The sequence below is a fragment of the Equus caballus genome, chromosome 30 (assembly GCF_041296265.1).
Source record: "Equus caballus isolate H_3958 breed thoroughbred chromosome 30, TB-T2T, whole genome shotgun sequence".
In the NCBI taxonomy this organism is placed as follows: domain Eukaryota; kingdom Metazoa; phylum Chordata; class Mammalia; order Perissodactyla; family Equidae; genus Equus; species Equus caballus.
In genome coordinates, this window is record NC_091713.1 from 29,237,457 (window position 1) to 29,309,545 (window position 72,089).

The 72,089-nt window shown below is 36.1% G+C and overlaps 1 protein-coding gene across 1 annotated transcript; it reads left to right on the forward strand.

Annotated features, from left to right (window-relative positions):
- Nucleotides 1-15,502: 15,502 nt before the first annotated feature.
- Nucleotides 15,503-38,616, forward strand: RGS18 (regulator of G protein signaling 18). The gene is made up of 5 exons (XM_001915707.5): nt 15,503-15,944; nt 16,434-16,535; nt 17,585-17,646; nt 35,469-35,635; nt 37,154-38,616. The coding sequence occupies exons 1-5, from the start codon at nt 15,826-15,828 to the stop codon at nt 37,409-37,411; spliced, it is 708 nt and encodes a 235-aa protein (XP_001915742.1). The 5' UTR covers nt 15,503-15,825; the 3' UTR covers nt 37,412-38,616.
- The last annotated feature ends 33,473 nt before the right edge of the window (nt 38,617-72,089 follow it).

Here is a 72,089-nt window from a genome sequence, read left to right on the forward strand (position 1 = left end):
TCTTCAAAATCAGACATTGTCATTGAACCAAACTCTCAACTGTCAGGATGATTTTATTCTACCCCCACCCTCTTTTCTGGAGTTTTTAAAGATCGTATGTGTGGTAGGCAGAATAATGGCCTTCCAAAGATGTTCAGGCGCCATTCTCCAGAACTTGTGGATATGTTATGTTACATGGCAAAGGAGAATTAAGATAACAGATGAAATTAAGATCACTAGTCAACTGAGCTTAAAGTAGGGAGATTAGCATGGATAATCCAAGAGGGACCTATGTAATTAGAAAGGTCCTTAAACGTGGAAGAGAGAAGCAGAAAATCAGGGTCAAAGTCATTGCCATGGGGGAGAGACTGGACCAGACATTGCAGGCTTTGGAAGGGGGCCATGAGCAGCCTCTAGAAGCTGAACAAAGTCAAGAAAATAGCCCCTAGAGCCCTCCAGAAAGGAGCACAATCCTGCTGACACTTCGATTTTAATCCAGTGAATCACATCTTGGACTTCTGACCTTCAGAACTGTGAGAGAATAAATTTGTTTTGTTTAAAGCTACTAAGTTTGTGGTAATTTGTTAGAGCATCCGTAGGAAACTGATAGAGGATGCTAAGGCGTAGGCGTAGAATAAACATAAACGTTCATGAACACGGAAAGAATTCAAGTGAAATAACAACAAATGAGGTTTGCCTTCTCTCAACATAATGGCTGAAGCATAATGACCTTTGTTGCGGAGCTCAACATGACATAATGAGAAAAGACGCCCTGTTTCTCCTCAGAAAAGAACATTGGAGCCAGGGGGAGTGGGGCGGAAACCTGCATGGGTGCCTCAGGTTGACGGTGGTAAGCAACGCACTGGACCCAGAGGTTCAATTCAGGCCATTTCAGGACCACCTGTCTTTTGATTTCATCATCACAGCACCAACTCTGCGCAGAGGTGGGAAGAATAACTAAGATGAATGGGCAAACGTGAGTAATTCATGGGAGATTTTAGGACTCCCTAGGGGAGAAGAAATCCCTAGGTGGGTGGAGGAGTAAGTTAGAAGGGAAATTATGGATTTATTCTGTGAAAGGCTGCAGGAGCTCTAAGTAACAATAAGTTTATTATGAAAAAGACCCACATACTCGAGGGAGGAGCTAGATATTCGATTTACATTTGAATTTGTCTTTCTTAATGGATTAATCAAGGGAGGAAAAACACAAAAGGAACCTTTATTTTGAATAAAGAACAAGCTGAGAGGGAAGTTAGTTAGGAACTATGACAGAGCCTCTCCAGGGGGCAGGATCACTTAGTCCCAGGTCTGAGACCCATTTTGTCAGAAGCCCAGCTTTTGTTTTTTTGTGTTTTATTTTTTTATTTTGAGGAAAATTAGTCATAATCTAGCATCTGCCGCCAATCCTCCTCTTTTTGTCTGAGGAAGACTGGCCCTGAGCTAACAGCCGTGCCCATCTTCCTCTACTTTATATGTGAGATGCCTGCTACAGCATGGCTTGACAAGTGGTTCGTAGGTGCGCATCAGGGATCCGGACCAGTGAAAACCGGGCCGCCAAAGCAGAATGTGTGAACTTAACCGCTGTGCCACAAGGCCAGTCCCATCAGGATCCCAGTTTTGACAGTACAGTCCAAGTTGGTTAAGCCCTAGAAGACAGATTTCTACAGTTAAAAGAGACTGATACTAACCAGAAATCTAATTTATGTGTTCAAAACCGGGCGCAATTCTTCTGTGCCTTCTGTCAAGGGCACATCCTTCTCAGTGTCGAGATAACTGTGGTTCTTGAAAGCCTGAGTTTGCTTGATGGGCAGAGAATAAGAACTAAAGTGTTGAAGAGCCTGAAAGGATATTTTATCCAGGTCATGAAAAAGCTCGATGAACCATCCTTGCTCAAAAATCTAACTTTCCAGTGAGCTGAACACTAATGTCACTTGAAATACTATTTCTCTCAGTTTTTTAGACTTAGACTAAGCTGGAAGGAAAATGTCAAATTTTAGTACTTAAATCATTTTTATGAACTTCATGTGAACCATGTTTAAATATGAAGTTATGAAAAATGGTTTAAAATCCAAAAAATGCAATGCATTTTTTATGTATACTATTTTTTGTTTTATTTCTGTCCTAAGGATTAAACTTGGTCATCTTGAATTTGAAGATCTCCTGCCTTCGTTAGGAATCCAATTATAAGCAATATTTTAAATTGAGGCATTTCTGAAAATAGTTACGGAAGGAAGAACTATTCCTCTATCCTCTGAGTTCTTCTGGCTGATCTAAGAATTAAATTGACATGAGACAGAATCACAGCAGAAAATCAAACAAAGCTTAATAACATGTATACATGGGAGGTACCCAGGAAAACTGAGCAACTCACCTAAATGGCAGAAGCCACCACCTTAAATACCATCCTCAGCTAAGGACAAAGGAAGATGTTGAGGGTAGTGGTTTGGGACTTCAAAGGGAAGGAAGACAATTTGAATGGAGATAGAAAAGGAAATGTTTGCTAAACAAATGTTGACCTTGACCATACTTTGCAAAGACAAGGGGAGAGGGCAAGGACTTAGATTAAAAGGCCCTTGTTAGGTTCATCTCTGATTACCACACTTAGTTTATATTATACTATGGTTATTGTATTGTATTAGCTCCTTCATGAAACCGGCCTTCCCTCTTAAATTCTTTCAGGCAGTTAAGGGGAAGGTCAAAGTTTCTTTTCTGAGTCTTTTGTTTTTAAAAATTATCAAGCCAAAGAGACACACTTTAGAGTAGCAAATTCTGATCTCATACAATAGTCTCTCTCTCTCTGTCTCTCTAGGTACACAGGTATTTTGGTTATCATTAGTTTCCTTCTCAGTTTTGAAATCAGCACTACATCCTAAACATACTCTAGTTATTAGTTATCTGTATTGTAGTACTAAAAAATAAAGCAGACAAAACCTTTTTTGACTAACCCTTAGGGAATATGGGTCTGAAAGTAGCCAGGTTCAAAGGGCAGAGTAAAACTATAACCAAAGAAGGTTTTCATTAAGACTGCTTCTCAAAGGACCTTTCTTTCACATGCTTCCTAAGAACCCATCAGATACTCGTCACAGAAGGAAGCTTGAAATCATAGATAATCACTGACAAACGTCAGCCTGTTCAATCAAGACCACAAAGGAAATGTAAAAACATCACCAAACAGCAGCTATTTTTACCTTCAAAAGAAGAGTGTTGTGAGCGAATATGTGCATGTGGAGTTGGGAGGGGATTTCATTATAAAAACATTCCAGGACTCTGTGTGAAATGTTCATAAAATTAAAAATAACAAAATGATGCAGAAATTTCCAATGGAGATGCCTGCAACTACAATATATACTTAGCCATGACTGGCCTCCTCTGATTTGGCTGTTTGTCTACAGTAAATGTGAACCATGTGTACCGGAAGAAACATCAACATTTATAAATGGATATTTTTAATGAAATAATAGATATGTTAGAATCAGAACATTAAGCCTCTGAATTGTCTGTCATTCCTTTAAAAATTCTCATACTACGAAATTATGCTTGTTTTTATTTACCCATGTCTTCCCTCAAAACGGCTTTGCTGACAAGCTCTTCATTCTTAGAGGAGAACATGCCAAGATGATACAATGTGGTTTCTATCCATGAAGAGCTTTTATTATGTAGAGGAGGAAGTTATACCCAACTTGTCCATACAAAGAGACAATGTGAGATTCTAAGTTTATGCTCTTTTAGTGTCTTTGCTTTGGTCTCCTCACTTGATTTTGGGCTTCCCTAAGTATCCCTGGTCATAAAGCCTGCATTTTACAGCTCTTTCAGCTATAAGCCACTTTATTATACTAGAGACTTGCTGGTATGGTGGTAAGTGTGCAGGAAGAACATTCTATGATCTTGTAATTCAGTCAGTCATTTGGTGGGTTTGCATCTGGGGCCTGTGACCTTCACAAGCGTTTCTCCAGTGGCACAGCTTTTTGCCTTCAGCCCCCTACTCCTTTCTCTGGCTGGGGCCTTCCCAACTGATTTCCTTGAAGACCTGATCCCTGATGCCTATGTTTTTATGCCCCTTAAGTGAGATAGGATGGATGGAGGTGGTTCCCTTCCCTCAACTGGGATAAAGTTTCAGAATTGGGCTCTGGCAAAGTCCTTTCTCCCAGACAGTAGGTCTTTGTTGTGGAGAAGGCTCTGAGCATTCTTCATAACGGTTATTCTTCCCTTCCATCTGCCAGAGACCAGAGGGGATCTTTCTTAGACTTCCACTATAAAAACCCGGTGGAGTTCCTAGAAGGGAAGCCCACAAAACTGTGGGATCTCCCCAAGGCTGTGGTTCCCAGGAGTTTCTCGTGGGTCCAAAATGTCATCGTCTAGTTTTTTCTTGTGGTAAAGATAGGAGTTATAACTTTCAAATTCTTTATGTGTTTGGGCTGAAACTAGAAGCCACAATTCATTTTTGATGTATAATATTTATACATGCATTACCACTGTGATACAATTTCTAAACATTCCCACTTAGAGATGATTTGCAAGAAAAATACCCTAGATTCTTATTTTCCCCTCTTTGAAAATGTAACATAAAATAACAAAATTATGTAAAATGCATCTGGGGCAAAACTTTAAAATATTCCTGAAATACAAATAGAAAGTTTACTTTTAATTTAAAAATTAGACCCAATATAAATAAAATCTCAGTAAAGATATAAACAGTGCCCCTGCGCCCACCCGAGTGATAGACTAATTTAAATAAAGACACAGAAAAAAATAGCTACGAATAGCCAGGAAAACCATGTAATAAAGGGGAAAAGACTAATTCTACAAAATATGTAACATACTATATAGTGTCCATCGTTTAAGAAATGTGATTACTGCATTTTTTGATAGATCATAGGACAAAATCCATGTTTAAAAATAAACTTAACATTAGAGAAATTTAATATCTAAGAAAAGTAGCATCTCAAATCAGTAGAGAAAAGATGGTATTTTAAAAAGAATTGTGTTTGAACAAATGTCTAACCATTAAAAATAAAGATAAGTGTCGATTCTTACCTTGCCATTTACAAGATGATAAATTCCAAATGTCTCAAAGATTTAAACATTAAAAATGAAACTATAGGGGGCTGGCCCCATAGCCTAGGGGTTAAGTTCACACACTCCACTTTGCCTGGCAGCCCAGGGTTTAGCTGCTTCATATCCTGGGTGTGGACCTAGCACCACTCATCAAGCCATGCTGAGGCAACATCCCACATGCACAACCAGAAGGACCTGCAACTAAAATATACAACTATGTACTGGGGGGCTTTGGGAAGAAGAACAAAAAAAGAAGATTGGCAACAAATGTTAGCTCAGGCACCAATCTTAAAAAAAAAAAAGGAAACTATACAAGCGTTAACAGGAATCATGGGTAAATTTCATTAAACCTGGGAGAGGTTAGAATTCTTCTTAAATGTGACTCAAAATCCAAAAGTAAAAACTAAAATATTTGATAAATCTGACTATATTAAAATAAAAACAGAATTTTATTAAAACATAAACTGGAAAACCATAAGCAAAATTCAAAAGACAAACCGTGGAACAAGCAAAATATAAAATACAGAGAAAAGGCTAACATCCCTAACATGCAAAGAGCTTCTAAAAAAACCAAAAAGAGAAAGACTAAAACCTGAGGGAAAAATGTTCAGGAGCCATAAAAAAAAGTTCACAGAATAATAAATGTAATTGGGATTTAAATATATGAAACTATATTCTGCCTCGGTCATAAGACAAAGGATAATCAAACAAACATTTAGGGACATTTATGGAAATATTGGTGAAATCTGAAAGAAGTCTATAATTTAATTATATTGTACCATGAAAGGGTCCAAAGTTTCAGGCGTGCAAAATGAATGAGTTCTGGAGATCGAATGTATAGCATAGTGACAATAGTTAAAGATACTGCATTGTATACTCTGAATTTGCTAAGAGGATAGATTTTAAATCTTCTACACACACACACACACACACACACACACACACTATGGTAACTATGTCAAGGGACGGGTAAGTTTTTTAGCTTGATCGTAGTGATCTTTTCACAATATATACATGTATGAAAACCTCAAATTTTATACCTTAAATATATATACAATTTTATATGTCAAAGATATCTCAATAAAGTTGTTACAAAATATGATGTTGTACCCATGTTAATTTCCTTGCACAGTAGTCCCCCTTTATCCAAGGGGGATACATTGCAAGACCCTAGTGGCTGCCTAAAATCGCAGACGATACCAAACCCTTTATATACTTTGTTTTTTCCTATACATTCATACCCCTGATAAAGCTTAATTTATAAATTAGGCGCAGGAAGAGATTAACAACAATAACTAGTAATCAAATAGAACAATTATAACAATATATTGTAATAAAAGTTGTGATGATATGTCAGAATGAAGATCATGGGCTTTCGGTCTAGGGTTGACCACGGGTAACTGAAACCTCAGAAAACCAGACCTTGAATAAAAGGACATTACTGTACTAGTTACTGTATCATGGTTATGTGAGACATTAACCTTACTTGTAGCTAGGTAAAGGATATACGTAAACTCACTGTATTATGTTGCAACTTTTCTGTATGTCTATAATTATTTCAAAATAAAAAATTAATTAAAAAAATTAAGCTACACACACTAAACAAAACAAAATAGTAAGGAGGGACCACTTCACAGTTATCACTTGGTAAAGACCCCAAAATCCAAAAGCTTGACAATGTAATTTGTCGGTGAAGCTGTGAGGTACCATGCACTCACCCTCACTGTTGGCAGAAATACAGCATGGTATGCCCTTTAGAGACAGAAATTTTCAACACAGTATTTAGGATTAAATTCAGCAAACCCATGGGCAATATTTTGACTTATAAGAAATAGTTATCTGAATGACATGGTTCCTGGTTCCTCATTCATCCATGGTTCCTGGTTCTCAGCTCCCAAAACCCTTGGAATTTCCTAAGCGATGAGACCCATAAAGGTATCTTTTGTTATGTTAATAAAGTAACCTTTGAACCTCACTTGAGGATGGAAGCTGGTTTCCTGGGGGCCAACCCTGTGATTAGAGGGTCAGAACTTTAATTCCCACCCCCGGACAGTGCTCTGCTGATATTCTCAGGGTTTTCAAGGCCAATTTTTTCAGAAGTGGGTGGCTAAGTCCTTCTTCCTAGTCCGTCTTAGTCTGGAAGCTCATGGGTGACCCTGCTGGTATTTGAAATCCTGGTGGCATAGCTTCCAGTATCTCAGCAACAGGCAGCCACCACAGGATGACAACCGACAGACAGGTGGTATGGTTCTCTGGCCAGGAAACAAACTGAGACCACGGCAGTAAGAGTGAGCATCTTAACCACTAGACCATAAGGGCTGGCTATCAATCTATAAGTTTTTAAAAATTTTATGAAAACTAAAATCAAATTTTAAAACTTACCATAAGACTCCTGGCAAAATTAGCAATGAAGGATCAGAACAAAGCCCTGCAGGTGGGGAAGAACACCATCCAACTGTGTAATGGCGGAGCAGAGAGAGTGGGAGATTTGTCAGGGGACTAGAGATTGGAAGAGAGGTAGGCCAGCGGTAGCTTTTATCCAGTTGCAGGTTAAACCACAGTGAGAGAGAAAAAGGAACCTGTAAGAATCTAGTAAAGTCACAAACAAAGAGAGAGACACTGGACATGGGCCATGAGTAGAGCCTTTTCTGAGCCTAAAGATTTTAGCCACTTTCAGATGAGCTTAGGAGAGCCCTAGGAGTTATAAAAATCATATTCCAGTTTCAACTCTGCCAGTAAGATGCTGCCAGTGAGTAAGTCATTCAATTTTTCTCATTCTTGATTCTCTCAACTGTGGGTTGAAATCCATCCATAGCTTTGATTCTATAAACTTTCAAAGGCAAGTTTTTCAATCCCTTTGGATATGCTGAATGAAGTTTCATATCTGACAATTACATAAAAAATTATAATATATTGCAATATAAAAAGAAAAGAAAAATAGTTCGGGTCAGTACACAAAGCTTTAAATTCTCATTTTGGCAAATCTTTGGATGAAGCAAGAGATAATTTATCACACAATTACAATGTATGCAGGTTTGACCATTGATAGCTATACCTCTGATTTCTGAGGTATTCATCACACTTGATATAATATTACCTGCAAGTATCATTTAGAAGCAGAGAAACATGTTGAGCTGCACCATGAATGTGCAATCAGCAAGGTCCAGACAGTGGGGAAAACCACAGCTCAGTTTTTCAACAAATGAATTGTAAGGGAAAGAAGGGGATTGATGAGGGTTCTATTAAAATAGACTTAAAAGTCATATTAAGTTTAAAAGGGGAAGAGATAAATATAATATCAAAGGCTGCCTATCTGGGTTATAAAACTATAAAAATGAAGTGATCCTTGTGAATTTCAGGATAATAATTACCCAGGGGGAGGTGGAGGGTTTATAATTTTGGTGGGACACATGTGTGGGGCTTCTGGGTGGCTGGCAAAGTACTATTTTTTGACCCGAGTAGTGGTTACAGGGGGGTTAGCATTTTAATAATTCTTTATGGTATACATTTGTTTTGTGTGCTTTTCAATCTTTTTGTTGTTTTGTTTTGTATTACAACGTGTAATAAACCTTCATTGTGTTGCTGGCAGAGTGGTCTGTGCTACATTTATAAAAATGAGCATGAAACTTTTCCTATAGTCAGAGGCTAGAATCAAGTAGGAAAAAAAAACCAATAAGCAATAAAATCTTGCAATTCTTATTATGAAATTATATATTAGACACGGTGGAGCCCAATAGATGGAGTGCTCAGTTTTGCCTTGCTAAGTTATGAATGGCTTTGAAGAAGAGAGAATGCAATGCTTAAGCTCAATATTTGAAGATTAATCATTGCTTCCAAATGGACAAGGGGATGGAGCAATCTAGAAAGAAAGGGCCAATTATTTTGTTAAAGGATATTTTTAAAAAGGTAAAATCATGACTCTCATACAAATATAAAATAAATATATATCTAAAAGATTTTTTTTTAACTCACCAGTTAATGAGGGAGTCAGTAAGATGTCATAGGTGGTTCAAAAGAGAATTGAAAACAGGCACACATACATTGGCCATCAAGAATGCTAAAATGAATTTACACATAGATAGAAAATTCATCAATATCCATAGGGCAATAATCAAATGTACCTCCACTGGGCTAATTTGCATTTATATGAACAAGAAGCATGTGCATTACCATCAGTGTTCAGCAATTTATAGAACTGTAAAATACCTCAAAGACAATGGAAAGGAAAGATAACTCCAAAGGGTGAATGAGACAGAACACTCAATCTTTTCCCCATTTCAAAGTCTTTGAATATTTTTCCTGACAGTATATAGACTAAGCGTTGCAAAACAGCATGATCCATTGTAAGAAGGGCAAAAATGCTGTTTAGCTGGGGTTAACGGGACAAAAGAGATGAGGGGAGAAGTGAGGTTGAACTGATGGGTAGGGACCACACCATGAAGCCAAGTGAAGCCTTCTATTTTTTGTCATTAAGGAATAAGCAGAGACAAATCTGGATAGACCTGGTGGTCATTTCCTCTTCTTTTTCTGTAGCCTAGGAATAATTCAGCACAGCAGTTGTAAGTTAGCTCAGCAGAAGGCTGTAACAAATTTCTCCCTTTTTAATAAGGGCATGTCCTCAACCAAGACACCCCCATTGTTAGACAGATGTTATCTGTCCTCCTTGGCTTATATTTTGAGTGATTGGGGTGAAGTCTCTCTTGGAGCCCTTTCATGAAGTGTCAAATGCAGTTCTGCCCATGGCCAGCCTGCGTCTATGTGGAATAATGCAAGTGTGGAAGACCCAATGTGGTTCACTACGTCTCTCCCTGTGAGTTTCCTCAATAAGCCACATGTAACATTTTCACTGTGGATGTTAGGAACGTTTGTGTCTTCTTCCCCTTTGCATTAGAAGTAGTCAATGAATTTGGTTTTTGTTTAATTTTATTTTTTTATTACTTTTAATACTATTAGTAGTAGTAATATTTTGATTTTCAAACTGCATAATCAGAAGTTTGGAAGACTAGTATTTGCTTGTGTTGCCATGTTGAAAAATAACCAAATTGCTATGACTGGAAGTAGTTTGGGAATAATTGCGGGAAGGGAGATGATGAGTTTGATACTATGTAAGTTCTTGTCAAGTTCTCTTATCTCATGGGTTTAGACAGTTTTCTCTCAAAATGGCTAATAAAATATTATGTTGATTGTGACTGCTTGATTGGGAGCAGTACGTGAGCGTTCCTAAATAAAATCCAACATCAGACTTTCAGGAAGAACAAATTAGGCAATTAGTCCCTTATTTCAGAAGACCTGTTTGGCTTATAGATTTATATTTTTTTGTTCAATCCACAGAGACAGTTCTATTTTCCTGCATAATTCAGCTTCTTTCTTTTTCTTACAATTTAGCTGTTGAAGAATCGGGCTTTAGTTTTTCCCCACTCTCTGCATCTCACTGATAGCACATTTGTGGTGCCATTCAACATGTTCCTCTGTCCTCTCTCTTTCCTGCTAATTGACAGCTCTGTCCAGAGACTGGATCAAACTCAGATTTGATTTCTTTGGAAAACTACATGTAGAGTATGGCAAGGCTCTAGGAAGCACATAACGTCTCCTTGTTTCTCTTTCTGTGATTTTAGCAACCACTGGAGCTTAACACCTATGTGTAATCATTTGTTGGTGGTTAAAAAAGTTGAGACTTTAATGCTGTCATTTCATTTCTATTTGCTTGTTAGAATACTTTAATAAAGAAATCCTTCCTCTCAGCTACTGTTTGATTACCCATAGCAGAATTAGTGGGAAAGGTAGGATAACAGATTAATTCTTCTCTCCATTAACTAATTTTCATGATGAGTTAATTTTTATCAACCTCTAGGGGTAGACAATTCTTTTTAGCTATCACTATGTGCTTATACATACAAATAAGTTTGGCCGTTCAATACATTCTAATTAAAATTATTGAAATTCACTAATTTTGCTTAATGGAACACTAGCAAAGTTGGCCCTTAAACCATTTTGAATTGACTCCGTTAGTTTTTGATAGCTTACTCTCTAACTCATATGATAAAATTTGCCACACTCAGCTTGCACATTTCCTGTCTCAAATCTGGAATCAGTGTTGTCTTCAATAATCCTAGAATGCTCTTAGTCAGAAGTGACATTTCAAGACCTCAGTCTGGGTCTCATTGCTATTGCATTAGTCACTGTATCTAGGTCTTTATAGTGGAAAGAGGTAGAAAATATTTACAGGTAGGAAAAATATATATATTAGCTCTGTCCACATAAAAGACTAAAAACAAAGACCAACCCAGTAGCAGCTTCCTAAGTTTATACTGATATTTGCAATCAAATTTCAAGACTGAGGAGATTTTAATTAAACTCTTCTCTATTGTATCTATATGTCCCTATTCCACACCAAGAATTACGATTCTCAGGGGTACAGGGAATGATAAATTAGAACATCCACTAATTATTCATTTTTTTTAATTCTCAGAAATAATAATACTAACACCATTGAGATTACTGAAATTAAGTAAACTAATGCTAGAAAAGCTTTCTTGAATCCTGGCTTATTCTAAAAGTACAAGAAAACTAATTTCACATGAAAGTAAACAACAAATATATCGAGTTTACATTCCATACAAAGTTATAAGAAGAAGAGAATAAGGAACATAATTATATAAATGTACACATTCACAAAAGATAAGTCTAAAACCTAGCCTCATTTTAGTAGGCCTTAATTTCTCCTAATGCCAAGGGAGAAGACAAGGATTTCAACCATCAGCTTCCTATACTGAAGTTATAAACCAGTGTTATTAGGCTAGAAAATTAATTAGAGTATAACAATTAGAAAAGAGTTGTTGAAACTAATAATATTTATAAAGAATCTGTTTATTGAGAAATTTAAGAAAACTAGTCGAAAACTATGAGTACTTCTATGAGCAGTAATAGCAGTAATAGGATTCAATAAGGTAACAGGATACATGAGTCTCAGGTAAAAGATGGCCATGTTCAGGATGGACTGACTGCCATAGCACATTATTTCCTGCCATAAACAACTTGAAAACTGGAAAAATATATAATACGACTCTTTTAAAGTGCTAAAAATTGGTAGCATAGACCTAGCAGAAGAATGACAGGTAAGGTGATCCATACAACTTCAACTGCTTTCTTCGAAGACTTCAAATGAGGGAAGAAATGTAAGTGTCATTAGAAACTGAGACGTTTACAGGGGTACTCCTCAAATAGAGCAAAAAATACTGTTTGAAGTTGAGGAAATTGTGATCTGAGCTCAGTAAGAGCAAGAGGGCTCAAATTTGCAAGAAGAAGTACTAGAAAGAGCTCCAGATATTTGTACAATGGTGCCTTTGAGTCTGGCTGAATATCAAGTAGCTCACATGCAGAATAAAACTCCATGAGTATTGGCAAAGGATACCTACCACAAGATAGAAGTGAACAATTTCCAGAGCTCACACAGGGCTCAGAGACATCCAAGTTCTTAGCATCTAGAATAAGAAAGCCTTAATGAATACTGAGAATTCATTAGAAACTTAAGAATCATCATACCTTAGTAATTGAGGCTACTCTAGATTCACAGTAACAAAGTTTAAATGAAAGTCTTTAAAAACAAAGCTGATCCTTAAATAACTGCTGGCCAGGACTAACTCCATCATCATTAAGTGAAGATTAACAAAATCCTGATATGTAACATCAGCAAATTCAAAATGTTCAGCAGGCGATAGTTAGTAGACATCTGAAGGAGCAGGAAAATGTGGCATCATCTGAAGGAAACTTGGCATAAAAGCAGGCTCACAGAGATGAATTTTCAGAAAAGAACTTCAATACAGGTATTTTAAATTGTTCAAGTACTTAAAAGAAAGAAGAGAAAAATGAGAGCTATAAAAAAATTGAATTTCTGGAGCTGAAATTAAAAATTTACTGGATACACTTGGCAACAGATTAGCACTGCAGAAGAAAAGATCAGTGAACATTGCTATGAAGACTAGCAATGAAAATGTCTGAGGAACAGAGAGAAAAGAGGTTGAAAAAATTGAATAGTTCTTAAGTAGTCAGTGGAACAATGTCAAGGGGTCAACATACCTGTATTTGGAGTCTCTGAAGACGAGAGAAAGAGAAACAAAAAATGGAGAACCAGTGCCTGAAAGTTTCCAACTTTGATGAAAACTATAAACTCACAAGTTCAAGCAGCTCAACAAACCCCAAGTAGAATGGACATCTTTTGTATCTTAATCAAATCTTTAAAAAATCAGAGATAAAGAAAAAATCTGAAAAGTAGCCACAAAAAAAAGACATGTTAAAGCATAAGAAGTGTTCTATAAATTACCACTGACTTCTCATCAGGAATAATAGAGTCCAGAAGAGAAAAAGGCAATGTATTTAAAAATGCTGAAAAATAAACAACTGTCAGCCTAGAATTCTATCCTGTGAAAATATCTTTCAAATTGAAGGTGGAAAAAAAAAGGAAGATATTTTCGTAAAAATGAGCAAATTTGTTTTCAACCTGCCTTCCCTATGGAATATGTTAAAGGTCTTTAGGCTAGAGAAAAATGAGCCCAGATGGAAACTCAAGTCACAAAAGAGTGAAGGGAGCTGGAAATGACAAACATGTGGATAAATATGAAAGCCTATTCTTTTGCATTAAAAAAAAAATATTTAAGGGGCCAGCCTGGTGGTGTAGTGGTTAAGTTCATGCACTTTGCTTCGGCGGCCCAGGGTTCACAGGATCAGATCCCAGGCATGGACCTAGCACCACTCATCAAGCTATGCCGTGGTGGCATCCCACATAAAATAGATTAGCATAGACACTAGCTCAGCAACAATCTTCCTCAAGCAAAAAGAGGAAGATTGGCAACAGATGTTAGCTTGGGGCCAATCTACCTCACACACACCAATATATATATATATATATATATATATATATATATATATTTAAAAGATAATTGTGCCCAAAAGAATGATTATTAGCTGAAGTCACCATGAAACATCCATACTTTTCTTCCTCTCCTGCTTCCGCCTGTCCACATAGGCAAAGAGCAAATCCAGATGTCTCCCAATTGTCTCTCAGGCCTTTGTACGGGCTATTAATGTAGTTTACTTGTTTCCATATTTTCACACTCTCTCTCTCCATATTTCTATCAGCTTGTGGATAGCATATCTTGCACATAATGTTAACAGATCTTATGACAAATAGTTCAGTAAGTTTATATCTTTCACTCCTCTGGATATAGTAATTCAAATATTGTCTTAGGGACTGGATGAAATCCATCCTCCTAGGGTATTCCCTTGGTCTTATTCACTTTTACAAAATTAAACCTCATAATTATAGGGAATGCTCATAAGCACCAGAGGACATCATGGTGGAAATGTGGTCTGCATTATCAGCATCCATTTCCAGCCAAACTTGCCATAAAATGCCCTCATGGATAATGTTTTTAGCAGCCAATTTTCAGCCAAGGGGAATTTAAAAGTATGTTCAAAGCAAAAGTGGCAGAATCAGGAGAGAGTATGTATAAATATACACTAAATATTCTTTAATTTCAATTCTGCAAGTATTTTGAGATAGTGCCCCTGATAACTACTTTCTTGAAATCAATAATTTGAAAGGACTGAAAATAAAATAAATTTTCTTTTAGATTTGTTAACTTATTTTTTTAATACACTCAATTTTAGAAGAATTAAAGCATTCACCACGGGAGATCTAAGGCTCTTGGAAAGACTCAAGCACGCTCTGCTAGTGATCAAAGGTTCTAATAATTCTAGATCTTCTTTTCCGCTGACCTCTAGGACTTTGCAAGAATGACTCACTTGATATCTATTATCTTTACTTTCTTTTTCTATAAAATGTGAGTTATGGACTAGATCAGTATTTCTTAGATATTTAGGTTTCATGAAACAGTAAAAGAAGCAGAGTCTGAATCAACTTGGAGATACCATTTGTTTATTAATAAGGACATAAAATAAATGAACATAAAAAGTGCCATGGTTAGTTAAAATATGTCACTAAAAAGAACATTTTAACAATAAAAAGGCAGAAGGATAAATTCAAAGTAAGGAAGTCCTTCATATTAAAAAAATAAATATATAGCTTAAGAAAAAAATGCATATTGTCCTTTTTATCCTCATTTTCATCATGGACTGGTAAAAATTTCATAAATGTCTAAAATCATTCCATGAATCTGTGCTTAAAAATTATTGAATTGAATGCTTTCTACTCTCCCTTTCAACTATAAAACTCTGTGATCTACAGTCTTAGTTTGATCCAATATGTAAAACAAATGTAATTAATATAACATAGCATTATGTCAACTAAATATAATTTGCTAATTCAAATAGTTTAAAGAAGTAAAAATGCTTTTTTAAGAATGAGGGAAAGTGTTTCCTAATGTTTGATGTAGTACTTTGCCACGATACATTTTCAAACACACTACACACATTAAAGAACTTTCGAAAAGTTCCTGCGGGAAATGACAGTGTCATTTGGGTCTATTAAAGCATCATTCTGGTTGCACAAACTAGAAAGAGAAGTTCCACTGTGGTAATGCTAGTCTTTATCTTAAAGACCAAGAGTCATTCTGCAAATTTGTGGTATCATTTCCCTAAACAACTCAGGACCGAACGGTACTTCTGTTCCTCACTTCTACATTTCTGCAGAAGCTGAAACGCAGCTCTTGACTTTTTTTAAGCATTACTAACAGACTTGAGATAACTTTTTCATCTACCATGTATAACTACGGAGTAGCATTAACATGTGAAGGATGTAATAAATTAGACGTCTCTTCATTTTAGAGAAAGAAGATGGAAACATCATTGGTTTTCTTTTCTCAATTAAATATGTGCGAATCAAAAGAAAAAACTTTTTTCAAGTTAATACATGGTTCAGGAAAAGAAGAAACAAGCAAAGAAGCCAAACTCAGGTAAAGTCATACTTTTTAAAATCAGCCTTATACTTTTAAAAACAGGATGGATGTTGAAGATTTGTTAGCATTTATTTTTAAAATATCTGGTCCAGAATATACTGATTGTACTGTTATGATTGAAAAAAAGTCTTTATTTACTAGGAGTAAACAACTGTTAAATCTAAAATATTTTCATTTAAAAAAAAAGAGCAACAATTTTAACTACAGAGAAGAACTGGTAACAATCTTTGTTGAAATATAATCTCAAATACTTTACAGTTACAGAAGGAAAAAACAAATATATTTTACATACGCCTACCCAAATTCCTCCACAAACATGCTATTTAAATGAAATTCTTTAGGAATATCATTGTGAGTGTGCGATGAGTGGGGTGTGGGTGAGAAGGGGTGTTTAGGTAATTACCAACTCCAAACTTGTCTGATATCAGAAGGAGAGGTTTAAATTGTCATTTAAATTGTCCTGAAACTCACGCCTTCTCTTTTCAGAGCTAAGGAAAAAAGAAACAGGTTAAGTCTGCTCTTGCAGAAACCTGAATTTCATGAAGAGACCCACTCCGGTAGATCCGGGCACTTAGCCAAAGAAACGAGGTGAATAACTTTTAATTATTTGGGGGATATTTTGCTGATTCTACCATGAAAGATTTAAGAAAGAGGAAATTAGGGATTTCCATTTTATTGGAAATTATACAGTAATATAAAGAAGGTTAGAGATCTCATTTCGACAAACTAGAAATATTCCATAAAATTAAACCACTTTAATAGCTGGAATCAAATAATCTTATAAAAATGTAAAGGTGCTCTTTTAAAATTATATAGCTGTCAATTTTAATGATATATTTTACTCCTTATAAACTGATGAAATAGTCATTAATTTAAGTGTTTTCACAATGTGATATTGTCATAGAGAAGAGCTATTCATCTCTTTCCTTAGTAGTTTGAAAAAATGCCCTACGTATAAAAGCAAATAAAGCACAAAAAGGGATATTTTGCAATTTTTAGCCTTTTCTTGAATTCAACCAGAAAATGGAATAGCCTTATATACTAGTATAATAGAAACCCTTCCAAATATGAAATATGACCAATAAAATATCCAAGATAAATATATTCAGCTCTCTAAATTATCAACAACTCTGAAATATTTTTTGCATTAAAAATGCTTTGTATTTCTTGCCCTTTATAACTTCATTAGTCAAACTTCCTGTATCTGTTAAAAAAAAGTTGCCACATATTGTGGTAAGAGCTTCAAGGAAATTACAGTTAAAAAAAACTTTGACTGAAAGATACTGCCAGTTTAGTTTCTTCTATTTGCTGAATTAAGAAAGATAATTGACCCGATTTCTTTTTCTTTGTTTTTAACCTAATACATGATTAATTTTTCCTTAAAAAAATCATAATTCATATACTCATGAGAAAATATTTAATGCTTTTTAATACATTGCTTGATAGGCAAAATCCCAAAGAAAGTTGACCAATGGTTTTGAAATTTTTGGCGTAAATACAACTTTCGTTATGTAATGAGCAAAGGAGAAACTCTGTGAAATATGACAGAAAAGAGCAGTATCCTAGCAGATGTCGGAGCAGATTCATAAACAGACTTTCTGCACACTCCATCATAAAACATTTTGTTTCTTGAACAGAATCTCCCCTGCAGAAGCCGTGATATGGGGTGAATCATTTGACAAACTGCTCTCCCATAAAGGTTAGTGGTATTTTTCCCAAATACTTTCTGCCGTAATGGAAATTATACAAAGTATGCATGTAACCATACAAAACAGGCTGTCATAAATATTTAGTCAGATTGGTAATTTACAGCAATCTGAGTTTCTGATCAATAGAAATAACTAAATAATAGAATAGGCAACCAATGGAAACTGTTTTTAGAAATATTCTCATTTCATTAAGAATTGCTTATTGTGGTCAAAATATTATTTCTTTGTGCTGTGGCTAATAATTTCAAATCTTTAAATTTTTTTATTTTTGAAGGAAACTTGGTTTTACTAAATCCCAGATTATCCATGTGATTTTTATTTTTTTATTTATTTTATTTTTTTGAGGAAGATTAGCCCTGAGCTAACATCTGCAGCCAAGCTTCCTGTTTTTGCTGAGGAAGGCTGGCCCTGAGCTAACATCCGTGCCCATCTTCCTCTGCTTTATATGTGGGACGCCTGCCACAGCATGGCTTGACGAGCAGTGCATAGATCCGCACCCAGGATCTGAACCGGCGAACCCCGGGCTATCGAAGGGGAACGTGCAAACTTAACCACTGCGCCGCCAGGCTGGCCCCTGATTTTTATTAAGCGATATAACATTTAAACTAGTTCTTTTAATGGACATATAGGAAACTCTCATGAAAGTAGTTGGTTTTTTAAAATTTTATAAATACCTCACTTGTCACTCATCTGTTTTTAAAGCAGAATTTTATAGAAGAGTTGAGAATCAGGAGGGGAATTTGAGAGGAAGCTTTGTAGATGAGATGGAAGTGAGGACAAATATTGAGTCCCCAGTTGACTGTCCAACACTATGATCACTCTAGGTTAGAGGACAGGCTGCCTGGCTTGCTATTCTTTAGGGTCACCTTACATAAGGCAGCAGGTGAGCGAGCTTTTTTGTCTTTATTCAGTCCACGATTTCTTTCCGGTAGCGACACTGATGAGTTTAACTGGGTAGGCTGTGGGCCAAGGCAACCACAAGTCCATGATTTTCCACAGTGAACCAAGTAGAGTCTGCATAAGAAGTACCACTTTCTCATTACCGAATATCCACACGCTTCCTCAAGCCTTCAGCTTTGATTTGTGTCTCAAATTTTCTTGTTCCTTACTTCATTCTTTGAAACAGAAGCACTTCCCAGATCCTCCTCTGACCATTCCAAGATGAGGCTGGCCAGACTACTCTAACTACTGTTATTCTAACTACTGTTTACAGCTTTGCAGGCGGGTTTCACATTCTAAGGTGTCTCCTGGAAGGAGCTCCTGTTGCTAAGACAGCTGGGAGTGTAGTACTCATAATTCAGCTTCAAACGCTCCGTTTGATGAAACACCAACTTCTCTTCTCTGTCCTCATTTTCTGTATTTTTCTCTTCAATTGTCCTTCTCTCTATAAGGTCTTGCTGAACTCTTAATGGTCCCGTTAATTTACTGACATAAGAATTCTATTTCTGCAGACTATCTCTCAATACTTTCTTTGTTTCAATGAAAACAGATTCTACCTCTGAATTGTAGTATTGACTCTGAGAAGGGAAAATATAGGCAGAGAAATCAAGGCTTAAATTTAGGCAAGGATGTAATCACTGAAAATGGAGGGTAGTAGTAAGAAAGGAAGTTTATGCTGAAAAATGTAACTTGACTCCTTCCTCCTTATTTCACCTTAATACTGTCACTCCCTATTTTGGAGAAGAGTAATTTAAAGAGCTTTTCTCAACTATTCACTTTCTTCATTCTCAACATCCAATCATTTCTTAACTATTGTTAAAATTCTTGCCAATCATATTGTCCCATCCTCACTAACTCCACCGCCACTGTCTTGGTTGAGACAGTTATCACTTCTTGAGACTAATTACAACCGCCTGTGTAAACCTTTCCTCCATAATTCATGCCCCCTCAAAGTTGCTTCTATTTTTTAATCTCATATTGTTTCCAAGATTTGGGCACATCCCGGCCCTTCAGTCTCTTCACCAGACAGAGCAAGGAGAAAAAGAGAAGTGGAATTCCTTTTTTTTGCTATTGACTGTTTATTATAAGGAAGCAGATGTCTTTTCATCTGCGAATCCCCAAATCCCACAAACCACCTGGTATATATTAAGTGCTCAAATAGCATAACCACATTTGTTGCTAGAGAGAAGTTAGTGCAGGGTTCCTTTGAGATTTGAGTTCCGGTTCTCTTCTACAACATAATGGTTGTATAATCTTAGTTAAACTAATCCCTATAATTTCAGTTAATCCTCACCACTCTGGACATTTAACTTCCTCAAGTGTAATTGTAGATAATAGTGTCATGTCCTTAGCTCCGATAGAAATATATTTCTCTCAGGATTAAATGAGACGAATAAGAAACCAGTAACTGTTTGACATTACACAAATGCAAATGGTGTCTGGTACTATGAAAAATAATAATGATCAACAATAAATTTAATAATGTTTTTCTGTTTCCCAGTCTACTCCCAATAGGATAAACATCGCTCCCAGGGTTAAATTTCAATTGAAAGAAATATATGAGCTGGATTTATTTCTTTAACTTAATAAATTGGTGTGTAATAATTTCATGGCACTCTCCCAACACATTCAGAGAGACGCAAGATTCAGCAAGGGCAGTTAGTCCCACAGAAAATCCTGCCCTGGCATCTGTAATCATTCTGCTTTACGAGTAGTCAAAACCAAATGGAAAGAATTGAATTTGTTGCTCTCTCTCTTTTCTCTACTGGGGAAATATTAAAGAACTGTAAGATAGCAGTGATTGGAATCAAAAAGGGATAACACAAGTAACAAAAGTCAGCACTGATCCACTTGGAGACTGTTATCATCGCTCATGATCAAAATGCTAATTAAATTATGCTCAATTCACGAAAAATTACGTTACTAGTATTTTTTTAAATCAATCCCCCCAAATTCAATTATTTTTCATTGCAAAGCTTATTGCAATATTAAGTTACTAAGCTTAAAATAATCAGCTAAAAAATGTTATTGGTTGCAATGGTTAAATTCAGCTCATTTCTATTGACTTGACTCTAGGCAAACAAAAAAGGAAGATCTTATATTCATACTTGCACACACACACACACACACACACATGCACTTCAAGAAAGACCTTGCTCAATCAAATTTTATAGAATTTCCCTTTGGTTAAGTGTGTAAGTTTCTCGAATTCTGTATGTCATGTCTGTATAAAGGAAGTAGAAATATTATTAAATGTAGTCAAATGGAAAATGAGGTAAGTCAAACAAAGTGCCATGGAAATTTGCGTATTCAGTTTGACAAAAATGACGGATATTAAAATCACTGTAGACCGATTATCAGCATCTTTGGGAATGGAGCCACACAGAGGAGATGGTTCTTACTCTAGATTTTAGGGAATTAATCAAAATTCACTAGCTGGGCGAGGAGAGAAAGACATTGTCCAAGCAGAGAACCAACAGAGGTATGGGGCATCAACCAGTGCCATTTATTTAGGGAACCAAAAGGAAAGTAATTCTTTGTTGAGAAACATAATTTGAAAAAGGAAGGGTGGCTTACAGTCACAGACAATAGATAGATGAGACTAAAACAGAAAGCGCATGGGTTTTGCCATATTCCACAGAAATCAAGGCTCCGTGGAGCGTTTTGATAATCCCACTATTTTATTGAAATTTCATTCTTAGAATGTAGTTGAATCCTTAAAATTAAAAAAAAGAAGGTAAAAATCCAATAAAATCTAAACAAAGTATGGACTTCAATTAATAATAATGTATCAAATATTTGTTCATTAATTGTAACATATATACCTTACCAATGCAAGATGTTAATAATAGGAGGGAACTGGATGTGGGGGATATGGAAATTTGTATTTTCTTTATAACTTTTCTGTAAATCTAAATCGATTCTAAAATAAAATGTTTATTTAAGGAAAATGAACTCAAACACATTATATAGTAAATTTTAACACAATGAAGTCCCTCAACAGTTTAACTTCTGTTCCTCATTTGTTTCCAAGCAGATATTAGGATAAATAAATTTTTCTGCCATCCCTGTTTATTGACAAATTTGCCTGAAATTGCAAAATGAATTATAAAAATCTATAATTTAACAGCATATATGCAAATCAATAATTTCTAATGATGTTTAATAAAAACAAAAAGCACAAATAAGTCAAAAAATAATATCAGACTATATTGGTCAGTCATAATTATCAATTTCAAATTTAGTCATCAGTCTTTTTCACTGATTGACTTTTTAAAAGTAAACGTTTTCAGTGGGAATCTAGCGAATCAAGTAATTCCAACAAAATTTTATTTCCATATATTATACTCACACATGTATGTGCGTGTTTGTATACATATATATGGTTCTGTGTAAGACATCTTTGGAAGTAAAATAATGTTGCTGAGTCATACATAATTTTGAAAACAATTGGCTAAATAGTTTAAAAAATGCTATCGAACTTTCAAAGGATCACACAGACTTTAGAAAATCATCAAAAGAGATTAGATAGATGTGTGCAAGATTTCAACAGGCAGAAGAAAAGGTAATTCTTGAGTGGAGAAAAAGACATGAAAACAGCTAGAGAAATTAGAGATTTTGCTGCCACCTGGAAAAGCAAGCAGTTCACTTTCACTGGGGCAAAGAGTAGTGAACAAACACACTGGAAAATCAAGTTGGGGAAAAACTTTGGAAGTGTGTTTGTTGGAAAGCTAACCCCGATGCATAGAAAGGTAGAGTTCTATGCATGCAGCATGGACTCCCTCCAGGACCGTTACAAATAGAAAAACTAACCTCAAGGTAAGGGCTATTTTGGAAAGAAAATGGGTGAACTTGGTGACTGAATGTGTACATATGCTGCAAAGTGAGAGGATGAAGAAATAGGAGATGGAGAAAAAAGATGAGCCAAAGATCCCTAGATTTTATTCCATATTAATAGAAGATAATTGTGCCTTTTACAAACGAGAAATAGAAGTGGAAAAACAAGGTTTGTGAGAAGATGATAGGTTAGAGTTTGAACTTATTTAGTTGCTGGTAAACTTTATCAAAAGTTTTGTAGGGTTTTAAGGCACATATCTAGAATATGGAAGAAAGATTGACTACAGATAGAGATTTTTTAAGCATTTAATATAGTTAATAATTGAAGCTCAAAAGAGAATGTTATTTCCTGTGAAAGGAGGGTCTAGCAATAAGAAAAATCTTCCAACTACTACTTAATTGTTTATTTTCCTGTGCAGCCTTTTTTCAGTCATTGCAAATAATTCCAGTATTTTTCACCTTTGTATTAATTACTGTTTGCTTGGACTCTTTGCATCCTGGATTCTGGCTCTACTAAGCTTAATTCTGAGAATAATTCATAATAAGATAGATGTAAAATATGTACGTCATTGCACTCCTTTGATTTAAAAATACAAACTGATTATACTGTGGAAAGTACTTATTACTGACTTTGGGTAAATGCTACTGGGAAATGCATCCTTCTCTTTGGGGAAGGAAATGAGTACTTCTTCTCATAATTTTCACCTTGTGGCTTTTCAAGCTGCCCTCCCCAATTTTCGGTTACCAATTTTCTGCAAGATAAGGGATCCCAGTGCTCTGAAAGTTACATTTCTGAATCAAGCTGACTCATAACAAACACTCAATTTCTTAATCTAGCTAAAGAACAAAAATAAGTAAAAGCCAGTCTAAATTATAAATGGATCACATAAATAAATCATTATTGCAACAGTAACCACAATATTGTGTAGCAAGTCAAGTGCTGTAAAGCCAAATATGAAAGAAGGAAACCACTCAAGCCAGTACAAATATAAACCAGTAGAATATTATACCATACTTGGGTTTCCAACTTGAGAGTTTTTTGACTTTTTGTTTCATTTGGTTTCTTGGCATGAGAAAGATACTCCAACAGATGCCAGAGTTTCAATTTAGAAACATGCCATTACAAGCATTTCCTATGTGTATGACACATTGAGCCAGCTTCTTCCAGTGTGACTTCTAATCCCAAATTCTCTCGAGTAATTCTGACAGCTGCATTCACCACCGCAGCCTTCCGAAGGACTGTTGAGTGAGTTACTGCCTGTGTGAGAAATGGTTCCATGGTGACTTCACCTAAGGCAGCTGCCCCTGGTGAGTCAGAGAAACAGGAAGTAGCTAATGTGCTGGGATAACCGAGCAGGATATTGCATATTACTTTTTAAAAAGTAGTTTACGTGAACTTTTAAGTAAATGAACTACTTTCACATTCATCCCTAATTCATTTGTTGAATCAGTCTTATTCTTCCCTGTTATATCCATATTATGCCAACCAAATCCACTCACTTTGATTAACCCATAATGAGTCCCTTTAGTATACAGCACTCTTTCTAATATCCGTGCTGTGACTTCATTTTGAAAGGCTGTATCAAGTTCAAGACTAACCACCATAACCAATGGGTTTTGCATGATATCCTAGGGGACAATGGCTGACACATAGTTGACACTCATGCTTTACAGATTAATGAAGAACTATATTTTAAGTAATGTTTATGTTATTTTCTGGAAGACTGCTATTTGAATTCCATGAAAGCTGATTTTCCTCTGCTGTTGCAAAGAGAATAAGTCACTTCTGCAATTGTCCTTCCTTATCCTTGGTATGTACATGGCTGTCTTGCCCATTAACCTCCATGTTCCCCAACAATAGGGACTATGTTTTATGGCAGTTTATTGGTAAACGTTCTATAATTTTAAGCAAAACAAACCTTGGTTCAAACCCCTGTGCTTTTCCCAGCTGTAAGATTTAGAGCAACTTAACCTTCTGAACCTCACCTTCTTCATCTGTAAACATGGGTAGAGCAGGACTTACTCCACAGGGCTGACATGAAAATTAAATGGAACTGCTCCAATAGAAGGCATAGAGCAATGTGCCAAGACCTCAGCAAACACTCAAACCTTCCAACTATTGGAATTAATATTGTATTTTCAATATGTAATACAGTCCTCAGGTTCATACTAGGCATTTCATAAACAATTAAAAGTTACATGAAGGGAGTTATTTTTAACAAGTAAGTAACAATTTCAGTTGCCTGGCATATGGATGATTCCTTTTAGGTGTCAGTACAAAACATTTTGCTATATTTGAGACTTATTAATAGGAAAAGTCACGGCCATATCGTCCTAAAATTGTGACAATTACTTTTTAACTCACTTGAGGAATAATTTGGTATTTAAAAACTGGTTAATCCATGTTTATACATGACATAGGAAAGAATTAATTGAAGTCAAAAAAATGTTCCTTTCACTCCTGTCAAAGTAACTTCGTTCATAAACCCAATAGAATATATCCTTAGTTTCCTCTTTCCAAACCAGATCTGACCTGGAACAGATTGTTCTCCCATGTAAAATAGCAGGCATTTTATTTTGCCAACTTTAGTAACAGAGAAACAAGTAAAAAGCAAGTTAAAGTGTCTCTTATTGTGGATGGAGAAGAGGCAGAACCTAGATCATAAACAGAGCAATAAGACTCAACGATATGCTTCTTAATATCAGCAGAGTGTATATATCCATGACGACTTCTTGCTTTTTTAATTAGGCTGTCCTGAAAATTTCTCACAATCATTTTGTTGTCTTGCTTTCAATGGCTCCTACTATCTAGAAATTCTCTTCAGAAATGTACTTTATGCAGCTGCCAAGCAAATTTCAGAATTCTCTTCAAAAAATACAAAGAACCTGTCAGTTTTGAAGATAGAGTTAAACGGAGAGAGCATCATTTATTTTTCAGAATTTGATCCAGTAAAAAGTGGATGTTAATCTGGGGGGAGAAAGACAAACATTTTAGACATTTGAAAGAGGAAGGAAGCATGGGTGCTTAGCAGCAGTTTTCCATTACGCTAAAAATTCATCAAAGGGAAAGTTCTCATTTTCTTTTAGAGTTCTGGCCAGCAGCTGGGGCACGTTTACAAAACTGCCTAAAGTTTGCTTCAAGCCAATTGGTCTACAGACTGGTTTTTTTGGTTGTGGTTTTGTTCTTACAGATCTAAATGTTGCCCACATTTCAAATTCTACTTCAGTTTCAATCTGGGGGTTGAAAGGCATATTTTGCCTTAGTCTCCTTGTTTCCTTCCAGGATCATTATAGAAGAAGAAAGAGGATAAAAAAGGCAAAAAGTGAAATGAGGAATGATGCAACAAAACCATCTTTCTCGTCACACAAATGCAGAAGGAAGAAATTTTTAAGCTTGGTCAATCAGTAGTCAAATGATGCTTATTCAGCCTCTTTCCTAAAGTCATCAGCCTAGGGCTCCAGTTTCCCCTGAAGTCTTAATAGGAGGCTACAATAAAGTTTCCAAAAGTTAAAGGAATGTAATCTTGGACAACAGCAATGGCTTAAATTGCTTTTCCACAAGTTCGGGTTCTGAGATACACAAGGTGAAAGGAATTATGGGAAGGAAAATCAAATAGAAACATATTAAAGACCAATAATTCCCGTGAGTACTGGAGTGCTAATAGACATTGTAAAACCAGCATGTTGGACTCTCTGTTCTTCCCTTTGGCAGCTATTTTGGTTCAAAAATATTAAAAACAGAGACAGATCACTCATTTTACTCTGACACATATACATTTTTAGGTGTTTAGGGAAAATCTTCTATCAAAATGCTTCAAAGAATCATTATCCATTTATATTTCCTATCCACATTCTGAGAAAAGTGCAGTACTCAGCATGAGAAGTACATCTTGAAAATCAACCACCAAACAAGCTAGAGAAATAAGAAGAGTGGTTAAATATCACCCACATTGATCATTCTCACTTCTTCTCAGCGATTAGAATTTGTTGACTCATTCATGAGCACTAAGGCCTCCACAAGACCCTTATGTTTGACTAGGAATCATTTTACTAGCATCTAATGACTGTAGACAACTTCTGAGTTACTTGGCAGTCTTACCACGCCTTCTCAAATTCCTGTTGAGCCTGACCTTTGCTTGTCTTCCTAGTTTCTTCACTTACTTAATTTACTAAAGAAAAGAAAAGACAGAATCTCCCCTCACCCCAGGGAAAACACCAATGGAAGGAGCAGTGGGGTGGAACAGACCCACGTGATTCTTTCCTCATGGTAGAGGTTGAAGTCATCCCATACTCTAATACTTAGAAAACGTTTGTAGGTTGTCATGTCGTTTTCTGACAACTGATTTCTTAAACATTAAGTTCCTGGATCTCTAGTATACTCAAAAGATTGCTTACAACATAAAAAACATGATGCTTCATGAGAAAAGCAACAGGTGTTCTCTGTAGGAGAAATAAATGGTGATATGTAAAGCATAATTCAAGAATTGCATTAGTTTCTTGTTGCTGCTGTAACAAGTTACCACAAATACAGTGACTTAAAACCACACAAATTTATTATCCTACTGTTCTGTAGACCAGAGGTAGAGGATGGGTCTCATCAGAAAAACATCCAGATGTCAGAAGGCTATTGTCCTTTCTCAAGGACCTAGAGCAGAATCCCTTTCTTGCTCGTTCAGGTTTTTGGCAGAATTCAATTCTTTGCAGTTTTGGTCCAAGGTCTCCATTCTCTCGCTAGCTTTAAACTGAGGGCCATTCCCACCTTCCAGAAGCCACCACGTTCTTTGGCTCGTGACCATCTTCTTCCATCTTCAAGGTCAGCAACAGTGTTTCTCATATTGCATCTCTCTGACCCACTCTTCTGCTTTCCTTTTCCACTTTTAATGATTCATGTCATTAGACTGTCTACCTGGATAATTCAAGATAGACTCCCTGCCTCAAGGTCCTTAACCATAATCATATCTGCAAAGCTTCTTTTTTCTATATAAGGTAACATATTCTCAGGTTCTGGGGAGAGGGCATGGACGTTTTTGGACGGCTGTTTCTCTGCCCCAGGAAGTATTGCCTCCCTGAGAAAGATACACTTCTACAATTTTTTTGTTTGAAAAGTGAGATCTTGGGTAACTGAACTTATCTGAAATTCAGTTTCCTCATCTCTGAAAACGAATATAAGACATATACCAGGCAGCTGTTGTAAAGATTAAATGGGGGTAATAATGCTTATAAACAGTATTTAGCCCTCAAAACCTCTAGACAGGTTATAAATGCAAAACCTCTGAATTATCATTATAATTCTACCCAAAGAGATTTTTTCTTCTTGCTTCGTTCTATATGAAACTTTCTATATTAGAAATACTGACTGACCACAAGGAATAGTTTTAGAGAGCAGTGGATACAAAAAATTAATGTAAGTGAAAATGAGTTGAGCAGATAAAGAAAGCTATCACTTTATTTCACAAATTTTTCCAGCCATAATACTAGAATGTTTATCTTTTTTATAAAATTGCTGAATTTGTCTTTAATATTTTGTTCAGAATCTTTGCATCTGTGATCATGAGGGGTATTGGTCCTTAACCTTATTTCCCTTTTTCTTTTTTTCTTAGTCTTTATTTTATTTATTTTGGAGAGGTGGGAGGTGTTATATATTTGTCAGGTTTTGGTATTCGTTATCTGAGTCTATTAAAATGAGATGGAAAGTATTCACCCCTCCACTGTTTTCTAGAAGAAGTTGGGTAAGATTAGGATAATTTTTTTCTTAAATGTTTTATGGAGTTCACCAAATCTGGACCCAAGATTTTTTGAAGGGGCGCTACTTTAATTATAAAATCTATTTATTAATTGAATTATAGTTATCAGATTTTCCACTTCTTCAGGGTCAGTTTGAAGACATTTATTTTTTAAAAACAATTTCTTGTTTTATTGAAATTACATTTATTGACACAAAATTGTTCATAGTATTCACTTACTATCCTAATGATATCTGTTAAGATCTGTTGAAATATCCTTAATTTTCTTCCTACTGTGAAACAGTCTTGCTGGGGGTTCTATTTTATTAATGTTTTCAAAGAACAAACTGTTAGCTTAATTTCCTGTATGGTTCATTTTCTACAGACTTCTGCTCTGTTTTACTTTTATTTTTTCCTTCTATTTACCGTAGCTTTAATTTACTCTTGCTTTCCAAGCCTCTTAGTGTGGAAACTTAGACCTTGATTTTGACTCCCTTCTTTTTTTTTTTTTTACTAGTAGAGTGTTTCATGCAGTAAATTTCCTTCTAGCTACTGTTTAAACTACATCCCACAAATTTTGATGGGCTTGTACTCTCATCATTCAATAGTAAATATTTTCTAATTTCTCTTGTAATTGGTTCTTTGACTTATGAATTATTTATAAATGTGCTGTTTTATTTCCAAATATTTGGGGCTTTTACAGCTATGTTACAAGTATTGATTTTTGATTAAACTGCTTGTGGGCCAAGGACATACTCTATAAGATAGCAATCTTTCAAAGATTCATTTTATATCCTAACATGTGATCTATCTTGTATAATCTTCCTTGTGCACTTGAAAAGATGTGTTGGGTAGAATGTTTTATAATTGTCAATTTGGTCAATTTGGTTAATAATGATATTTAAGTTTTATATATTCTTATTGATTTTCTATCTATAAATTTATAAGTGAGCAGAATTAAAATCTACTATTATAATTGTGAATTTTTCTACTTCTTCCAGTTTTATCAGCTTGCTTCATGTATTTTAAAGCTCTGCAATTAAGTCCATATATAATTAGGACTGTTATTTACCAGTAATGATTGACCATTTTATAATTATGAAAAGGAAATATTCTTTATTTTGAAGTCACTTTGTCAGACTGCATCAGATTTTTTATACAGATTTCTTATGCTTAACTTCTGTGTTGTGTATCATTTTCATCCTTTTATTTCACTTTCTAGATACTTTATCTTTAATGTGTCTCTTGTAGCCAATATATAGTCTAGTTTTAATTTTTAATGCAATCTGATAATCTCTGACATTTAATTGAGTGTGTAGTCCTTTTAAATGTAACGTCATCATTAATATAGATGGGATTGTATCTAATTTCTTACAATTTATTTTTTTGTTTGTCTCACAATTTTGTGTTGTTTCTTTACTCTTTTCAACCTTTCCCGCCTTCCTTGGATTAAATAATTTCTATCCAACTGTCTTCTAGAATACTTAGCCCTCCCTCTGCAGTCTTTAATCCAGTTTCATGACCATCCAATGAATTTTTTACTTCTGATATTTTGCATTTCAGTTTTAGAATTTCCATTTGATTGTTTTTTACAGTTTCACTTTCTCTGCTGGGTTTTTGCATCTATTCATTTATATGTCTTTTTTAACCTTTACATTCATCAACATATCAATAATAGTTTTTGCAAAGTCCTTGTGTGCTATTTCCAACATTTTGGATACCTCATGGTCAGTTTCTATTGACTGCCTTTGTTATTGATAGCAGTCACCTTAGACATTTCTTTGTATGCCTAATAAATTTTTATTGTACATGAGTATGGAAGAAGATATAAAGTCTAGATTATGTTATCTTCCTTTAAAGAGTCTTAGATTCTTTTTCTGTCCATCAGTTAAATCATTAGTGCATCCTCTTGACTTTTTCTGGCCAGTTAGATCCTTTAGAACCAATCTCTTTCTGATTTGCCTTAGCACTAAGACAAAGTCTTTGCCCTTAGGCATAGTATTTATATCAAAAATACGGCCTTTGTTGGGATCTCCACTATGGCTGAGCCAGAACTCCAAAGTCTCCCAGACCAATGCAGATTCTTATATTTCCATTTACCTCTCAGCCCCACAGCAGCTATACCTTTCTAGGCTTCATAGAGTTTGCCCACCCATGTACAGGCTCGTCCTCCATCAAGGGTCTGCAGGGAACCTGCATTCAGACCTCCGGGTCCCCTCTGCTTGTTTCTCTTTTTTTCAGTACTCTGACCCACAAATTCCAAACATATCATGATCCCAGTCTCTTACCTCTGCCTCCTCAGCTTAAAGCGATTTTTAACTTTGTTTAGGCTCCATCTCCATGCATTTCAGTCTTACAGGTGCCCCCAGGTAAGAAGCCAGACCAAACCTAGGCTCGCTTCATATGCTTCTTTTCTCACACTGCTTCTAGGCCCTTTGTCAATTGTACTCTGCTTGGAAATTACTACCTTGATATTTTGTCCAGTTTCATAGTTATTGATAGTCAAAGGGCAAGTTTAGTTCCTGTTACTCCGTCATGGCCCTCCATTTCATCATAGTTTAATAGCAATATTTCTTTGTATTTAAGGTAGGACTCTGTAGATTAAACATCAAGTCAAGGACTTTGCCTCCATTTTACGGCTAAATCCTTAGTACCTAAAACAGTATCTGGATCAAAGTTATCACTCAGTAAATATTTTTTATAATAAATTAATGAGTTGTTCAGTGGGGAATTCAGGATGAAAACAAACTTTATTTAATAAGATAGTTGACCAAAGTTAGGAATACACTATAGAATTAGGAATATGCTTGAATAACCTACAGTGATATCCCCAAGAGAAGAGTGTGCCTCCAAGAAAGTTTGTCAGCTTGTCTGAAGCCACATAGGCTGGCATTCACCACAAACTGAAACCCTGCCAGTTCTGAATATTGATGCTGTCATCTTGTTAACGTGCCAAGAAAGACCCAACTCTCGGGAGCAGGCTCACACTGGCAAAACTCATGAGGCCGAGTTCCAACTCAATAATATACACTCAGGAATAAAACTCTCATTGGTAGGCATTTCTGTATGCTCAAAAAGAGGCCAAACATAATAAAAATTTTGCTTGATAAGCTTGAGATTAGAACGTTAATTAAATGTTTAATGGAATCAGGCTAAGATAAGGATTGACTTCTTAAATGGACTAATATATTATGAATTTCATATATTTGTGCATCCCTATTCATAATAGGACAAGATTTTTTTATTTTTTTCTTTATTGGTTTTTTGCTTTTTTATTCTTACTGACTCTGATCGACAATTTCTCTTATATTATAGAACTGATATCTCATTAAAAAGACAAAACATTTCCTAGAAGTCTTGTATTTTTAATGAAATTTTGTATTTTTCTCATATGTTCGAATATTTCTTTCAGTAAGTAATTATTGAGTGATTTCTTCATCCTGGGGATTTAGTGGCAAATTAGACAAGAGTTTCCATCTTATGAATCTCACAGTGTAGCATGAGAAACAAAAGTGAGCAAGCAACTACAGCACAATATTTTAAGTGGGACCCAGTATACTAGGAAGTCATGGCATGAAGACACCCAACTTACTCTTGAGAGATTGGCGAAGACTTTCCAGATGAGATGATCTCTAATTTAAACCTGAATGGATGGTACAGATTAGATTGATGAATTAGACTGATAAAATTAGAGTAGGAAGAGAAAAGTGTTTCCAAGAGAAGCTCAAGGTAAGAGATGTGGGAACACGGCACACACATGGAACTCAAGTATTTCTCTGGGCTTGGAGCTTATCGTGTGAAAAAGATAGTGGAAAGAGATGAAGGGTATTATTGGAAAATTTTAAACAGTGGAGAAACATAATGAATTTTGTACTATAGAAAGATATTACTGACTAGAATGTGGATAATAAACTAAGAGTGTTGGGCTGGGGTTGTGGTGGCGGGTGCCAGGCAGGGGGGAGCAATGGAAGCCTGGAGTCAGAGTCACCAATTAGAAAGTTGTTATAATAATCTAGGTGAAAGATAATTCTGGTCTGATTAAAAGTAATTCCAGATCGCATAAAAATAAAAAGATAGATGTATGATACATGAAACAGACAAAGTTGACAAGATTTCATTATCAGTTGGATGTGGGGTGAGAGGAAAATTGGGAATCCCTGAGGATGCCAGGGTTGTGGTTTAAGTTGTTGAGTGCATGGTGTCATTGAGTGGAAAACATTCTGGGAATGTCTTGGGTGATGATGAATTCAGCTCTAACATGATTATTTCGGTGGAAAATTCAATAGAGATGTTTACCAGATGTTGGTTGATAGGAGCTTGGAGCTCAGGAAAGAGATCTGGACTGGAGATGAGTTCTGAGAATCATCAGTGTATTCATTTTATCTGAGTGTTGGAGTGTTGAAGTTATTACCCAGGAAATGTAATTAACAGGAAGGATGAAGAAGGGTAAACTACAAATTATTCAGAGAAGCAGTGGTCAGAGGCCTAAGAGGAAACTCAGGAGGGTAGGTGCCATAGGAGAAAATTACAGATATTTCTCAACTGTGCCTGCTGTCGTAGAGAGATGAAGAAACATATGGACTGGAAAAAAAAAAAGCCCACTGAATATAACAGTAAGTCATTTTGGTAAAAATTATATAAGTATTGGGTAGAAAGCACATTTTAGTGTGGGAAGTAAATGAAGTGGAGGGGATTAAAAGACCAAGTGTAGAAAACTTACTCAAAAGACTATATTTGTAAAGAGAAATATATAGATGAGTAGCTGGAGGAATATTCAAAGTCAAGAGAAAAATGTTTCTACAATGATTTCTCTTAATATGATTAAAATTATTAATGCTATCAAACGATTATTAAACATTAATGACATCAAAATTTAACTCACAGAAACTTTATTGTTTTCCAGGATTGTTTGTAATGCCTCATTTTGCCCACAGGTGCCAGCAATATGGGTTAGGTACAGCGGGACCTAAGGGAAAAAAGGAGTTTCCGGAAAAATGTGGGAAGAGAAGGTAGGAGGGTAGAGAAGAGAAAAGGGAGCTAGAAGAGGAGAGAAAAGGAGAAGAATGTAAAGAACAGAATCCCAGCAAACATCATATTCAACCAGGGAACAGAAGAAGTTAAGCCATCACAGGCGACTGCATAAAGTGGTCAGATAGTGTGAAGTAGGAGATACAGTGCCCTGGAATCCTAGGAAGAAGAGTACTTTCAAAAGGAGGGGGTCAGTATTATCAAATATTACCAAGTAAGAAGTCCAGACAAGATTCATGAAATTTCCCTGTGTAATAAGGTACTTGTGATAGCAGAAAGAGAAATAGGTCATAACTAGAGGGTGAGACCAAATCTGAAGAAAGATGGCTAGTCATTTATATCCAACTCAAATGTGAACTTCTCTGAGAAAATTTATCTGAAAAATCCAGAAGGAACAATGTTCTTTTTTCTCAGTGCTTCTACAATGCACTCTTTCATATTACGACTACCTATGACCAAGCAATTTCACTTCTGGGGACTTATTCGAGAGGAATGAAGACTATGTTTACATTAAAAAAAGAAATCTATACATACATGTTTATAGCATCTGTATTAATAATAGCCAAAAAAACCCTATGTGTCCTTCAATTAGTAAATAGTTAAACAAATGTTGGCATGTCCATACCATGGAATACAACACAACGATGAAAAGGAACATCAATTGATACATGCATCAATCTGGATGAATCTCCAGAGAATCATGCTGAGTGAAAAAAGCCATCCCAAAGAATATTTACTGTATGATTCCATTTACATAGCATTCTTGAATTGACAAAATTATAGCAATGGAGAACAGATTAGTGGTTCCCAGAGTTTATGGAGGGATTGGGTGTAGGAGGGAAGTACGTGTAGCTATAAAAGAGCAAAATGAGATATCTTTTTAATCATGGGAATGTTCTGGATCTCGACTATAGCGATATTATTACCCTAGTTGTGATATTTTATTACAGTTTTGCAAGATGTTACATTAGTGGAAACGATAAAAAGTACATAGGATCTCTCTATTATTTCGTACATGTAAATCTATAGTTTTTTCAAAACAAAGAAGTTTAATTTGTAAAAATGTCTGTAAGCCAAAAAATGGTAGGATATCATAAATAGTTGAAAGAGCACTAGTTTTAAAGTCAAAGTGTCTTAGGGTTGAATCTGAGTCTGCCGCATTTTTAGCTATGTTAACTTTACCTGACTAAGCCTTAAACAAATGATAGTCATCAAGATTGTCGTCAGCATCATCCCCATCATCACTACCATCAAAACCCATATAGAGTACTTACTATGTGTCAGTCACTGTTTTAAGCCCTTGGCACATTTTAACACATTTACTTCTCCAAACAGCCCTATCAGGTAGGTATCATCATGATCTGAGGCACAGAAATGAAGCATAATTCACTCAGGGCAACACAGTAACCAGCTGAACATGCATTTGAACCCTGGTGGTCTTTTACCAGACTTGAGACCTGCCCCTAGCATTGATGGGGCTCAAATAGAACAACGTCAAAACGGAGGCTCCATACCATATGTCTAAATGCTTAAAAGTTACAGACCAAGCTGACAGACTGTTAAAATTATTCATTCTATCCTTCTATTTTGAAAAATATACGGTGTAACAACTTGGAAGATTAGGTTTGAATTAAAAATTCTCAGACTCTTCACAGTTCTACTCTGTAAATATGGCCTCCCTCACTTCACTTTCCACCCATGGTTTGGTTCCACACTGTGAGAGGCCTCTTTGCACATTTGGGTGGACACCCTCAGGCTGCAAATTCAAGTCCTGTCCACACTCAGGCCTAACGGTATGCATACCACTGAGTCAGCGTGCCCTTGTTGGATGGACTTGGAGAAGACGGCTGTGCAAACTCTGGAAACACAGAGCCTTTAGACAGGGAATTCCAGGGTCCTGAGCCCAAGAAGCATGGACTAGAAGATGAGGGATGGGCTCCAGGTGAAATGGCTTCTTGGCTCTGTAGAATAACCTCGCACACACACCCTGGGGAGAGGCACAGCGGAAGGAGACCCAAAGTGAGGTCCAGAGTCCCTCTTACGAGGTCTAAGTATGATACAGCCTCATTTCAACAAGAAGGATACTTACCTTTCATAGTTGTGAAGATTTCAGCCAATTTATATGAGGTCCTTCTGCCATATCACGCAAGACGTATGCTACCGCGCTGCATTTGAGGGAACATGAGCTGTTCTGCTAATATTTGCAGTTATACTGTAATATCAAGGAGTACATTTTCTCAGCATTCATATTTTATTGTAAAATATATCACTTCTTTTCTTGGTAGGTGGACTGGAGACTTTTACCAGATTTCTTAAAACCGAATTCAGTGAGGAAAACATTGAATTTTGGGTAGCCTGTGAAGATTTCAAGAAAAGCAAAGACCCTCAACAAATTATCCTTAAAGCAAAAGCAATATATGAGAAATTTATACAGAACGATGCTCCGCAAGAGGTAAAGATGACTGTAAAAATTTACACCTGTTTGAAAAATATTTGAGAGAATCTGCCTTCATCAAATGGGTACACCTGTACGTTCTACCAGAAAGGCCAGGATTTTGTTGAAGCAAAAATGGTGGTTATTTATATAGATTTCTACATACAAACAGGATGCAATGTAACATATTACCATGGAAGGAAAGATATAATTGAAGTCACTCCTCAGTGTTATTTTTATTCTAAATGAAGAGTGAATACAATTAATTGCAACATTTAGATTCATTTATCATGTTAATCACCTTAGCTCAAGCCTTCTCTCACAGAAACTAAAGATTTCTATAAGTGATAAAGGCAAGAGAACCTAAGATCTTTCTATCATGCACCATTTTAATCTTTGCTCATCTACATACACAAGGTTTTGTTTGCCCTGAAATGATTCTCTCTCCATCTTAAAGTAGACTAAAAGAAAATTTCATTATAGAGAGACGAGGTAAACCTAATTTGGCAATGGTTCAAGTGAAAACACAATTGTGATTTTCTTTGACTGCAAGTTCAGTATGAGGTAATTGTTTGAAACAATTGCTAAAATGGCTATAAAACTAGAAAATATTACTTGGCTTTCCTCAAACGTGAATTAAAGAGAGTTTCTATATTTTTATGTGTTCAATAAAGTGTCTCTTCAGTGCGGTGGTAGAGCTGGTCATCTATCACTGTTAAGAGACCTGTTTGACTGTAAATTAGATTGTCCATGGGGTAGCATTGTTCCTGTAGATATTGTTCCACATGAAATGATAGTTGTTTTCCTTGTTTCATTATGTTTCAATCTGTTTTCTGTTGTAATTAATTATTCTGTCTTCCCCATGGCCAACCTTACACACAGGTAAACAAAGGCAGCTAGTTGTATGGTGCTACTCACCAGGGAAGAGGAAGAACCTCTTCCTAAAAACTCACCACATCAGAACCAGATATGTCATCAGTGCATTGATAAACAGCATTAAAATATTTTATATCTTTCTGGTGTAGTGGCATGGTGGTTAAGTTTGCATGCTCCACTACAGCAGCCCGGTGTTTGCAGGTTTGGATCTTGGGCACAGACCTACATACTGCTCATCAAGCCGTGCTGTGGTGGCGTCCCACATGCAAAATAGAAGAAGATTGGCACAGATGTTAGCTCAGGGACAATCTTCCTCACACGCACACACAAAAATAATAATAATAATTTAATTTCTATGAAGTTGAGTTTCCACTTGAAAATGAGTTGAAGCTAATGATCTCTATGGCATGTACCATTAATACTCCGTTATTCTAAATTGGCAGAGAAAGTGAAAGACCAGGAGTATAGGGAGAGAAGAGCCAGATGAGATGCCATCCCAGAGTAAATCATTGGATCCCTAGACCCATAACAGGAAAAGCACCCAAGTGGCCAAGTGCCCTACCCCTACTTGAGCATTGGGTCAGCCCTGTACTGTTCGTTTCTCAAGCATGTTTACTGAAGTAGATTGGCTATAATTGCACTTTTTTCATTATTATCCAGGTTAACCTTGATTTCCACACCAAAGAAATCATTGCCAAGAGCATCACCAAACCCACTCTCCACAGTTTTGATGCTGCACAAAGCAGAGTATATCAGCTTATGGAACAAGACAGTTACACACGTTTTCTGAAATCTGACATCTATTTAGACTTGACAGAAGGAAGACCTCAGAGGCCAACAAATCTTAGAAGACGGTCACGTTCATTTACCTACAATGAATTCCAGGATGTAAAGTCAGATGTTGCCATTTGGTTATAAAGAAAATTAATTTTGCTCGTTTTGATGGCAAACTTGTACATTTGCTTCTAAGATATAGCATGTTTATGTCAACAAATGGGTACATCTTTTAAAATAAAACACATCATGCGAAAGGATTTTAAAAATGTAAATCAAAACTTTTATTCTAACAGTGCATACTGTCTCTGCCAACATATTCTGTAAAACCTTCCATTTGACTTCACACCATTCATAATCATAAAAACTTATTACTTAATTAAAAGGCAGTAATGAAGTAATAACAATGTTTTACAAGATTGTAAAGCTAAGTAAAGTTTAAGCTTTTGTAAAATTGTCAACAGTGTGACCAAACATCTAGTTTGGATTTTCTTCTAGATATAAAAAACATAATGCTCAGATATCATATATTCAGACAACATTTTTCATAATGGTGAAGACTCTATCTCAGTTTTAGAGAGTATGGAAGTGGTCTAGCTCTCACAATGGGAGAGAACAAACATTTATTCTTGGGTTACTAACCCTGGCTCAAAAACACCAATTTTTCTAACTTCTAGCTATAAGCCATCAACAGGAACGTTTGGGAGGGCACGTTCATCTCTATAGAACTTCCGGGTTAAGCGTAACCTAGGTTGCTGATTGAGAATGTGGTCCACATTTGGGTTCATTCCTAAGGGAGCATGGACTTACCCAGTTATACGGAGCACACTCCTGCTGGTCACGGAAACATGCCCAGATGAGGCATAGCTCCACGTTAGGACTGAGTGGAGCAAAGAGAAGTTGCTACTGAGATAGCGGCAGTCAGTCATTTGAATGGCCACCAGAGGAGGTTTATTTCAGGAGTAATTAGCCCTCGTCTTTGGACTTTTAGGATTAGGGCAAAAATTAGAAATGGGAGGAGGTAAAGAAGCAAGGAGTTTGAGGTCCTAGAGATCAGGCATCTGCCGCATTGGCTCATATTCAGGAAGTATTCCGCCAGCCATCACAGTCTTCTTCCGAATCTGATTGAATCACTTAGTACTATATTATTCAAATAAGATTATGCTAATTAGTATGTATGTCTCTACTTTAGGGAAATATTTAATTTTAGATATGTGTTACATGGTCTGTAAGTGTCTGTATTTAAAGATGCCATACATTTGCCTTTGGCAAATGTTATTTTAGTTGAAATGTAAAATGTAAAAATCGTAGATCACCTATAAGAATAAATATTTTAATTTCTCCATTCATTCAACAGTTTATTTGACCACTAAATGCTCTCACTGATTATTGATTATCCTTCCTGTCATCAAATGAGACATAGACATATTTTCCTATTTTAGAATGATATTGGGGCTGGCCCCATGGCCAAATGGTTAAGTTCGAATGCTCCGCTTCAGTGGCCCAGGGTTTCGCCAGTTTGAATCCTGAGTGCAGACCTGGCACCGCTCATCAAGCCATGCTGAGGTGGCGTCCCACATAGCACAACCAGAAGGACCACAACTAGATATACAACTACATACTTGGGGGCTTTAGGGAGAAGAAGAAGAAGAAGAAGATTGGCAACAGATGTTAGCTCAGGTGTCAATCTTTAAAAAAAAAGAATGATATTGGGATAGAAGGTATTAATTGAGGTATTTTGTCACTGACCTTAATGCTAAATCAATTCCTTATACTGTTTCAAACATGAAAAAACGGTACCATGCCTTTCAAAGAAGAGCTAGGAATGTTATTTTTAATTTTTCTTTGGCTGATTTGTATTTTCTTTTTTGGTGGCTGTCTGTTTTCAAAGAGTTTGATTGTTTTATACACAGAATTAAGACTTGATACAAACTCTCTGATCTCATCAGAAAAAATCATGGGCTGACTTTAACAGCATTGTTCTAAGACCACAGATAAGTATTATGTATCTTTTTTATCTGTCATAATTTCAGAAGCATCTACTGTCTTGTTTAAATTATGAAATATTCAATGAGACCCTTCAAAAACCTACCAGGACTTTTTGATGAAGTTAATCGCTGACTAAGGAGCTTGTATCTGCAGAGGAGTGACATAGCCAAATAAAGAAAACAGACTAAATAATTGGAGAAATGAAAGCAGCCAAGTAAAAATGTGCAGATGGTACTGAACACTGGCTGAAGGAATCAAAGAAACATATAATGAAAGCCTGAGACACTGAGATGCTCAGCACCTGGGCTCCCGAACCAGATGTCCGATCCTCAGAAACTTGTTTAACTTCTAAGCATCCTTACCCTACACATTTTTTCAAGATAACGACTCAGGATTTCTAATTTCTAATCTTTTTATGGTCCCAACACATACTGGTTCTAAGCAGATGATCTGATATTCTCGAGAGTTCCTCTTGATGCCCAAGCAAGGAAAAGAGGCAAATAATTAAGGTTAATGAAGGACTATTTCAGATTAAAAATTACTATGGGATATTGGTCTCAGAATAAGGAGCAATTTTTTAGAAGAAAACTTAGAAATACATGGGAGGAAAGAAATCACAGGAAATATAGCTTCCATTTTTTTCGGCCAGTCACAACTAAAAACATCTTTAAAGATGGAGTTGGGTTGAATTAGATAATTTGATGTATCTTGAAGCCCATAGACAAAGTCAATACCTAGACTGTCAGATTTTCTCCATAACAGAAGCTCAGTAAAGGACTGTGGAATCAAGTGGAAACCATAGGAAGTATTATGAAGCAGGAAGTATAGGATTTCAGCAAAGACGAAAGGCTTTCAAATATGACATGTTTTTACTGGAATCCTGGCTCTGCCACTTATCAAATGCAGTGTTTGGAAAGTTATTTAAGTATTCTGAATTTCAACTTTTGGTTTGTAATATTGGAATAAAACTTTTACAGTGTTCTTAAGATGATTAAACTTGAAAATACTGGTAAAGTGCCAAGGATAGATTAATTGACTTTAGTGAGAGGACATGATTATGGAAATTATTCCCTGTATTTAAGTATCACATTTAATTAGGATATATGTTTCCTAATAGCACCTAGCTTAAAAATCAAACAAATATCTTTTGAGAGTAATGAGATTTCTTGAATAAAATCTGGGGACAGCTGTGGCCCTCACTAAATCTTTTATAATTTTGCACTGTATACAAAAGTAAATAATGACATTTTAGCTAAATGAAAAATATTGGAACATTAAAAGCTTAAAAATTCTTCTAAAGACAAAGCTGAAAAAATTTAACTTTTTAGTTATGTGCAGTATAGCCCTCCTTTAAGAGAAAAAAAGAGAACAAAGCATATTGAAAATATATACCCCTCGAAATGCTTGCAGACTTAAGAAAATTGATAAATTTAAACGCATTGAATTTATTATCATTGTGTCATATTAAATGGCTTTATATATAATTTTGCTGCTCTTTAATTATCATCTGTCTAAAAAAGAAAACAAAACAAAAACCCTTGCCAATTTTTCCACAAGTTTGTTCATCTATGTCACCTGAACTCTTTTCAACAATGAAAATAAAGGGTAATGTAACATGTTCAAATTCCTCTCCTGTGACATGTTGAATGAATGAACAAACGTTTACTGAAAGCTGCGTACTTGATCAGTACTGTTAGCTGCTGGTCATTCAGAAGTGAATCAAACAGAAGGAGTGAAAGGGAGAGAGAAAGAAACTTTCTTCATGGTACTTTCTCTGATAAAGTTTGCGTTCTAAAATACACAGCTGAAAGTCATGCTTTAAACAAGACATTCCTTCATATTTATCCCAAATAGCAAATCCATCTATGACTGAAGGTGCTGAGATCACTCATCTTTTGAAGCTAGGAGTTGAGTAGTTAATTTCTTCATTCGTTTCAGAGAAACACAGTAGACTCACCAACTTGCACAAATTTTGCATAAAATAAAAACTGAACTAACTAAAAGTATAACCACATATATAAACACACAAGTAGTAAAATATTGCTTTTGAAAAATAAAGAGCCAGGATGAACTGTGATTTTAAAGGATATAATCATTTTATAGAAAATCCACACATTTCCGTGGAAACTTGCCTTCTAATTGAATTTTCTGTAGTAGAAATGCAACTTTTCGAAGTAAGAACCAAGGGAAATACTTTAAATATCATACATTTAGTAAAAACAACAGTATTAATTTTTGGATAGCCTGTTCACCTGTTTTCAGATATCTTTACCTACATGCAGGAAATAAACATTAGTTGTAGAAAAAATGAAGACTGAAACATTGTTAAATTTGGAGCTATGAAAAAAATATCAAAATTGTGCTTAATAGACTATTTAGTAGAGCAGGGAAGTGAAAGGAAAACGTTTAGAAAGACTATCTTCGACTTGTGAAACCCAACAACTATTTTCTGAACACTGAGCTATTGTTACATGCAGAGAAATTGGAATACTTAAACATGAACTCAAAAGAGGTCAAATCAGTATTAATGATAGCAGTAATATATTTCTTTAATAACCTATAGCTCAGCCCGTACATAATTTATCCTTATTTAATCATGCAGAGCCCCTGTAGTTCAATAAACATTTACTGGGGCCAGCCCGGTGGTGCAGTGCTTATGTTCGCACGTTCCGCTTTGCCGGCCCAGGGCTTGCCAGTTCGGATCCTGGGCGCAGACCTACACACCACTTGTCAAGCCATGCTGTGGTAGGTGTTCAGCATATAAAGTAGAGGAAGATGGGCACAGATGTTAGCTCAGGGCCAGGCTTCCTCAGCAAAAAGAGGAGGATTGGCAGCACATGTTAGCTCAAGGCTAATCTTCCTCAATAAATAAATAAATAAATAAATAAACCTTTGCTATAGCTTCACTTCCATTCTAGTCAGTGTACCAGAAGGTAGGAATGAAAGGTGAATACTGTTGTGCAGAGTCCCTCCTTGAGGATACTACACCCAGTGATATTCCCATGTAGGCAAATGCATAAACCAGTCATTTCAATATAACATGCAAAACATTCCTGTATATCTTGCCTTTCCTACCTGTAAAAGATGGCAGCACGGTATCACACAATGCAGTAAAACACCAGAGTCACACTTTTGTGTCTTCACTTCACTTGTGACTTCACATCCGTCTGAGTATGTTTTGTAGTGGGGGATTAGGTGTTGAATTGCTATCTCTCTGTTGAAATCTGCTTGAAAATGCCAATCTCTGGAAACCCGAATCGATCTCATGGTATAGATAAATGAACTTCATTCACATTGCAACGTGATTCATTACTCTCTCCCTTTAGGTAGAGCTCCTACAAATCTATTTCGGTTTTATCCACAGAAAATTTCTTAACATAAAGTCTTTGGAAATACATTTTAGGTAGAAAAATGAAAAGCAGAGTATAAAGAGACACTGATAAATGAACATCAACCAAAAAAATCAGATATATGATACCTGACACTACAAAGTAAATTCATTGAAAAATCATAAATCAACCCATAGAATTTTATTTATTGATATTATTCATGAGAGTATCTACTGTGACTAATAAACACATTATCTAAAAAAAGTCACATGATCACAAACAAAACCATAATGGCAATTTGTTCCATTAATTTATTCTTTGCTAGCCAATTTAGGGTAGCAAATTCTATTCTGTTTTTCATTTAGTTTTTTCTCCAGGTGGCTATTTTGCCAGGAATTTGTAAGTAAAACAAATTTTCATGGTATTATTTATAGACAAATATAAAAATATATCAATAGTTAGATTTTTAAAGGATAATAATAATGATTATAATTATGCTCTAGTCTACTAGGTAAAGCTTATTTTCTCTGCCACACAATACCACTATTTGAAGAAGCCCTTAGGCAATGTTTGAGGTGACATAACAAGACAATATTTATACTTTATAGAAGACTTTGATTAAAAAATTAGGATTATAAATAACAGATAAAAGTAACTGGAAAGAAATCAACAAAATAGTAATTGTGCTTTAAAAAACCATGTTTCTGGGGGCCAGCCCCATGGCCCAGTGGTTAAGTTTGGTGTGCTCCACTTCAGCAGCTGGGTTTGGTTCCTGGGTGCGGACCTACACCACTTGTTGGTGGCCAACAAGATAGAGGAAGATGGGCATGGATGTTAGCTCAGGGCAAATCTTCTTCAGCAAAAAAGAAAAAAGAAAAAAAGTTTCTGAAAAGAAGCATTTTTTTAATCCCTGAATATTGCAAATATTAATGATTGTGTTTATTCTGGCAACTGTCAGTATCTGCCTAAGACTGGAAATGATATCATTTCATTGTCATTTTCTCATTTTTCGTACAGAAACTCTTAAGCCTTTAGAGATTTAGGAGTAACTTATTGGCCTTCATTTCCTCGAATGTCTGAGTCAGAAAATGCATCTTTAAAGGTGGAGTTGAGGGGCTGGCCCCGTGGCTAAGTGGTTAAGTCTGTGCGCTCCGCTGCAGGCGGCCCAGTGTTTCCTTGGTTCGAATCCTGGGCACGGACATGGCACTGCTCATCAAACCACGCTGAGGCAGTGTCCCACATGCTACAACTAGAAGGACCCACAACGAAGAATATACAACTATGTACTGGGGGGCTTTGAGGAGGAAAAGGAAAAAATAAAATCTTTAAAAAAAAAAAAGGTGGAGTTGAGTAATTATCACAGCACATATAATATTTCAGAGCTAATTTTCCAGCAAATGTTTGAGATGTGTGATCTTGAAGTCAACCATAAAGGTTACATGGAAATAAAAAATCCCTGCATTTCAAGGATATATACATTGGCAACAAAAGCAACGTAGAGATTCTGGACCAAAAACATACATTATAGAAAAATGAAAATTATGATAATCTGAACCACAATGTCTAATATGTTTTTCAAAAAGTACTATAGAGTAGACATATCAAGGAGATAACATTTTTAACTCTACATATGACATAAAGACAAATAAATACAATACATGAAGAGTGTGAAGAGAAAAAGAAACCCTTTAATCCTTCAACCCAGAAATAAGCCTTTTAGCACATGTGTATCTTTCCTTCTTATCTTTTTAAAATCTACTTAAAATTTTCGTCATTCAAACATCAGATTTTGGATATGAACACTAATTACCAGGGAATTCTGCCTAGTGATTACAATAAAGAGTTTTTTAAGTAGCATTAATGTTTAAAAAAATAAATTCTCTTAATTTTAAAAATGTAACGTGATATCAATGTGAACTCAATGAACGAGCAGTGGAGCCATGAATAGAATACAGCTGAATCTCAAAAATGACAGGTGATGATATATTTGAGGTAAATTCTAGACAGAGTATGTGAAAAAAGAATTATCGGGTTACAAAAGGTATGAAGATAAGGGATGAAGAAGAGGAAAGCAGAAAGACAAACACGAAGGATGCAACAATGGCTTCTAAAAGGCAGTATTTTATTACAAATAAAGCATTGTGGGATGCTTCTGAATAAGAAAAGATCAGCAAGATTTGATATTTTCTATCCAAAGCATGACCTTGTTGTGATGCGGGAAACCCACGTCATCACTGGGAACCTGCATTGGGCAATTTGCAGATTTCTGATATTTTATTCCATCACTGAACCCTAGTGTGGAAGGAGATTTAGAGCTCATGCTCCATCAACCTTTCACACTTTATGTCAAAATAATAAAGTCATCTCTAGAATAATTTAGAATGAAAATAAAGAATTTGAGTGAAATCATGACTCAGATATCAACCAATATATTTACTTCTTCATCTCATCAATAATTTATTTGTGCCTACTGAGTCTGAGTGTCTCACAAAACACACAAAACATAGTATCAGAAGAGTATACCAAATGCACCATCTTGTCAAGAAAGTCATCTTGTCTGTTTTACTGAAAATTAAACATAATCAGAACTCAACGTGAACCTAGATTCGTTCCTTCAAATTTACTTTTGCTGATATTATGTTAGTAATATACACATACACATACATAATTGTTGAGAGAAATGCAAACTATATTAAAGTCAATTACTCTTAATTTAATTTTATTTATAAAATGCTAAAGATACTACAACGTAATTGAATGGTAACCTTTGGAGCAATGAAAATTCAGAGAAAGTCATTTTATGGAAGAAATGAAGCAAATTAATTACGTTTATCTGCATAGTATCTGAATATGTTAGTCATAATTCATAACAGTATTAAAGTTTTAGTCATCTGTGTACATATATATATATGAACACAATTCCAAGCTTCCAGATTTTTGGAAGTACTGAGATATTTAATAATATGTTTCACATTCAAATTGCATGTTTAATTTAATAACTACTCAACTGTAAAATACTAACTTTAGGTAGTTCTATCTTTGGCTTTTATACTGAGGATATGTGTCATATTAAATGAGTTAATTTCTAAATTCATTTTTAAATAAAGTTTACCTTAATTTTTAGATTTTTGGTTGAATAATTTTTATAAGACTTAATTGGAGCTGTTTATTTATTCTTTTGTTTTATAAAGAAGTCTCATTGCTTCTCTTTAATACTTTATATAGGCCACATATACTTGCTTCCAAGATTCTGATACAGCTATAAAATAAACACTGGAATGACTAATACTGGCTAAAATTAATAGTATAAAAAGTGAAAATGTAAATTATAAGTTTTGACCCCAGAGGTTGATTTTTCTCTTCCATGCTGTAAGCCTGAGTCTTGAGCAAAGATATAAAATGGGTTGTTTGCTTAAGTCTCTTCAAAGGGTAAGTGATGATTCAGACCAGACTTCACCTCAATGAGAAAAAAAAGGTTCAGATGCCAAATGTAAAATCATATTCGGCATTTGAAAGTTTTTGATGATTATATCCTTTTAAAAACCTCTAATTACACTACGTAAAATAAAGGAACATTTAAAACCATAGTAAAGCAATGAATCACACAGAAGGAAAGGTAGGTTTTAACAGAAATGGGGGGGGTGGGTAGAGCAGAGTTTTCTGGGAGAATCAGAGAATTAATCTCTGAAAACTTCCTCAAATAGGAAAGAATTTTGTACGTGTAGTAATACATTATATGTAACTGGACATAGACTTTATTAAACAGTTATTGAATCTATATTTTTTGTTTTACAACCCTTGAAGTCAACAAGTCTGGCAATTTTACTAATTCGTATGCTATTCTTTCTTCTATATCTTTTTTTGGGGGGTGAGGAAGATTGGCCCTGAGCTAACAGCTGTGCCAATCCTCCTCTTTTTGCTTGAGCTAACATCTGTGCCCATCTTCCTCTATTTTGTATGTGGGATGCCATTACAGCATGGCTTGATGAGCAGTGAGTAGGTCCATGCTTGGGATCTGAACCTGCGAACCCCAGGCCCACAAAACAGAGCGTGCAAATTTAACCAACATACCACCAGGCCAGCCCCCTTCTTTTAAAATTAAAATTCCTGAAAAACCAACTGAGCCTCATGTGATTTTATAAATTGTTTATTTCATCTCTCAGATTTCATCTTCCTAAAATAAGTAATAATTTATTGAGATTATCTCAAAGTCTATGAACTCTTTCTATATGGGTGTGTTCCCTTTAAACCTGGCTTACAAACTAAACTACTCCTGGGTGTGAAAATAAACACCGATACTTCTATTTTTGATTCCTTGCAAGATGTTACATTACAAAGCACTTTAAATGAAAATTGAGTCAGGATGTGGAGATAAAAGAAGTAAACTCCACGTAATATTATAATCATGGGCCCTCTAGGACCAGTTCAACTGACCCCATCTTATCAACAGCGCAACTAAGAGTGGTTTTTCAGGAACGACCCCTTGTTCAATTCAGGTCAGCCAAGACCACCAATCCTCAGGGTTATACAAATGCCCATAAAAGAACTTTTTTGACATCCAATGGCTAAAAACTCCAAACACCACCGTTTTGTGAACACGCATCCTATGAAGAGCCATGAAGGCGGACTACGCTTGCCCAGATCATCAATTACCTCACTTCTCCTTGCCTACAATCATCTATCCCCACACTTCAGACCACCTGGCCCTTCATCCCATCCCACATCCCAGGCTTCTGCCCCAAGCCCTGCATCAGGGAGAGCCCGTCCTTCTGCCTCCTTCCCAATCAATTGCAGAATAAACTGCTTCTTCTTTCAAAGACAGGTGTACCATGGTATTGGATTTGTGCGCATTGGGCGGTGAGCTCTTGCTCAGTAACAATACGATTTCAGAGTTTTGGAAATAAGACGCAATGTGAATTTAAAATAAATGGTGCATGGGAAGTCCAACGTTCTCCTCCTTCTTTACTATTGGTGCCACCAGGCAACACAAGGTTACATTTGTGAATTTTAGGAAGCAGTTGAGATTTCATGAACAGAAAATACACAACCCGCAGTTTTATTTTCCTCAGAAATCATCAGAGATTGAAAAGCGATTCTAAAACACTTTCAGATAAAACAGAGAATAGTTTGTTATTTGTAACTACATGCAAAAAAACATATCTTTTCTGTTTCTAGGTATTTGAGGTGTTTTTGTTTCTTAATGGTGAATATATTATCGGAAGTACAAATCAAGGATTTTCAGATATTTACAGAATTGAAATGTCTTTGTCTCAAAATGAGTCTCACCAATTTTGAGCAGCCTAAGGAAAATGTCAAATATGCCAGTATATGGCATGAAAAGCACCCTGAAATCCTGAAAATATTAAGAGCTAACTGTTACAAGTACTTTTTTCTTTTCTGTTATATTCCAATATTTGAATGTTGTTATTTCATTTTCATCCTGAGAAAAGCAAAATATTTTAATTTTTTACCAATTGTCTATATTTTTATTTCATTATATAAGAGGATCAAAGACTTGGAATGCTAAAGGCTTCTCTTAAACCTCAACGATGTAGAGGAAGAGACATTTTCTGAAACAGATTTTCCCAAGCAGATTCATTTTACAATTTAATTTCCTTCAATGAGGTAAAGGTCAATGCGAGGCTATAAGAAAGTTAATTTGCATGAGGTATGCACATGGAACATGAAAATATTATAATATGAAGTATTCATAATTCAAGCTTTAGAACCAACCTCAGGGCTAGAAAAGCAATTATTATGGGAAATGACTCAACAATTACAACAAACTTTTTTGATGATGTCAACTAACATACTCTCATTCTGAGACACGAAGAGAGAATCCTGTCGGATAATAAGTTCTAAGAATTAGCAATCTTCATATTGCCTCCTTCATATGTTCGTTGGCTTTACAAAATGTTTATCAATATTATTTGTTAACTATTAACACAATTCTCTGCGCAGTTCTACTAATCAAGTAATTCTAAGTCAGTTTTATATTTACGCTGATTCTCTCTTTACATCTCACCAAACTTGAGTATTTTTTAAACCATGGAAACTCACACACATTTCTTTATTGGCTATGTCCCACGTTGAGCTATTTGAACAGGATTAAACTTGCATTCTTATTCACAATAGTGTGGCAGACATCTGTTGATCTGTTACTTCTTTATCTTAACATCAAATTACTTTAATAAAAGTGGCATACAATGACAGTCTCTCGCTGAGTCACTCAACCGATTCCTACTCTGTTCCCTTCAAATCAGAATAACTAATAATTCTCTACATTTCTTGACAGAGAAGTCTGACTTTCTGGAACCCTATTGAGTGTGTGAAAGAGTTTCTTGAAATTTTATGAAGGATTCTCCAAAATATTAATTCAGAGACATGATCCTGTTTCTCTGCCGGTCTGAGTTCTTCAACGCCTAAGAAAGGCACATTGCCTGGCATGGCCTGCTCCCAGGCTTCCCCCTGTAGCATTCGGGTTTTGGGTATCAAATGTCCTACAACATCTCTTTATCTCCTGTGGCTTCCTCTCTTCTTCCACAGCCACCTCCACCCCCTAGAGCAATGCCAACAAAGAGTCCAGATTTCTAGTAGTTTCTTGGGCTTTGTAGTCTCTGCCTAGATGAAAACAGTGTGTTGAGGGAACAATCATTACTTGGGGGCAGAGGACATGGTGATAAGAGATTGGGGAAAAGACACAATAACGTGACTACCTCACAATCAACCCTTGGGAACCAGAGAGGACATTGTCCAGATTTCCATTGGAAGAGCCAAAATCAAGCTTTGAGAGAAACCAAGCATCTTTTGCATGATTTCAGTTAGCTTCTTTTCCATGAGGTCAAAGTCAGGTCATGCCACTAAGTGAAACCTGGGTTAAATGCTTTTCATCCACTATCTTCTTTCTCAAATAGAATGGAGACCTTACCCAGTGGTGGTTTGCTTCTGTTTTAGTTTTTCTGGTCATTTTAAAATTTGGTCTTTTTTTGTTCCTGGGTTTTCTTAGTCAATATACTGAGACGCTGGGCTGCACTACAAGCACTGCTAACAGAAGTTGCTTTGAATTAGAAATTCTTTCCCAGTTTGACCCTATACTCCTCTGGGATGGTACTATCCTAGAGCAGTCCTAACATAAAACAGCAACAGTGCTAGTTAATGTATGTATTCGTGTCCTTTAGGTTTTTCCATACCATTTTCTTTTCAAGTAATCCTACGTAATAATAAAATTAATAACTACATTTATTGAGTGCATAACATGTTTTTATCATAATATCTTATCATTGGCACTTACCATTGTGTTGACTATGACAACCAACTTCATCTCTTTGTGCCTGTTTTTCTTCTATAAAAAAGGTGATGATGTTACCTTCCTTACACAGTTTCTGGAGGATTCAAGGAACTAATGTGTCTAAAGAATTTTGATAAATGCCTGGCACATAATAAGCTCTCAATAAATGTGAGCTTACTCCACGAAATAGGTCAATTTCCGAATAGCCGGAGTACAGGTGGAAAAGAACTGTCAATCCTCTTTTCCTATCTCTATTTCTAAAAGGAGATAATGGTAAAGAAGCAGTGACAATATTTAAATGATGGTTTTCCTTGATTTTGCCTCCGTGTGTGTATGTGTTTGTGTGTCCACGCACATGCTTGTTTATTGTGCTAAGCAGAACTCTAAGATGGCCCCCAAGAGTCTCCAGATTCTTGCTCCCTGGAGTACAGGCCTTGTATAACCATCTACCCTTGAATGTGGGTGTAACCTGTGCATATGACGGGTAGTCACACCCGTGGGTAGATTATATTATATAGCAAACTACGATGAGACAATCACTCCAATGGTTGTACAACCCCAGCCAATACATTGATTTCAGCCCAGGGGAATGTGAGCAGAGAACTCAGTTGAGCCCCTACCCAGAATCCTGACCCACTGCTCACTTTGTGGTAGTTTGTTATGCAACAATAAAAACCCTAATAAATTTCTTTAAATCTCCAGACCATTTATGTGTACACATTTTATGGAATTTCTATAGTCATCATCTGATATTATTTCAGGTATTAAATATGTATTAAACAACTATTATATATCATGAACATAGAAAAGAGTGCTGGGAATACATGAGCTGATCAATTAGATGATCGACTAAAACATTGGCAAATCTTGTAAAAACGTCACACCCAAAATTGATCAAATACATCAGATGACTTCAGACCAGTGCAAAGTTCAACGGGACCATTGATCTGACTGTACACTTTGAGGCAGACAAAAGTAGCAATAGATTTTTGGGGGCTATTTTTTCAAGGTTAGGTCATTTATTCCCACAGAGAAAATTCTTTTGGCAATGACATTTTTGGAGAAGAGATCTGTTTCATTTTTCACAGAGTTACTGTAAAGCAGTACAAAGATATTTAAAAAGCACTTTAAGCCTCTTGAAGGAAGCGCATTTGCAAATGCAAAAGAAGATTACTATTAACAAAAGGCATTTTAATGATTTTATTTATAGACTCACGCTTATCCAAATATACTGCCATAGTGTCCTATTTAAGAACAGACAATTTTTAGTTATTTCCTCAGGTCAAATATCTTCCTCCATCTTTTAAAATGTTAGGAGTGGTCCGTGCTAGAAATGGATAGTAAATGACATTTTTATAAGCATCGTTTTACCCTTAATTTCAACAAGCGTCAGACTCATCGTTGATTATAGTTTCATAATTTCAAGTAGTATAATAAATTAAAATGCAACCTTATATTTAATCCTAGCTTTATTATTCATATTTAGAATTCCTGAGACAGATGTCAGATTGAAGTCTTGTCTAACTTAATCATTTTATTATTGTTTTACCACCAGTTTCTATAGGCCTCCAAAAGAGACAATTGTTAGATTGAAATTCTAATTTCCAATTGCCTGTTGCCCTGCATAACGACTGTAGGAAGCAAAACCCTTGAATCAGGTTGCAATTAGAGAAGGAAAAAATACTCTACACCTGAAGAATAGACACACACCTTTTCAAAAAATCCAGTGAATCCCGACTAGGATTTGATTTGAAAAAGAACATAGGTAACACATGTGCTTTTCGTATCCCACATACACACCTCCAGCTGCCTTTAGCTTGAAGTAGAATAATAAACTGTCAATTAGAAGCTACCATTGGGGTTCTGCATGGAATCTAAACCAGGAAGCAGCTGACATGTCTAGAAACATCTACTGTAATTGTGATTTGGAGATTGATACACAGTAAAAACTGTTTTAGAAACAGCTTGCATGACACCATGTATTTGAACTTCTGAACAACTCTTTCATGTACATTAAAATTATTAGCAATTTAAACAATTCTATGACTTCTGAAAACAAATACATAAAAAAAAACCCAGACGTAAATTTAGGAAGCAAATATCTTTCACTTAAAGACCTATATTTTTCTAACCTCTCTGAACATTTTCCTTCTTTATCTTGTCACCCAAATTCCGTTTCACCCACTAGGAGACACATTCTAGAAGGATAAGTAGAGAGGGATTGAAAGGTGGTAAAAGGGCAAATGAATTCTCCCAAGATTAGTTCTCCAAAATTTAGAAGCCCATGAAAAAGAATCGTATGTGGGAAAGAAGTGTTTCTGAAACTCTGCTTACAATAATTATAGCAGTAATATCCCAGCCACCATTACTGTAGCTGTTTAGTCGCCTGTCTTTCCATGAAGTCTGTGAGTTCCTGAAGGATGTAAACACAGTTTGGCAAAGCGGAAAAACCTACAGCATTGGAGTCACCATACCCATGTTTCATCCCAGCCTTTCATTTTCTAACTGTGGAATCATTTCATTAGTCAAAACTAACTGTGGCTTAAAAAGATAACAGCTTTATTTTTCTCACATCATATGCAGGCGACAGCTGGTCTGGTGGCTCCATCTGACATCTGTGGGCTAGGTTCCTTTTATCTTTTTCCTTTATTTTCCTTCTTGTATGCCCTTTGTCCTCATGATTGCAATAGGCGGCAGTAATTATAGGCTGATGTTTGCTTGGGCAACAGAGAAGAGAGAAGGAAGGTCGAGGAAATAATGCAAAGAGCTTCCTCCTAGCAAAGCACCACCCTCCTTTCTGGAAGGACACCCTCCCAAAGGACTTCTGCCTAAGGACATTGGCCAGACCTGTGTTCCATGGCCACTACTAGCTTAGGGATATTGCAATTTCAATTTTATAATTTTAACATGGGTGACGATTAAATGATATAATATATATGAAAAACTATGATAGTGACTGACTTATACTAACACTGACACAAGACGAATATCAATTCCATGAATGAATACACAGAATATTTTTATTTAGAAATTTAAAAAAATTTTGATGAAGTAGTTTTTTTTTAATGGAGTGAAGCGGGGTGGGCAGGTCAGCATAGGGTATATGGTTTGTATTTCAGTATTTCATTAGTAAGCTGAGTGTTTAGAACTAAAAAGAGATTTTCCCAATCATAGAGTTTGTTGAGCAGCTTATTTAATACAAAATATGCATACTTCTTTTAAACTATAATATACATAAATGATGTCAGCAGGATTATGTACATGTTGTTCTGAGTTATTGCTAACTGAGTTAAAATGAACCACATTCAAATGGGGTTGGAGGGGAGTCTTGGGATATATGTTGAGATATTTATACATTTGTTTATGGGAATATCTCATTTGTACAATTTTTTTTGGAGGAAGATTAGCCCTGAGCCAAGATCTGCTGCCAATTCTCCTCTTCTTGCTGAGGAAGACTGGCCCTGAGCTGACATCCCATGTCCATCTTCCTCTACTTCATAGGTGGGACGCCTACCACAGCATGGCTTGCCAAGTGGTACCATGTCCGCACCCAGGAGCCGAACCGGAGAACCCCGGGCCACCAAAGTGAAATGTGCGAATTTAACTGCTGTGCCATGGGGCCAGCCCCTCATTTGAATAATATTTTTATATATGGTATATATTTACGTATTTATATGTATTTAACTGTTTAATTGCAGTATCCAGTTTTCTCTTTTAAATTTAAAATGTGGATTCCATTCATCTCAATTTATCCTTATACTGTCTTTTGAAAGTCATGAGTTAGAATGAATTAGCAGATTTATACCTAGACCAGATGGATTCTAACAGATCAGTTAAGGGTAGACTAAACAGACCAGATAACGAGGACTCTCTATAGAATGACTTCAACTTTTATTTCTATAGGAATTAACTCATAGTGAAGATAGTGTGAAATTTTTTGGCAACAATTACGGCAGTTCTAATCACCTATCTAGCTTACTGTCCCTACCCCAGAGTTTAGCTGTCACTATCAGGCGGACGGTAACTTCAGATCAGTGAAGCATCAACTCTGCGTCAAGTCCTTCTCGGGGAAGATCCAAAGCTGGTTTGGTTCATCATTTCCCTCGGCTGGTTTCTCTGCTTTGCACTCTAGTTCTTTTTTTTTTTTTTTGAGGAAGATTAGCCCCTGAGCTAACTACTGCCAGTCCTCCTCTTTTTGCTGAGGAAGCCTGGCCCTGAGCTAACATCATGCCCATATTCCTCTACTTTATATGTGGGATGCCTACCACAGCATGGCGTGCCAAGTGGTGCCATGTCCGCATCCGGGATCCGAACCGGCGAACCCTGGGCTGCTGAGAAGCAGAAAGTGCGAACTTAACCACTGCACCACCAGGCCAGCCCCCTCTACTCTAGTTCTTTAGTGACTAGTACAGCTTTGAGCCTGTAAGTATTACAGTATTTGAATGCCCTTCCCAGGGTACGCAGGAATGTATAGTGGTTATAACCATGGAAACTAGAATATAATGAAACTGATTTTAAATCTGTTCTAAAACTTAATTGTTGTATGGATTTGCCCAAGTTGCTAATTGCTTTTTCCTCAGAAGTTTTCTCATCTGTAAAATGAAAACAATTATTCCTCCTTCATTTAATTGTTTGAGGGAACTAAATGAGATAAGACATTTATCCAATTACTATTTGTTTAACATTCACTGCATTCAAGGCTTATGGTACTTACCTAATAAAGGGAAACTCTTTTATTTTATCATCAAGAAAATTTTTTTTATTGTCTGGCCTACCCCACATCGCCTGACTCTGCCTTTGCTATGTACTGGGGAACACATATTCTCTTTTGGCCTTGTCTCAACACTACTCTCTGCGAAATACTTCCTGACTCTAAATTGAAACTTGTGCAGTCCTCTGCACATACCACACTCCATACTTTCTATTCTCCAAATTTGTGCTGATAGCATTCTTTAAGACTTCCCATCTCTTATCTCTTGTAGAAACAGTAGACATTCCTCAAGATAAGTACAGTGATCTCTCCCTTTTTGCATTTCAACTCCTGACTGTCGTAAATGCTCTAAATTCTAAAAACACATTGACCACAGTCTGATGCAATTATTCTCTATACATATTTATGATCACTTACATTACATCTTGTTATTCTCCCTCTACGAAAGGCTCATTGAAGATTCTAACTATGGTTTATTCATCGTTGTATACAACATGGGGTCTCATACATAGTAGAAACTGAAAAAAGTTTCAGTAAAATAATCAATGGATGTCTGAGCTGAAAAGCAGAAATTGACTTTCTCAAGAGTTCACACTAGCGGCCGGCCCTGTGGTGGAGTGGTTAAGTTCGTGCATTCCACTTTGGTGGTCAGGATTTCATTGGTTAAGACCCTGGGCACAGACCTAGCACCACTCAGCAAGTCACGCTGAGGCGGCGTCCCACATGGCAGAGCCGGAAGGACCTGCAACTAGAATATACAACTACATACTGGGGGGCTTTGAGGAGAAGAAAAAAAAAAGAGGAAGATTGGCAACAGATGTCAGCTCAGGGCCAATCTTAACAAAAAAATTTCACACTAAAAATTGTTTTAAATATCCACTCCTGTTTTAACTACAATAGATGACAGTGGGTGAAATGGGATTAGAAGTCAGATCCAAGCTCAAATTCAGAGTTGTTCCAATTACAATGTCCCCTCCCCATTACTTTCCTAATTAAAATGACAAATGAGAAGTACAAATTCCGAACCGTTTAAATCTACAACTATACCATTGATGAAAGGGTTTATTCAGAATATTAAATTAAAACTGTCCATTTTATCTAAAATATTTTTAGTCTTAAATTAAAACTACAGAAGAAATATATCCAGAACTTAAAAAAGAAGAAAAACAGAAGGTTAAAAAAAGTAATAGATAATTTCATATGCATTGTCATATATCAGACCCAACATATTTTGTTTTTGAAACTTTTATAATGTGGAGGTGTCTGATATTCTCATTCCTATTCTACCCGAACAGCTGCCATTCACCACCTGCTGCGCAAAGCCCACTCATACTTTTAAACGCCTCTAGAATTATGTAAAAAACAGCTTCTTGCAAATCAGTTAACCGTACTTCAAATGTCACCCACACCTTCGCTTGGCAGTCAAAGAAAAGTATCAAAGTGAGAAGGTAAATAACACTAAGATTTACTTCTTACTCCCATCCAACCCCACAAAATCTTTCACACGCTAGCATAATATATTTTGAATTATGCTGAAGAGTTAGAGAGTGAAATGGGCGCAGGCGGAAAACGTGTACAAGAAGCAATGTGTATTTTTATAGCCGTGTCTACCTGGAAGCCAAGTTGCTAATTCACAGAAGACGTTAAGAAGAACATAATTTTAGGACTGATGCCGGCTCTGAGGAGGCGACCCCGGTACTATCGGTTTTACGACACTTGCACGACTGAAGCCAAGTTTATATATAAGCAGCTGGACAATTCTGCAACATCAGCTCCTCAGGGACAATCCGGAGAGCTCCCGCCAACATCCCCGAGCTGGGGTAGGCGTGGGTCGTGCGGGCTGTGGGTTCAGCTTGGGTACTAGATCCCAAAAGGAGTAAGACTGTTTTTAGCAACATGAAGGCACTCCTTTCTCTTTCATAGTGATAACACCGGTGCCTCTTCAAGGGACTTCATACATCTGGGAGACAAAATGGGGCAAAAAGTGGGCAGGTAAAGAAGCTTTGGTGTGGAAGACACAGTGGCAATTTATTTTAACAACCGTATACACACAAAGAAAAGTCTATATAAATTTAAGACTTTTCTAAAGATAAACTTTATACTCACCATTTCCTATGAGGGCAAGTGGCGGCAGTGGAAGAGCAAGATAGCCCAGCTCACAGTAGCTGCTGTTACTCAGCTTTACCACAGATACATGAATATTATTCTGTCACTGCCCCCATATGCACGGCATCTTCCTGCGGTATAGAAAATGAAAAGAAATCCACTTCCTTCCATGACACTGGAGAATTGCAGCACTATATGAATAAGGAAGATAATTTAAGAGGAAGAGTTTTCCTGGAATTTCAATTTTCAGAAATTTATACCTCTGTCCCTGTAACATTCAAAGTTCTACTTGTGTAAACATTGACTCATCCCACCCTGGAATTTTTATATGGTTGCCAAAGGTATTGGAAGCACATTAAATCACTTAAGTACCGCCAGAGGGAAAAATAATAACCACGAGGAGAGTTAATTCTGAAAAGTAATTTCTTAGCAAATAATCTAATTACCTTTTATAATATCAAAGGAAGGAACACACAGTTTTCTTTCATTTCAAATATGCTAATAGGCACAAACTGCTGAAAAAGAGAAAGATTTAATACTCTTTCAATCAAAGAAGAAAGATTTATTTTTAATCTGAGAGGAAGTTATTTTAGCCATAAAGTATGATAAGAATGACTAAACAAAGAATGAATAAAACATACGCCCTGTGCATTTATGAGTTTGTTGTTACTAAAATTCACTAAGCAGGCTCAACGTAGTGGGTCACATATATAACAAAGGTTGGACCATACCTGCCTTCAGAATTTAGGGGGTAACAATTTATGCTTTGTTTCTGCCTTCTTTTATCTATGGACTATTTTGTACCGTTCTCTGTTCTTCCCCCTTACTAGGCGCATTCAGAGCACTTACATTCTATTTCTGCCATAAAAATTTCAATATTTCAAAACCAAGGTGAAAGTAGAAAACTGTTATAAATTAAACCTACCGTGAGGATAATAGGATGCATAACAGAGGAGAGTCAAGGAAAATTGATGAAAACAGGCTACCACCTTGAGTTTTTAGATAGTCATCACGGATACAAGGCTTTGTAACAAAAACAAAAAATAAAGGTGCAAGTTATTATTGGGCAGATACAGATCATTGGTAAGTTGTCTGCTTTCTTTATTCTAGTTCCACAGTATCTGGCCTTGGAATCTGTCTTTACTATGGTAATCTCAACTATCCGTGACACAGCAACATGCAAATCCACTATAAGATGCTTTTACAAAGTGAGATTCTTGAATTTGTCTTGAACAGCCTCTGGATATCACAGTACAGACATCGACATCATCATTGCTTGAATACTAGAGGTATAAGAAACTTCCTTTCAAGACTGTTTCAAAAGCAAGGTGGCATTGAGATGCATCTTGTATGCTGAGCAGAATTATATAGATAAGCGAGATGAAAAAGGGGCATTTCAGCCATGGAAGGAAAAGACAGCCAAAGCCTAGACATTTCAAAGTGCGCATCATATTCTGAGAATGCTGAGTACCATGGAACATCATGGTACGTGAAGCGGGAAATAGGGGTGGGAATTTGTGAGAGAGCTTTGTGGATGATGCAACTGGGGAAAGAGCCTTAGAGATAAACTGTAAAGGGATTCAATGCTTACTGAGTTTTGGAAAGATAAAAGATTGTGGAGTCTGATTTTCATTCTATCCAGCATTTGGCAAATATTTTGGGCATCTATCAGGTTTTAGGTATTGTTCCCGATGCTCAGATTTAGCAGTAAAAAAAAAAAAATCATAGTGCTTCACATAGGCTAGAGTATGGCTGGAATGACAGACAATTAGACCATTAATTACAACAGATTTTGAGAAATACATGGTGCCATGACAATTGGTAATTTAAAGACACCCAACATCTGAGGATGTCAGGGACAAGTTTTTGAGGAAGTAACATTTAAAGTAAGAATTGAAGGATGAATCAGAGAAGCCCAGAAAAGGAAGAAAGACGATAGCATAAAAGGGGACTGAATTCCAGAAAAAAAAAAAAAGATGCCATTGCAAAGACAAAAAATAGTAAGTATTGGTGAGGATGTGGAGAATGTAGAACCCTTCTACACGACTGGTGGAAGTGTAAAATGGTGCAGCAGCTTTGGAAAACTGCCCGGCCAGTTTCCTAAAGGTGAAATATAGAGTTACCATATGACCCAGCAGTTCCACTGAAAATTATACACCCAAAAGAACTGAAAATATATGTCCACACAACAATGTATGCCCAAACGTTCATAGCAGCGCTATTCATAACAGCCAAAAAGTGGAAATAACCCAAAAGCCTATCAACTGATAAACAGATAAATAAAATGCTGTAATATCCATACAATGGAATGTTGTTTGGCGACATAAAGGAAGGAAGTATTGCAACATAGATGAGCCTTGAAACCATGATGTTAATTGAATGAATGCAGACATGAAAGTCGATGTGATTGTATGATTCCATATATGACATGTCCACAACAAGCAAATCCATATAGCCAGAAGGTAGAATAGTGGTGGCTCAGAGTTGAGCGGGGCTGGGGGGTGGTGACTTGAGACAGAGGGCACTAGTAAGAGATGGGGAATGATTGCTAATGGCTATGGGCTTTCTTTTGGGAGTGACAAAAGTGTGCTTAAATTGATTGTGTTGATGATTGCACAACTCTGTAAATACACTAACAGTCACTGAATTTTTCACTTTAAATGAGTGAATTGTATGATACATGATTTATATCTCAATAAAGCTATTGAAACTATTGCAAAGCTCAGGATGCAGGAAAAAGCATCCTTCAAGGAAAAAGTCCTTTGAGAAACAGAAAGATCCAGTATAGTTAAAACTACAGTGTATGCTAAGTGGTGATACCAGAGATGGTATTTCTGGACTTACAAGCCATGTTAAGAAGTTTGGATTTTATTCTAACACCCGAAGAACACAATTAAGTTTTATGAACTGGGAAAATGACATGATGGATTTTTTTTTCAAGAGAGGTCTTTAGGGTCAGCATTAAGGAAAATAGAGAAAAATAGGACAAGGGGCAAAAAGATCATTAAAATTTTGTAGCAGTAATCCAGGAAAAATGGTGGTGAATTGGCAGTGGAGACAGAAAAAAAATGGATGGAATACTACTCATCCATAAAAAAGACAAAATAGTGCCATTTGCGACAACATGGATGAACCCTGACAGTATTATGGTAAGCAAAGTCAGACAGAAAAAGACAAATACCGTATGATTTCATGCATATGTGGAAGATAAACACATAGATAAGGAAAACAGATTGGTGGTTTCCAGAGCAGAAGGGGCGGGGAGGAGGGTAAAGTGGTAAAGTGGCACATATGTACGGTGACAGATAGAAATTAGAGTTTTGGTGGTGAACACAATGCAGTATACAGAAACTGAAACATTATAATGTACACCTGAATTTTACACAGTTATAAGACAATAATATCTTAATAAAATAATTTGTTTTTTAAGATTTTATTTTTTTCCTTTTTCTCCCCAAATCCCCCCAGTACATAGTTGTATATTCTTCGTTGTGGGTCCTTCTAGTTGTGGCACGTGGGACGCTGCCTCAGTGTGGTTTGATGAGCAGTGCCATGTCCGTGCCCAGGATTCAAACCAACGAAACACTGGGCTGCCTGCAGCGGAGCGCGCGAACTTAACCACTCGGCCACGGGGCTGGCCCCAAAATAATTTTTAAAAAAAGGAAAAGAAAAGAAAAAAATCCTTCCTACAGGAATTTAAAAAACTGGATGGGTTGAAGAACAATTTAGAATCAGACACAAGGAGACTTGGGCATTCCTTAGAAGGCCCAGAGGGGAACACAAAAGGGTTACAGATTGGTTGCTGGTTTGGCTGTTTGGGTGGATCTTTACACAATGCATGGAAATTAAAAATTGAGATGAAGGTTTTCTGAGGCTGGGGTAAAAGGAGGCCACACAATCACACATGTCAACCTTCAAACACCCATTGAATAACCAACCACATACGTGAAGTGGGAAAATAGCTGTAAGGCTCCAGAGCATATTGATAGAAGTGCACTAAACCTATAAAATACTTATAAGGAATCATGTCTGTACAATTTTACTCTTCACAAGAACACGTGTAGTAAGGTTTTCTTTTGTATTTCTCAATAGCATTTTGTATTTTTCTTTACAAATATATCACAGAGCCAGTAAAACTTTTTCTCCCAGATTGAAAGTGTATTGTAAATGCAATTTTTTATTATTTTTGTTGGGTATACAAGAGTCTGTAAATCGCATCACAAGTTAACAGCAACATGTACAAACAAGGCAATAAAGTAAATACTCAATATTTGATATCTGTATGCATTTTTAATACCTTTTGTTTCTCTGTAAATCTAACGTGTATCTATCAAGCTTTTTAGTAATCTGAAACAATATAAAAGCCTCGTTTATTTCCACTTATTCAAGCAAAATATTGAGCGTAGTATTCCACTGAGGCATAACAATAAAATTCTGTCATATTAAGATCTTGGCCAATTTCATAAATAGCAAAATAGTACTCGAAAACGTTTTCCAAGTGTAGATTTAAGTCAATAGTTGTGCTTGATCTCTAAGCCAAGACATTTGATATTAAAAGTACTGATTCCTCTTTCCTGACAAGTATGGATAATCAGTATGTCATATGGTATCTTAGAAAAGAACAGATCTTTGAATAAAAATAAAGTTTTAAGAATGAGACTCCTCTAGTAGATGATTGACACTCAAGTAAAACTGTAAAAAGAATTATATATTAAAAACAAGATTCATTGTAAGTATTAGATGATAGTGATTTGCTAAAATTAAGTGCCAAATAAGTATACAAATTACAGTAATAATGATCGTAGTAATCACATTGTTTGAGCATCTATTACACACCAGGACTTAAAGTAGATAATTTATGTATGTGTATGTCTTCCTGTTCCTCACAAGAACCTTGAAAGAAATGTACGCTCTATGGCTGAGAAAAGTGAGTGGGGGAAGAGGAGCAGATAATTCAGGAATCAAAGAAAAGTAATCGGGGGCCGGCCCCACGGCCGAGTGGTTAAGGGCTCGCTCTCCACATCAGCAGCCCAGGGCTTTGCTGGTTCAAATCCTGGGCGTGGACGTGACACTGCTGGTTAGGCCACGTTGAGGGGGCGTCCCACATGCCACAACTAGAAGGAACCACAACTAAAATACTGGAGGGTTTTGGGGAGAAGAGAGAAAAATAAAATCTTTAAAAAAAAAAAAAAGAAAAGTAATTGGGTCACAATAGCAAAATTTACTTGTTCTTCTCATCTTCCTGAATTCAGGAAGCCCAAACATTGGATGAAAACATCTCTGGGAAACTGCAGAGCGGATTCTTTTTAATTTAGCGCAACATGGGGAATACTGTTATACAGCCATTGGTGCACATATTTACTATGAACTTAAAATCTTGCGCTTTCTTCCATTCAAAGTCTTGATTCATATAAATCATCACAATTTTAATATCCTCAGCGATGCTTAGTATTCACATCTGAACTGCAAACTTTTACCAAACCTAATGTACATTTGCCATCTTTTAATGGTCAAAATTTCTTTCTATTCTGTTTTGGGTACGTGTGTGTAAACACAAATGCAAAGATGGTTTTCTATTCAAAATAATCTCGAGACTCTTTGTTTTATACTAGTAAAGTATAAATAATTTATTTTTATCCGGATTACTGTTTGGATTAGTCATATTCTCAATTCTTTCTGTTCTTTGGTTTCACTTGTAACACAGGTTTTCTAAAACATGGAAGATAATCTATTTTCTATGCAAAAATAATCTGAGAAGTAGCTATCACTTAATTTCATATTTTCTCTCTTTTTCGTTTTTTTTTTTTTTTGGAAGATTAGCCCAAGCTAACATCCGCTGCCAATACTCCTCTTTTTGCTGAGGAAGATTGGCCCTGAGCTAACATCCATGCCCATCTTCCTCTACTTTATATGTAGGATGCCTACCACAGCATGGCTTGATATGTGGTGCGTAGGTCCAGAGCTGGGATCTGAACCAGTGAAACCTGGGCCGCCAAAGCGGAGTGTGCAAACGTAACTGCTACACCACCAGGCCAGCTCCTATATTTTCTCCTTTAGAATAATTATCTTTTAAGGCTTTTAAAGTTTTTTTCTTTTGAAATTTTATAAGAGTATTTACATTTATTTAACCTTATATTTAATTCTGTGGAGATGCTGCTTGTTTATTTGCTGGATTTTAATCTTGTGAAAGAGAAATCTGAGGCCAATCTTATTTTGATTTATTGGAATCTTTTTTCCTTTTGCTTTGTTACTTCTAGGAATTTCTTTTTATCCTTAGAAAGCAAATATGTCCTTTATACAATAATGGTGGACTAAGTAATTCAGAAAACCTCTGAGGACATTTAGAAAAGATTGAAAAAGTATAAAAAGCATCTGCCTGATGTCATGGAAAGGCCTAACAAAGGTGTAAAAAGTGATGTGACCAAGATCCATGAAAAGAGGAAATTCTAGAGAGATGAATCTGACATTTTGGGGTCTCTTCCTGTACGAACTTCACACTGGTGTAATGCTCAAACACTAAGCAGCATTTTTCATACTTGATAGGAGCAATAGGGACAGGAGTGAAATTCCGGGCACTACAGGAGGAGATGCTTGCGAAAACACCGAGTTTGTACCCTGTACTGCTTACACCCAGAAGTAAGGAGTAAAGATGAGCTAGAAATAAAGTGAACTCTAGCTTCTAGAAGCCTCCATCTCAGAAACTAAATTAAGAATATCTCAGATTACCATCCTTTAGCCTCAGCTCAGAAGCAAAAATATATCCTGTCTAGGGGCAGGTAATATCATCTTGACTCTCAAATTATCTTGATGAGTGTTGGTATAAACTTTCCCTAACTCAGTTAAACATACCAGACACTTGAGAAATTAAAACAATAATAAGATCAATAAGCAGCAGAATAATGACAATAGAAATAGAACAACAAATGTCACAGAAAATTGACATACTGGACACAAACTTTAATGATTATTTATTAGTATCATATTATAAATTGAGATTAAGTTTTCATATTTTTAATAAAAGATATATACTTTTTTATATCATATTATAAAATGATATTTGAACATGCTCCAAAAGATAAAAAACTATATGGGCAGAAAATTGAAAATTACAAAAGTACCAAATGGAAATTCTAGGACTGAAAAAAATGAATGGAATTAAAAGTAAATACTCAGGGGTAGACTTAACAGCAGCTTAAACACAGATGACAAAATTCTTAACCCAGAAAGATGAGTCAGAAGAAAATATCCAGACTGAAAGCTGAAGAGACAAAAATAATGGAAATTTCAGAAGAGTTAAGAGAGTAAAGAATATAGTAAAATGTTCTAATGTTTATTTTAATTGAAGTACAAGAAGAGAACAGAGGAAACAGGAGAGACAACATGTTTGAAGAGACAGCAACTGAGAAATTTCTGAAGCTAATTAATGAAAAGTTAATAGTTTCATATACATCAAGTCAGGATCATCCAAAAATTAACTTAATCAAGTTATAGTAAAACTGTTGAAAATCAATGACAAAGAAAAAAAGAAAAAAAAGATCAAAGTAAAAAAAACAAATTCCTTTAGTAAAATAACAGACTGACAGCTTCCTTCTGAACAGGAATGAAGGAAGCCAGAAGTTAAAGAGGAACAACATTCTCCAAGTCTTAAGGTAAAATAATTGTACATAGAAAGCTATGTTCAGCAAAAACATCCATCAAGAAGAAAGGTGAGAAACAGACATATGTGGGCAAACAAAACTGAGATAAACAAACAATAGCAAATCCACAGTATTACAGAAACTAATAAATATTCTTCAGAGAGAGGAAAAATAGTCTCAAATGCACTTGGAACAAACAATAGCTCAAAATGGATCACAGAACCAAATGTAAAATGCAGAACTATAATAACAGCAAAAAAGAACATGGGAAAAAATCTAGACGACCTTAGGTTGGCTATGACTTTTCAGATAGAGACCCAAAGGCATAATCAACACAAGAATTAATTAAGTTGGACTTCATTAAAATTTAAAACTTCTGCTCTGCAATTCACTGCCAAAAGAAGGAGAAGACAAGGCACTGACTGAGAGGAAATATTTGCAAAACACACATCTGATAAAGGATTGTTACCCAAAACATGCAAAGAACTCATAACACTCAACAATAGAAATATTAACAGAGGACAGCCTGGTGGTGCAGCGGTTAAGTTCTCATGTTCCACTTTGGAGGACCCAAGTTTGCGGGTTCAGATCCCTGGTGTGGACCTACGCAACACTCATCAAGCTATGCGGTTGCAGCACCCCACATATAAAATACAGGAAGATTGGCAATGGATGTTAGTTCAGGGCAAATCTTCCTCATCAAAAAAAAAAAAAGCTCAATTAAAAAATGAGCAAAAGATCTCAACAAACAACTCAACAAATATATACAGATATATATACGATGGCAGATAAGCATGTGTAAAGATGCTCAACACCATATATCATTAGGGAATTGCAAAACAAAACAGTGAGATACTACTACACATCTATTAGAGTGGTTAAAATCCAAAACAGTAAACATCAAATGCTGATGAGGATGTGGAGCAAGAGAAATTTTCATTCTCTGCTAGTGAGAATGAAAAATGGGACGGCCACTTTGGAAGACAGCGTTTGGCATTTTCCTACAAAACGAAACATATTCTCACCCACTATCCAGCAATTACACTCCGTGGTATTTACCCAAAGGAATGAAAACTTACGTCCATACACAAACCTGTTTTTAGGACAGATGTTTACAGGACAACAAGTAAGTTAATAAACTGTAGTACATCTAGACAGCGGAATTTTATTCAGTACTAAAAAGAAACGAGCTGTCTAATCACAAAAAGACAGGAAGGAACTGTAAATACATATTGTTAGGTGAAAGAAGTCACTCTGAACAGGCTACATACTGGATGATTCCAACCATATGACATTCTGGAAAAGGCAAAATCATGGAGACAGTAAAAAGATCAGTGGTTACCAGGGATACGGGAGGAAGGAAGAATGAGTAGGTGGAGGACAGGGAATTTTTCAAGGCAGGTGAACTATGCCGTGTGATATAAAGGTGGATACACATCATTGTATATTTGTCAGAAGCCATGGAATGCAAACATCAGGAGTGACATCTAATGTGATCTATTAACTTCAGGTGATAATGATGTGTCAGCCTTGGTTCATCCATCTTAAATGTACTGGTGTGGGATGTTGATAATGGGGGAGGCTGTGCTCGTGCAGCAGTGGCTGGTATATGGGAACTCTCTACTTTTTGCTCGATTTTTCTGTGACTCTAAAACTGCTCTAAAACAAAATACTCTATATTTTTTTAAAAATCATGCCAGATAGAAAGTCAGTGCATCCATCAGTTCTAAGACACAAAAACTATGTAATAACTTGAATAAAGGACATTTCTTATAAACAATAATTAACGGTAAGAGGGGATTGGAGTAATGAGGAATTGGCTAAGAAGGAGTAAAGAGAATTCTGAAAAAGATAGGAAAAGCAGATATAAGGAGCAACATGTACTCAAGTAAGGGACCCCACTCCCCATACTGAGATCAAGGCCTCACCAGAGAGGGTGCAGCTTTGGCTCACTGGATAGTAAAGTTGTTGCGGTTCAGTCCTGGTGGAACTGGCTAGAAACCTACCATCAGGAATGCTGGGGGAAGCTGTCCAGAAAGAAGGAGATGTCACACCTCAGGGTTTGCTGCAAAGCCACCAGAGTGAGGGACGTCATTAATAGAGAGATGGCTCACCAGCAGCTCTCCATTCTGAAGTCACCCAATGGGGTGCTGGGGGAAGCCGCTGGGTGCTGCTGAAGCTGGGTGCTGGAGAAGCTGTGCAAGCTGCGGGAGCCAAGCAGTGCAGCCCTGTGCAATGCAAACACTGATGATAAGGGCGCCCTGGAACCGGGCAGAGAACACCTTCGTCCCCGCGGTCTCTTCTGCGCCCTCTGCTGACCACGCTTAACATCGCGTCAGCCTACGAAGACAGTTACCAAGCCCATCTGCATTATCACAGAACAGGCGATGATGAATGGATTTGGCGCTGACAGGCAATAAATTGATAATTGGCACCCTCACAGATGTTCGTAGGAATGAAAAGCAAAGCAGATGGTAAATAAATCGGTAAATATAAATCGATACTGACTGTACGAACTATAATAATCTTTATTTTGAGCTTTAAATTACAGAAAAAATGAAAATAACATGACTTACAGTAGTATATATGCTACTGGATATGAAATATGATTCAGGTCTGCTCACTGTTAAAATGGTAAAGGAATATGTAATAACTACGGCAATAGAAGGGGAAAACAAAATTGTTAAAAATATATATTTCAAACAAAAAGCTGGAAAGACAATAGAAAAATAATCAGTACAAATGATGAGTACATATGATGGTGGGAGTTTTAACTCACTAGTATGAAATAAAAATTCTAACTTTTTATTTTTCTAATAACACAGCTGCAAAAAATATAACACAATAGCGAGTGAATAAGAGAGCTAGAGATGAAACAACCACCACAGTAAAATATTGTAATCCACCTCCCAAATAAAGATTAAAGGTAATTTATAAGTGGATTTAGGAAAGTTTTTGATACAATTTTAATATACAAAAATACATTTTTCTATTTACTATAAACAATCATTAGGAACATAAAAATTTCAAGGGTGCAATTTAATAAAACATCAATATGCACCAAATATTTAGATATAAACCAATTGAAGGAAGTTCAAGTCCTATACACTGAAAAATACAAAACGTTGCTGAGAGAAATTTTAAAAACCTAAAAAGAGATACATCATCTTTATGGATTATAAAATTCTCTATTCTGAAAATATAATTTCTCCGAAAAGTAATCCAAAATTTAAAAAAAAAAAAAGCCACTCACAAAGCCCCAGAAGGATATTTTTATGAAAATTGACAAGCAGATTCTAAATTTTTTATGGAAATGTAAGAGCTAAGAGCCAAGACACTCTTGAAGCAAACAAGTTGGGTGGACAACCTCGACCACATATTAAGTTCTTACAAAGCTATGATAAGTGAAATATGATATTAATACAAGTAGAGACAAGTAATCTAATGTTACAGACTAAAAAGACCATAAAAGTCCTTTTCATTGAATATCCATTAAAAAATAAAGTTCAACATTCAACCATAAACAAAATTCAATTCCAGTTTGATTGTAGAGCTGTATGTGACAGGTAAGACAATCAAGCTACTAGATGTTAATATAGGAGAATATTCTCATGGCCTTGCAGTAGGGAAATATATTTTAAACATGACACAAGAAGGATTAATCATAATAAATATTGATATACTGGTGAACATTAAAATTGAAATTCTGTTCATCATAAGAATGCATAAGAGAGTCAAAAAGCAAGCCAAAGTCTAAGAAAAAGACTTTTGATACATAAAGGCTAAAGAACTAACATCCAGAATATATATATATATATATTTTTTTAAGATTTTACTTTTTTCCTTTTTCTCCCCAAAGCCCCCCAGTACATAGTTGTATATTCTTTGTTGTGGATCCTTCTAGTTGTGGCATGTGGGATGCCACCTCAGCGTGGCTTGATGAGCAGTGCCATGTCCGCACCCAGGATTCGAACCAACGAAACACTGGGCCGCCTGCAGCGGAGCACACGAACTTAACCACTCGGCCACGGGGCCAGCCCCAGAATATATACTTTTTTAAAAAGAAAAGAGAAAGAATGTTATAGCTCAATGAGATGGAAAACCTAATACAAAAAAGAGTGAGCATGCTGAATGTACAAACATAGTAGCTGGTATCCAGATAGCCAATAAATATATAACAAAGTATTCAACATCATTTGTCACCAGTAAAATGCAAAACAAGAATACAATGGCATACAGATGCACACATGTGTGTGTGCCTGCTCATGTGTATATCCACCAGAAATAAGGCTAAAAGGAAAGGCAACAAAACATGCAGGCAAAAAGCAAGGGAAACCTTAACATAGTGTAACAAAGTATAAATTTATAAATGTAGTCTTTTAACAAATGCTGAAAGAGATGTGCTGATGGACAGAGAAGCACTATTTCAGGAAGAAATTTCCAAGGAGAAATTGATAAGGCTTATCAAATGTTGGTCAGTTTTGCATTCATGTCAGCCAGGCCCTATCAGGGGCATGGGGGTACACCTCCAATGGTGGACCTCTCATTAGAGTGCTTTATTTTAGATTGGCAGAGAACATAATGACTGCCATTTGTGTTTCTTACTACTATGCTAGAGGGCTTTGATACAAGAATTGTTGCTCCTGGTTTCTATTTCATACATATTTCTTATTCTCTGTTTTCAGTATATTTGAAAATCTTTCCTTATCTTTCCTTCTTACTGTTTCTTCTTCTTTCATTTTAAATGTCCTTCTATGCATCTGTACTATTTAGAAAAAGTCATCAGCTTGTCTTAACTTGTTAGCAGCTTAAAACATATTGCCTAAATACATTTCAAAAAATTGCTTTTTATTCTGTTTTATAATCCCCTGAAATCCATGAAAACATTAAGTGGACAGATAAGATCTCTGCTTTCTAATTTCCTTTGGCAGTGAAGCCTATGAATGCTACAAATAGCACATGCACTGTCTTTTCTCAACTGTTGAGAAACTGCTTAGATTTTTTAAAAAGCTCTGACCCTATCAAAATAATGGCCATGGAGACTAATCACTCTATTAGTTAAATATAATTAGCTAGTTATATTTAATTCTAGATTATTTCTCTCTAGCTCAAGACATCGATAGAGTGATATCTTACAGCATATGTTCCTTTTCACAGGTTAAAATAATTATTCTTTTGTGAACAATGTGCTAAATTCATTTATAGACATCTAAATTCCATCCAAACAAACAAAAAAAGTGACAAATGAAAAAGTCCATTGGAAAAAATAAGCAGGTAGATGTTTTTACATTGTAGAAATAGACTTTAAAATAAAATTGCAATTCTATGACTTAGCTGACCTTCCCTTTTGGTAAGATATGTGTGGAACAAAACTCAGTTGTCAGATGGAGGTGAAGAGAATCTGATATATAGAAATAGTGGAGTCTCTGCCTGGTCCTCAAGGGACTGACGCAAAGAGGAGAAAAGTGTTCACAGTGTCAAACACCGTAAATACAATGAGCAGCATTTAACACATAAGAATAGAGTCAAGGTGTGTTTTGAGAATGTGAACAGCAGTGCCGTGGCATGAAATACATGTTATAGAAAAGGGTAAACTGCTTATAGGATCATTTCAGTAGGTTGAGAAAATTCCCCAAACAAGCTGGGCTGAATAAATTTATTTTCTCTCATTCAGATATCCTCACACATGTTGCTTTTCATTGTGGTATATGGGCTTCTAATTTAATTTACAGTTATATAAATCATCTCTTGTGGTATAATTTTTTTTAAAGAAAAATTTCCCAGATGTAGCTATTAGCTTCTCCCTCGTGGAAGGTTATATGTCAGTTCACTGGTTGATTCTACTCTCCTCTTTCAATTTCAAAACCAGTGATCATATTTACAGGTACACAGAGGAATTCATCGGAAGAGGACTGTCGTTCCTAAAGATGATGGAGATGAGAGAAATACTACAGCCAAGCGTGATAACATTTATTCCAATTGTTTTGATGTTTTAGTTTGCATCAAGAAAATTGAAAGTCAAAACATATATTTCTCTCATTTTGCTACAAAAACAATTTTATTTTTTACCCACTTGTTGTTGTTACTAAAAAAAAATCAGAAATAGGAAAGAGTACAATAAACCGTAAGGTTACTTTTATGAGAGTAATTGTGTGAATAAGTAAAGCATTTGACACTATGATATAGAAAGTGTGGACTGCCTTCATTCAATGGGCAGAAGAGTATCCATTGTTCTGTTCTGAGAAATAGCTTAGAACAAAGTTCTTGAGAGCAAGGCCTCTAGGTTTTTGTGTGTACTTGGAAAATGGGATGAAGATTTTAGCTGTCATATCATAAGCTGGTCATCCTGAAAATAGGATTTAACAAGTGAAGTAGAATGAAAATAACTTTTTTTTTTTTACCTCATCGCTTTTTCTACCCTCTTCTAGTTCTCAGCAATTCTCTTTTTTGTAAGATTGTTTGACTCAGGAATTATGTCAGTCTTCGTTGCTCTAGAGACTTTGCATGTGAATGATAATGCAACTAAGGTCCAATAACTTTGCAAAATATTTATAAATATGATTTCTGGGTTCCAGTATGACATATAAAAAGAGCTTGGAAGTCATCACTTCCATTCTCACAACGAGAAGAAAGCTGAACAAACGGAAAATCAACAGCTCTTCTTAGATCCTTTAGAATTTAGGTCACAGGGCAAACTGCTGCCCAGAAAACCAGACAGACAAAGGGACACAGATAATCATAGCTTACCAGGAGCAGAAGCTCACAGCTGGAGCCAATATCAGTAGGAGTATTTTAAACTATAATTGACTCATTGCTGGCATCTCAGTGTAGACTATCTTAAGAGTTAAAAACTCTGAAGGGGCCCAGTCTTAGAGAAGCTCCCACATTTTGCCTTACCAGGTCCTTGCTGTGAAGATCAGAGAATACTCCACTAATGCTTACAGCAGGGAGTCAGGAAATGTAACCATTTTGAAACACGCCCAGAGCTTTCTGTTCTCCTTAACAAGGCCTGCCATGAATAGAAACTATTTTACAGGAGCCTAACTCACTGGGATTATAGCAAAGCCTAAGTGACCTGGGGGTAGGAAAACACTCAATTCCAGCTCCCTCCAGCCTTCCATGTGAGGAAGGGGAAATACCCAATGTAAGCTCGCTAAAAGACAGAGACCCAATCAGAGGACTATGGAATGCTTCCCCTCCCCACTCACCTTACCGCCACATCAGTAGAGTTCCTGTAAAACAATAGGGGATTAGAACTAAAAGAACTGCAAGCCTCAGATCTGACTTAAGAAGTTTCTAGGGACACCCAAAAACAACAGGAAAGACACAAATAAGGATACGAGAGAAAAGTTTAGCCTCTGACATCAAGGCTACAGAAAACAGTAAAAACAGCCTAACTCCTAAACAGATGAACATAAAACTTCACACTAAAGATCTATCTATATCAGTTCTTTTTACCTGATATATCATGCCCAGTTTCAACAAAAAATTGCAAGGCATGCTAAAAGACAAAACACATAATGTGATGAGACAAATCAAGCATGAGAACCAGATTCAGAAATGACATACATTTTAGAATTATCAAACCAGTAATTTAAAATAACTATGATTAATATGCCAAGGGCTCTAACGGGAAGAGTAGACAACATGCAAGAACAGATAAGCAACAGCAACAAAGTGATGGAAAGTCCAAGAAAGAATCAAAAGGAGAAGTTAGAAATCAAAAATATTGTAACAAGTGAAAAACGTAGTTGATGAGCTC

Bases quoted from the DNA above. Each gene is read 5' to 3' on its own strand.
- RGS18 (XM_001915707.5), top strand. From the start codon at position 15,826: ATGGAAACATCATTGGTTTTCTTTTCTCAATTAAATATGTGCGAATCA. The intron at 15,945-16,433 runs GTAAAGTCATAC...TTCTCTTTTCAG, and splicing joins AGCAAAGAAGCCAAACTCAG to AGCTAAGGAAAAAAGAAACA. The intron at 16,536-17,584 runs GTGAATAACTTT...TTTCTTGAACAG, and splicing joins CACTTAGCCAAAGAAACGAG to AATCTCCCCTGCAGAAGCCG.